We start from the raw sequence: 72089 nt of genomic DNA on the forward strand, positions 1-72089 counted from the left end.
TGGGTCCAAATTTGTGGGGGAGGAGAGCAGTAGGAAGCTTTTAGCCTGGGCAATGGTCTTTCAGTCAGTCAGTGACTGAGCACAGGGTAGTTCCAGTGAGAGGTGGCCAGTCTTCTTCAGGACTCACTGGGGAATTAGATGGGACAAGGGCCATAGGTGAAGAAGTCTGTAGTAAAATGAGAGATCCTGAGAAAGACAGGAACATTCGGGACAAAAGATAATATGTACATAAAAGAGAATTACGGAGACACAAGGCATAATACACTTAGAAAAATATGCACTTGTATACTCTGCAAATTCAAAGTTCTACTGTGCTTTGGGTCTTGGTGTGATGGTCATTGGGATGGTCTGGTTCTCCTTCTGGGTACATGGTAGGATAGTACTTCTCTGTCCCTCCTGAAGCTACATGTAGCCATGTGATTTGCCTTGGCTAATGAAAGGACTAAAGGGATGTGCATCACATATGAACAAAACTTTAATAGCCACATTCCCCCTCCCACTGCTGTGGGGAGGTATATATTGCCATGGAGTGCACATCCGCTTGGGTCCCTGAGGGACCATGGTGAGCAGAGCCTTTCTGATGATTTGCATTAGATATCTAGCATAATTCAGAATTCAATTTTGTTGTGTGATCCACCGGGTTTTAGGGATTGTGTTTCTGCAGCATAATCTAGCCTATCCTGACTCATGCTCTTACAACTGCTAATATATCTGGAGGCATTTGGAAGATTCTTTTAGATTCCTGAAGCATTACATGACTAGCCACATACTCCATGGCCTCAGTAGCAGATATGATATAGGAGGCAAAGGGAGATGTTCTAGCTTGTCAATCACATCTTTATTGGTGGATTAAGCTCCCTTTTCACTCACCCTATCTTCTGCCTCTTACCTTTGTCCCTAGTCTTGGACTGTGGCTTCAGGCTGACTTTCTTCCTTTGTTCAGCCCTTAGAGCTCTCAAGATGCTCTCCTACATGGAGATTCTCCACAAAAGAAGCTGGGAAATGCTTTCTTAATTCCAGATGGGTGGGCTCAGAGAACATGAGAGAGCAGGTCTCCCTAAATCAGATCTGATGGCTGTCTGGTTACAGCACTGGACTTGAAATTAAAATACTGGTTCAAGCGCAACTCTTATTTTCAGTAAGGGCAACATGGATTATTTGGAAGGACATTGGATTTGGAGTCAGAAAATATGGTTCTAATGTAGAGGTGTGTCTTTGATGAGATTGGATGAGCTCAGGATTCAAAACAGTTTTCTGAGGATCCTTAGAGGCTCCAAGGGAATAGTTGAGAGGGAGATGAGGAACCTGAATAGACGGAGCGCTGGTCTCCATCTCCACTTCCCCAGAGCTAGTCTGCCTTCATTGTCTTTACACAGTGTGCTTTTCAGGAAGACATCCATTAACAGAAGTTTATTTCGCTTTAATATTTTGTGATTTAATTATTTTACCCTTACCTGTGAGAAGCTTTTATCTGATTTTGAGCCACCATCTCTCTACTTCTTCTTTGGAACAGACAGAAACATGGGATTTTAGAATCAGAACCCTTAGAGTATTGGATTTGAAGCCCAATTTTACTTTAGTTAAATTACTTAATGTTCCTCAGCCTACGAAATGAAGAAAATAATGCTTTCTTTATAATGTTTTTTGAGATTTAAATTTATGTGATGTATGAAGCACTTCACTGAAGCTTGGTGCTTGGTAAATATTACTTCACTTTTGTATCTTTTCCCTTAACCCAATCTTTTCCCTGTACAACTGGGTTCAGAGGGTCTTAGATCAACGTTCCCCTCTTCCAAATAATAAGTACTTCCAAATAAGTACAACCTAAAAGATTAATTTTTCATAACTGAGATAATTGCAAATGTACATTTTTTTTAACAGAAGGATCTTGCATTACTTAGGAACTTATCACTCTTTAGCACAGAAATTAGGATGGGTATATATATACTCCCCAAATCTCAATGTGCCAGTAAATCTCATCACCCTGTAACTAAAACTCTGCCACAATATCTATGGTTTTTTATGGAAGAGTAGTGTAGTTGTAGAAAACCTTTTGGAAGGAATTTCCATAGGAATTTTATATATTTTTTTTCATGAGATATTAGGGGTGGGTAGTTTATTAAGGGAAAAAATGTGAGACTTTGAAATAAGCCAAAATGAAAAACTAAGTGTCCTGTCTCACTCACCCATCCAAGTTATCTCAGCCATTCACTGCTTTTGAACTATTTTACAACTCTGTAAGTTGTAGGAAACTGATGATATTGCAAATAATTCTTGAAAATCAATCATATCTAATGGAATGCTACCAGTTATTGCCTTGTGGATAGACCTGTTTCACATCAGTTTGTAAACTCATTTCAGAATTCCCAATTCCCTATGTCTGCCTCTGCTCTTTGAAATCTCCTTTAAACCAATTGTTACATTTTACCTGTCTTTGACATGTGTTCATTTTATATCTGTATAAGAGGCATGATTATACCATCTCTTAAAAATTATGCTTTAATAGTTTTAAAGACAGTTGACTCTTGTAGCATTGACTGAGGAAAAGAGGGGAAAGGGAGAGAAAACACATTGTTGTTTTATAAGGTTCTCGACTCTCTAAAGAGACATCATGGATTGCCATTTTCATTTCTCTACTTATAACAAGAGTGAAAAATATAAACCTTGGGGAAAACCTCAAGTTGGATCTTTTGGTTGATAATGAAGACCGCTGAGATCAAGGAAAGAAAGGGATTATACAGTTAAAGTCTCAGGGAAAATTATGAATTTAAAAATGTTTTAGTTTTATGTATCTTTAAAACATAAGTAGAGAGAGTTTACTTTGTAAGTCAAGTGATTGTTCCTTTTGGTGTAGACTGTAGATCATTTTCTTATAGGATCTCACTGGACCATAGTTTTATAAATAGATTAGTAGAGGACATCTGGTTTAGCAGAGCAGGATGGTCCAATATGATTTTCACAAACAAGGCAGGCAGCCAGCCTTACTGTAGATCTTTCCATTATCCATAGTGTCTCTTGCTCAGTGATATGCAGCTGAAGGAATTGTTTGGAAGAAATGAGACCCCAGGGAGAGCAAAAGGAAATTCAGAGTTGTAAATTAAGAGGCATTCATGGTCTTTCCAACCAGTCAGAATAAGATAAACAGGGTCATGATGAGAACACAAAAATCTGTCTGGAAAATCCAGTATATTCCCAGAAATGTCATTTTCTTCCAAGATTGATAGATGAACTAATTCCTCAATATAGTAACTGACACATTAACATAGAACTTCATAGAATTAAATTTACGTCTTAAGTCTTAAAGGAGATAGAAATTTTAAAACAATCACATATTTTTAAATGGAAAATGATTATGGTATATGGAAAGTGAACAAAAAAATGGAGTAAAACACTTTTAGGGGAAGAAATTGTATGCTAAAAAAAATTTTCATTACTTTTCAATTTTTTTTTGTTAGACCAGAGAAATGACAGCTATATTCTAAGATATGATATTAGTAATAGGAGTTATATATCTTATTCTTCTGTTTTATTTTGTATTTACTCCATTAAATTCAAGATGTTAAACTATCTTTAAAAATAGTTGATCACTAATGGCCAGTGAAAACACATGTAGTATTTCTATGGACATATTTAATATGTACAACTTATTGAGTTTGGAGATAAGTGTACATATATGAAACCATCACCACAGTCTATGTCACAGACATACCCATCCTCTCCAAAAGTTTCCTCCCACTGTCTTTATTATTGTTATTATTATTATTTTATGTGTGATAAGAACACCTAACATAAGATCTACCCTTTTAGAAAATTTTTAAGTAGATAATACAGTATCGTTTACTGTAGACACTATTCTGTATAGTAGATCTCCAGAACTTATTCATTTTGTATAACCAAAGCTTTGTACCTTTGGCTACTACCTCCGCATTTGCTCCCTGTCCCCCACCAAGCTCTAGCAAACACTATTCTACTCTCTGCTTCTAGGAGTTTGACTAATTCAGATTCCTCACACAAGTGGTATCATGTAGTATTTGTCCTTTGGTGTTCTGACTTATTTCATTTAGCATAATGTCCTTCAGTTTCATCCACGTTGTTGCAAACTGTAGAATTTCCTTCTCTTTTGGACTGAATAATATTCCATTTTATGTGCATACCACATTTTGTTTATCCATTCATCCCTCTATGTCTCGGCTATTGTGAATAATGCTTTAATGAACATGGGAGTGTAGATCTCTCTTCGAGCACCTGATTTCAATTCCTTTGGACATATTCTCAGAAGTGGGATTGCTGGATCATATGGTAGTTCTATTTTTAATTTGTTTGAGGAAACTCCATACTGTTTTCCATAGTAGTTGCACTAATTTACATTCCCATCAATAGTGTACAAGGGTTCCCCTCTCTCCACATACTTGCCAACACTTATCTTTTGTTTTTTTGATGACAGCCATTCTAAGAGTTGTGAGGTGATATCTCATTGTGGTTTTGATTTGCATTTCTCTGATAACTAGTGATGTTGAGCATTTTTTCATATACCTATTGGCCGTTTGTATGCTTTCTTTGGAGAAATGTCTATTCAAGTCCTTAGCCCATTTTTAATTGAATTATAGGTGGTTTTGCTATTGAGTTGCAGGAGTTATTTACATATCTTGGACATTAACTCCTCAACAAATATATGGCTTGCAAATATTTTCTCCATTCTGTAGGTTGCCTTTTTTGTTTTGTCGATTGTTTCTTTTGCTATGCGAAACCTTTTTAGTTTTGTGTAATCCTCTTTGTTTATTTTTCCTTTTGTTGCCTTTGCTTTTGGTATCATATCTAAGAAATCATTGCCAAGGCCAATGTCAAGGAGTTTTTCCCTATGTTTTCTTCTAGGAGTTTTATGGTTTCAGGTCTTCTGTTTTAGGCTTTAATCTATTTTTGAGTTGATTTTATGTATGGCAAAAATGTCTGATTTTATTCTTTTGTCTGTGGATATCTAGTTTTGTTCATACCATTTATTGAAAAGACTCTCCTTATTGTGTGTTCTTGGCACCTTCATTGAAGATCAGTTAACTCTATTTGCATGGGTTTATGTCTGGGCTCTCTATTTTCTGTTCCATTTGTCTTTATGTCTGTTTTTATGCCAGTACCATACCGTTATGATTACTGTAGCTTTGTAGTTTATTTTGAAATCGGGAAGTGTGATGCCTCCAGCATTGATCTTCTTGCTTAAAATTGCTTTGGCTATTTGAGGTCTTTTTTGGTTCCATGTGAATTTTAGGATATTTTTTCCTATTTCTGCAAAAAAATGCCTTTAGGATTTTGATCAAGATTGCATTGAATCTGTAGATTGCTTTGGGTAGTATGGACATTTTAACAACATTAATTCTTCCAACCCATGAACATAAGATATCGTTCCATTTATTTGTGTCTTTCAAAATTTTTTCATCAGTGTTTTATAGTTTTCGATGTAAAAGCCTTTCACCTCCTTTGCTGGATATATTCCTAAGTATTTTATTCTCTTCCTGCTAATGTAAATAAGATTGCTTTCTTGATTTTGTTTTTGGATAGTTTGTTGTTAATGTACCGAAATGCCAGTGATTTTTGTATGTAGATTTTCTATCCTGTAACATTACTGAATTTGTTTATTAGTTCTAATAGGATTTGTGGAATTTTTCAAGTTTTCTACATATAAGATCATGTAGTCTGCAAACAGAGAAAATTTTACCTTTTTTTTCCAATTTGGATGGCTTTTATTTGTTTTTCTTGCTTAATTGCTCTGACTAGGACTTCCAGAACAATGTTGAATAGAAGTGGCAAGAGTGGGCACACTTGCCTTGTTCTAGAGCTTAGAGGAAAATCTTTCCGTTTTTCACCACTGAGTATAAAATTAGTTGTGGGTGTTTCATATATTTATTGTGTTGAGGTAAGTTCCTTCTGTACCTAATTTGTTGAGAGTTTTTATCGTGAAAGGGTGTGGAATTTTGTCAAATGCTTTTTCTGTATCTCTTGAGATGATCATGTGATTTTTATCCTTCATTCTGTTAATGTGGTGTATCAATCACATTGATTGATTTGTATATGTTGCAAGTGATAAATCCTACTTAGTCATGGTGTATGATCCTTTTAACGTGCTGTTGAATTTGGTTTGCTGACATTTTGTTGAGAATTTTTGTATCTATATTCATCAGAACATATTGGCCTGTAGTTTTCTTTTCTTGTAATGTCCTTATCTACAGGAGTGTGTTCAGGAATATGTTGCTTGATTTCCATAAATTTGTGAATTTTCCAGCTTTTCTCCTGTTTTTGATTTCTAGTTTCATTCCATTGTTGTTGGAAAAGATACTTGGGATGACTTCAGTCTTCTTAAATTTGTTAAGACTTCTTTTGACCTAGCATGTCATCTAGCCTGGATAATGCTCTCTATGCATTTAAGAAGAACATATATCCTATTGCTGTTGCTATATGTCTGTTAGGTCTATTTGGTCTCTAGTATTGTTCAAGTCTGCTTCCTTATTTATTTAAAAATTAGAAGCATGTGTGATTGTACTCATATAGTATGGATATTGTAAAGTATACATAATAGAAATGTTTAAAGGATTAGGTAAAATGAAAATATCTAGAAATTCAATATTTTACCTTGAACCGCAATGCAATCTTGCACACTCCCAAGTGGCGACAACTGTGTTATACCGTCTTATCAAGAATGTCATTATACTCTTGTGTGCACAGTATACTATCATTTATTGGTAAAAATTGTTTTAGCTCTTGACTCCTTTTATACTGCCTGCACTCTGTAGTTGAAACTGGCTAAATATAAATGCTCATAAAAAGTGCTTTTACTGGTGACATTTCAAATTCTTCACCATCATCCTCAAGCGGACCAATTAATGGTGCCTGACACTCATTCATTTCCCTACCCATCTACTCTCCCACTGCTTTTAACCCCAAATATGTCAGACTGTCTCCTCTCTCCTCAAACTCCAACACTTGTCTTCTCTTCACTTTCAAATAACGACTCTGCCTCCTATTTCCATGAGAAAAAAGAAACAATCAGAGGGGAACCTCTGCACATGTTTCTTCACCACACCTGCCCATCTGTGCCCTCAGCCCTCAGATGCACCCTGCCTTCCTGTTACCATAGGTGGAAATTTCTATGCTCCTAGCTAAAGCTGAATTATCACAGGAATAAAGATATTGCTTTCACATTTCTCTCTCTATCATTAGCAAAGAAACTTCCTCTTTCTTCCCCTACTTAAAAAAGTCAAAACAAAAAACTCTTGACCCCTGCTTCTCCCTTCAATGACTGTGCCATTCCTCTGTTCCCCTCTATAATAAAACTTAAAAATGTGTCTTTACTTGCCATTTCTAATTCCTTCATCCTATTCTCTCTTGAAGCCAGTCCAATCAGGTTTTTGCCCCCAAAACTCCACAGAAAATGCTCTTGTCAAGGTCATGGCTACATGGGTGCCTTAACTCCTAGTCTTTATCTTACCTGACCTAACAGCACATTTAACAAAGTCCATCATTTTCTGCTCCTTGCAGCTCTTTCTTCCACCCACAACTCTCTATGCTTTTCTTCCTTCTCACTGTCTGCTTCCCCTAGGTCATTTTTCCTTTCTCTCCTTGTCTTGGTGACCTGTGATCTGTAGAACATCCTGGGATGTGATCTTTGGATGTCATCTCTCCTCTGTCTATAACAATTCCTTGAGTGAACTCATTCATTTCATAACTTCAAATTCCATCAAGGTGCCAGTGTAGTTCAGTTTCTCATGAGGATCCTCTTTCTGGCTTACAGATGGCTACCTCTTTGCTGTGTCCTCTTGTGGCATTTTATTGGTGTGTCCATGCAGAGAGATCTCTCCCTTGCTCCTTCTTCCTCTTCTTATAAGGCCACCAATCTTATCAGATTAGGACCCAATTCTTATGACCTTGTTTAATCTTAAATACCTCCTAAAAGCCCTATCTCCAGAACTGTCATGTACTGACTCCAAAAATGTCCATATACTGAGACTTGGCACTGGAAACAGGTTCAACCTTCCAGAGCTGTAGGACAATGAAGAAACTGGTTGGGGTTACCTGCGTTATAGTTATAGGAGTACCTGTTACCTTACCATTGGTGCTCTGATCGCTGGTTTTCCTTTCCAGCCTAGACTCTGGAGGTCAGATGCTAGATCTACGACAACTGAAACTCTGTGAGAAGAGAAAGAGTCACTCGGAGCCACTCCATAGTCTTCCAGTTCACAGCCAGAACCATCGTCTTTTCAGCTGACACACACACAATTCCGACTCTAACAAATACCCTTTGAGTTAAAAGCAATAAATCTCCTTTTGTTTAAGAAATAGTCCTTTGGGATTTCTGCTTTTTCTCTCAGCAAACTCATATGAGGAAAATTGAATCCACATGGCCTGGAGAGAAGGCGATAGGCTAAGTAATTAGATGGGAACTGATTGCCTAGTAGCCGGACTAAAGATAGGAAAGGAGGCTTGTGCTTGTACTAGAAACTCTTCCTTTTATTGGTACCACTGAAGACCCAGAGTCCGTCTATTCTTCCCTGTCGGTGCCTCTTTTCCAGCCCTTGTCATGCCTATTTCCCAGAGTCACTGGTCCTGTGGTTAGTTATCCCAGCATTTCATTCTCAGTTGGCAAATACCTCATCCCAAATGTTAACACCTCATGGTTTAATATAAGTTTGTCTTCTATAGATAAAGGGGTCAGGACTCTATTGAAGTAAATTTCTAATAGCAGGTAAATAGGAAAAAAAATATTTGAATGTAAGTAAATATATATGAATATATATTTTTTAACCAGAGACTATGTTTTTGTGTTCCATAAGTAATATACTATCTATAGCTTATTTTTTTAAACTTATAAATTTGACCTACATTTGGACTCTCATTAAATATTAGGTTCAATTTTCTCTCTTCCAGCAGTACAGCAAAATAAGTTTAAGTGAAAGACAACTACACTGTTATAAGAGCTCACAGACTCTGCCACTTCCTGACCCACTCAGTTTCCCGGGTGTATAAAATAGACACCATGGTAGTACTTAAACTAATAAGTACCCTCTGAGACCTAGAGGTAATTGATAAGCAGCAATTATCGTGTTGCCTGCTATGTAGTAATTGCTCAATAAATATTGTTATTATTATTATTTTCACATCTCCATGAATCCATTTCAGAGCTGTAAAATGACAATAATATCTATACTTACATCAGAGGTGGCTCTACGATTACATGAGTGCATGTACATGTGCAAGTATCTAAAACATTTTCTGACTCATAGTATAGATTCCATAGGAATTAGATATTATTCTTCTCCTGCCTCGTCTTGTTCTTGGCCAAACGATCAGTTTTTAACATACCCTGTTTGTCTTAAACAATTATAAATGAAAATGTTTTTCAAAAAGTTAAAGGTTTCTTTCTTAGATCTCTTCAAGGCAGTGATTATCAAACCTCAGTGTTATCAACTCACGATAGGAATTAAAACTTTTCGCTCTGGGCACAATTTGAGAGAATGGCCCCCATGCCCAGCCCCTACTTCTACTCCCAGAGGCTTACACTGTGCACTATTCCACTCAGATAAACAGGTTATATGAAAATTAAAATAACTTTTCATGACTTGAGGACGCAGTTCACCAACTGTAAAAGGAAAGACAATTTTAGGAATTATTAAGGGCAGAGAGTCTACTTCCTTATTAAGATGTCTACATTTCAAAAAGTAAAAGTGTTTTCATGAGAAGAGTTTTAGAGTGCATCAAGAACAAGAATCAACTGTATTTAATCTTTGCAATTTAACCAGCTTTGTGTTACTAATTTTTGGATACTGTGACCAATTGGTTTTAGATTCATAAAGCTAAGGCAGGCAAATTGGTTATTGTTTCTACTGGAAGGCAAATATGGCAGGATTGACTAGATATGACAGATGGATCCTATTAAATTTACAAGTCTAAGTGAAACTGGCTAGTTACAATGGAAAACCTTAATAACTTGAATCATAAATGATATTTTCATCAACCATGGGTAAAAAGGAATTTAGAACATAATTTGTCTTAAAGGACCATCATCTAAAGAGCCATGGACTGGTACTTTAGTATGTTAAAAAATCTATTCTAGGCACATTTCACACAGACAAACTACAATATTTCAATCATCTTGATTCTCTATTGCTCTCTGAACGCCCCTGCCTTGACTGGCAGAGTTAGGGAAGGTTGGTGGCTAGTCTGTCAGATGTTCCATAAAGTCAAGGCTAGGGTAGTTGTACCTAAAACCATGGGCACTTCTTCAAGGGTCCTTACAAAGTAGAGTCAAGTAGAAAGCTAAGGTCAGTAAATCACAAGGGGACTCTGAATGGACTACTCAATCAGAGATGGGCCAGATAATGTGTCAGTATTTAATCCTAAAATACAGAGCCAAGGGTCATATATTTAGGGAGCTGAAGAAACAGGGAGCAACATTTCAAACAGGAAGGCTGGGTTGGATGAAATACGAGATGTGCTATTGCCTGTGGCTGGCTTCTGGTGTTATACATGACTCTCACATGTTTAATGAACCAGAAATGGAACTGAGATCAGCTTGTAAATGTAATCTTCTTGATGGTGGACACAGTGTATTCATGTTCTAACTAGGAACTGCTACGACCAAATCTCTTAATTATGTTCAGCTCTATTGCAAATATTAAGAATTGACAATGAACACACACACAAAAATAAAATTATATATATTGTTAATAACCTCTCCTGCCATCTTTACTTCAGAAACCATACCTTTCACAAGCTCCCCAAAGGTAGGGACAGTGATATATTCACCTATGTAGGCAACACAGTCCTAAACAATAGCTAAATTGTATTTATTAAATAGATGAGGAAAAGTTATAGATGGTAGGAGCGACTAATCAGTGCCAGTGGAAAAATCATTATTTTTATTGTGCCAATTATTATTATTATTTATTGCAGATGGGGAGTATATACTAGAATCTTTGAAGGAAACACACAGCATATGCAAAATTCAATATAAAACATATACAAGTATAAAACATATACAAGTATACATATACAGTACACATACCTATACATATACAGTATAAAACATATACAAGTCAAGTTCTTGTAAAAATTATCTTGAAAATATTGTTATGGTTATTTAATATAAGGCTATTTATGCTTCCCATTATAGTCAATCCATAAACCTGTGTGTGGGGGACTAAGAGAATAACTTCTGGCAGAACAGAGATTTTTGTGGTCTTTGTTGGCTTGGCCTGGAGAAGGTTTTTCTGACTTGACATGGGAAAGCTTTCATAAAAATGACAACAGTAATATGAGTCCAAGACTGAGTGAGATTCCCATGTATTAGACATAATGAGGAAGTAACAAGTCATACAGGAAAGTGAGTTAATTGATTTCATTCAAATGGGACGGGGTAAGAAATAAATTTATCTTGAAAAATTCAACTTTTAATGATAGCCAAGAAATTAAATATTCAGCTTTTAACTTTCTATTATTATTTTTTTAATTATATTTTTATGTACAAATAATTTTTTGCCCTAAGACTATTTTTCTCTCCATTTTCTTAATAGAGACCTAGATTCTTCATAGACTCATGGGATCAATACTCTTCTGCTAAGTAAGGAAAGAGAAGGAGAAATATAGACTCTCTCCTCACTTCTCAGTCCCATTTCTAGCCCACTGAACTTCATGCTCTTTCTCCTTGTCAGCACTTAGGTCTTATCAATACCACCGTCTCTAATATGCTGCTGATCTCATTTTCTATCAGGAACAATTTCCACCAAAATAAATTAAAGCAACTGATTCTTCATACAACCCTCTCCCCTCTCATCAGGTCTTTGGATTTGACACCCACATTTGAAAACGTATGGGATTCTTTGACTTAATTCCTCATTCTGCCCCATGAATTTTGTTTCCTACTCATTTTTCAACATTTACCTTATACTTTAGACATGTAGGTCTCCTCTCCATCCTGAAAACATATAAGCTTACTTCTGATTTGACACATTTTCTCAGCATTATCCCACTTTGTTCTTCTCTTTTGTGCCAGCCAAATTCTACCATCATTCAAGGCAAATATCAAGACTTCCTCTTATAGTATCTTTCCTCTATACTTATCAATATTTCCTAATACTTTTCTCCTCCTCTGAATTCCTACCCTCTCATACTATACCCATCAACAAACAGTGAGAGTCTTATTGGCTCAAAGTGTTTAAGCACAACCTCTGACTAATCATTAACTGAACACTAACACAGCACAAGGAAGTCAGGATCAAAAATAAACATATAAATGAATGAATGAATGAATAAATAAATAAATAACTTTTGAAAAATAAATGGAGCATAGACATTGGTGGCTGCACAATGTAGGGGAGAGAGAATTCACAGACTTAGTCCATGCATGTTGCAAAACGAAACAGCAACCTTCAGCAAAAAAGTCAGCATCCAGAGCTGAAACAATATATTATCTAAAATGTCCAGAATTCAAACGAAAGTTACAAGATGTGCAAAGAAACAAAAAAGTGCGACAATATTTAGGGGGCAAAATTGTCAATAAAAACTGTCTCTGAGTGTCACAGATATTGGATTTATCAAACAAAATGATTATAACTCTGTCAATCAAGTATTCTATATCCAGAAAAACTATATTTTTTATAAAATGAAGGTGAAATAAAGATATTCCTAGATTAAGACTGAGAGAATTCATCATTTATAGCCCTGGCTTACAAAAAAAAAAAAAAAATACTAATGGAAGTCAAAGTGACACCAGACACAAATGCATATCTAAAGGATGGAATGAAAAGCACTGAAAATAGTAAATATGTAGATAAATATACAAGATGACAAATATAGTTTTTCTTGTTTTTTCTCTTAATTCCTTTAAAAATCATAGCTTGCATAAAGCACAATTAAAACACTGTCGTGTTGAGTTTATAGTATAAATAGATATAATACATATGATAATAATAACACAAAGGAAAGTGGAGGAACAAGAGATATGGAAAAGTTTCTTTATTTTACCAAAAATAAGTTAGTATTATTTTGAAGAACATTGTGATAAGTTAAGAAGCACACTATAATCTTAGAGTATCCATTAAAAATATAGCTAAAGAAATCAAGACAGGAAATAAATTGGTACATTAAAAATGTTTATTTAACACAAAGGAAGGCAGTAAACAAGAAAGAGAGCAACAAAATAAGACATGTAATAAATAGAAAACAAGTAGCAAAATGGCAGATGTAAATCCGACCATGTCAATAATTATATTAAACATGAATATACTAATCACTGCACTTCAATGGTAGAGAGTGTCAGACTGGATCAAAAAATCCAACTGTACTGTCTAAAAAAGACATAAATTAAAAACATATATATTGAAAGGAAAATGATGGGAAAAGATATACCATGTGAATAGTAACCATAAGAGCCCTGGAGTGGCTCATTAATATCAGGATTAAAAAACTTTACAAAAAGAAATATTTCTTGAGGCAAAGGGGGATATTTCACAATGATAAAAGGCTCAGTACATGAGAACAATGAAAAATGTTATTGTGTACAATTAATGAATAATTTAAAAATTAATTAAATTATGTATAATTAAAAAAAATTACAAATGTATATAAACCTAACCACAGAGTTGTAAAATACATGAAGAAAACCAGACATGATTTAAAGGAGAATTAGAAAATTTAGCAATAATAGTTGGAAATTTAAATACCTCAATCTCAGTAATTAACAGAAGAGCTAGACAGAAAATTAGCAAGTATATAGAAGACTCAACACTATCAACCAGCCCGACCTCACTGATGTGCAGAACACTCCACCAAGTGAGTACAGAATTCACATTGCTTTTAAGTACACCTGGAATATTCTCCAGGATAGAGCAGATATCACAAAAGAAGTCTCAATATACTTTAAAAGACTAAAATCATACATAAATACAATTGTATCATCTCTGATAACAATTAAAGATCCATAACAGAACAAAATCTGGAAAAACACTAAATATTTGGAAAGCAAACAACAAACTTCTAAATAATCCATAGGTCAAAGAGAAAATCACAAAGGAAAGTTTAAAATATGTTTTATAGAATAAAGTAAGAAGCCGGCCAGGTGGCGCAAGCGGTTAGTTGCTTAGTTGCGTGCGCTCCGCTGCAGCTGCACCGAGTTTGCCGGTTCAGATCCTGGGCGCGCACCGACGCACTGCTTGTCAGGCCATGCTGTGGCGGCGTCCCATAGAACGTGGAGAAGATGGGCATGGATGTTGGCCCAGGGCCAGTTTTCCTCAGCAAAAAGAGGAGGATTGGCAGATGTTGGCTCAGGGCTGATCTTCCTCACACACACAAAAAAAAGAATAAAGTGAAACTGAAACACAAATTATGCTTTTTAATTTCATATTAAAATGTATGGAATTCAGGTAAGCAGTGCTTCAAGAGAAATTTATACCTTTAAACATCTAGCGTCTGAAAAGAAGAAAGTTTTTAAATCAATAAAGCAAACTTCTACCTTAATAGAAAAAGAAGGGCCGGCCCATGGCTTAGCGGTTAAGTGTGAGCACTCTTCTGCTGGCGGCCCGGGTTCGGATCCTGGTTGCGCATAGAAGCACGGCTTCTCAGGCCATGCTGAGGCCGTGTCCCACATACAGCAACTAGAAGGATGTGCAACTATGACGTACAACTATCTACTGGGGATTTGGGGGAAAAAAGGAGGAAGATTGGTAAGAGATGTTAGCTCAGAGCCAGTCTTCCTCAGCAAAAAGAGGAGGATTAGCACGGATGTTAGCTCGGGACTGATCTTCCTCACAAGAAAAAAAAAAAGAGCAAGCTAAATGCAAAATCAAGTAGCAGAAAGAAACTAGTAAATATTAGAATAAAAATCAATGAAATAGAAAACAGAAAAACAATAGAGAAAATCAATGAAATCAAAAATCGGTTCTTTGAGAGAACAAATATAGTGGTTACCAGAGAGGAAAGGGATTGGGGGCCGGGCATAAGGAGTAAGGGGCACATATATATTATGGTGACTGATAAATAATAAAGTACAACTGAAATTTCACAATGTTATAAACTATTATGACCTCAATTAAAAAAAAGTTAGTTCTTTGAAAAGATCAACAAAATTGACAAGCTTAGCTAGACTGATTAAGAAAGAAAAAGAAAAGACACAAATTACCAAAATCAGAAATGAAAGAGAAGACATCATCACTGCTTTACAGAAATTAAAATCTTACAAGGGAATATTATGAACGACTTTATTACACCAAATTAGATAACTTAGATGAAATGAACAAGTTCCTACAAAGACATGAATTACCAAAACTGACTCAAGAATAACTTTTAAAAGTCTAAATAGATCAATACAAGTAAAGAAATTAAATTGGCAATTAAATTTTTCCCACACAAACACAAAGCCCCAGGCCCACGTGGCTTCACTGGTGAATTCTATCAAATATTTAAAGAAGAAATAATACCAACCTTTCACGAACTCTTGTGGATAATTGAAGAGGAAGGAGTACTTACCAACTCATTCTACGAAACTCGTATTACTCTGATACCCAAGTCAAATAAAGATATAACAAGAACACTACAGACCAATATCCCTCATAAGCATAGATGCAAAAATTATAAACAAAATATTAGCAAACCAAATTTAGCAACATATACAAAGGATTATATTCCATGACGTAGTGTGATTTATTCTAAGAATGCAACGTTCGCTTAAAATCTGAAAACCAATTAACATAGTACACCTTAATAGAATAAAGGACAAAAAAGCCCATAGATCATCTCAAGAGAGGCAGAAAAATCATTTGAAAGAATTTCATATCAATTCATCTCAAAAATCTTCAACAAATTAGGAATATAAGGAAGTGCTCTCAATCTAATGCAGGGTATATAAAAAACTTACGGCTAATATCATACTTAATGGTGAAAAGTTTGATGCTTTCCTTTTAGTTACAGGAACAAGGCAAAGATGTTCACACACACCATTTCTATTCAATGTTGTGCAATAAGGTAAAAATAACAACAACAAAAAAAAAATTAAAGGCATCCAGGCATAAAGGATGAAGGAAAGCTGTCTTTGCTAAAAGATGACATTATTCTACATGTAGAAAATCCTAAAGAAACCACCAAAAAACTACTAGAATGAATAAATGAGTTCAGCGAAGTTACAGGATAGGTCAATGCACAAAAAGCAATTGTGTTTTTATATAATAACAATGAACAATCCAAAAATTAAACTAAGAAAACAATTCTGTTTACAATAGCACTAACAGTATTAAGTACTTAGGTAAGTTTAACAACAGAAGTACAATACTTGTACACCAGAAACACAAAACGTTGCTCAGAGGAATTTAAAAACATCTAAATAAAGGGAGAGAACGTTCCTTGTTCATGGATTGGAAGATTCAATATTGTTAGACCGCAATTCTCCCCAAATTGATCTAAAACATTTAATGTAATCTCTATCAATACCCCAGAAAGTATCTTTATTAGAAATTGATAAGCTCATCCTGAGTTTGTATGAAAATGCAAAGGACCTAGAACAAGGAAAATGATTTTGAAAAACTAAAATGAAGTTGGAAGACTTATACTCTCTGATTTCAAAACTTACCGTAATGGCACAGCAATCAAGACAGTGCCATATTAGCATAATAATAGGCATAGAGATGAACTAAACACAATTGAGAGTCAAGAAACAAACTCTTATATTTATGGACAATTTATTTTTCACAAAGATGCCAAAACAATTCAATGAGGTAAGGATAGTTTTTCAACAAATGGTGCTGGGAAAATTGAATATCCTTTTAAAAAAAAAGTGGACCCTTATCTGATACTACATAAAAAATAATCCAAAATGGATTATCATCCCAAATATAAGAGCTAATACTACAGTTCTAAACTTCTAGGAAAAAAATATAGGAGAAAACCTTCATGATTTGGGGCAAAGTGTTCTTTGAATGGCATCAAAGGTAAAAGCCATAAAGGAAAAATTGATAAATCAAACTTCATTAAAATTAAAATCTTTTGTACTTCAAAAGTTGCAACTAAGAAATTGAAAAGACAAGCCACAGATTAGGAGAAAAGATTTGCAAATCATATATCAGATAAAGGAATGGTATCCAGATACATAACAAACACTTACAACTTAACAACAAAAAGGTGAATAGCAAATAAAAAATGGGCAAAGAATCTGAGTAGACATTTCTCCCAAGAATATATACAAATGGCCAATAAGCACATGGAAACGTGCTCACCATCGTCAGTCATTAGAGAAATGCAAATCCAAACCACAATGAGATACCACTTCACCTTCACTAGGATAATTCTAATCAAAAAGACAGAAAATAGCAAGTGTTGGTGAGGATATGGAGAAACTGGATCTGTCATCCTAATTGGTAGGAATATTAAATGATACAGCCAATTTGGAAAACAATTTCTTAAAAAGATAAACATAAACTTACATGGCCCAGCAATTCCACTTCTAAAGTTCTATCCAAGAGAAATGAGAACATATAAAAATATGTTTACACATAGGCTTGTACACAAATGTTCACAGCACCATTATTCATAATAGCCAAAAACTGGAAACAATCCAAATGTCCATCAACTGATGAATGGTTCCATGATATCTGTACAATGACGGTACATCTGTACAATGGAATAGTATTTGTCAATAAAAAAGAATGAAATATTAATGCATGATACAGCGTGTATTACCTCAAAATTACTATTTTTATTGAAAGAAGTTAGGCACAAAAGACCACATGTGTATATTCCATTTAGATGCAATATCCAGAAAATGCAAATTTGTAGAGACAGAAGCAGATCAGTGGTTGCCTGTGGCTGCAGGTGAAAGCATGGATTGACTGTAAACAGGCTCCAGGGAATATTTTGGGAACATAGAAAGATTCTAAAATTGAATTGCGATGATGGTTGTAGAACTCTATAAATTTACTAAAAACCATTGAGTTATACACTTAAACTGGGTAGGTTTTATAGTGTGTAAATTATACTCCCATAAGCTGTAAAAAAATATGTAACAGATGATGTTGCATTTTTCCCATTGCAACAAATTGGGAGGGCATGTGATTTCAGTTTTTCTTGTTATTTTTATCTGATCATTTGGTTCAGGTGGTGCCTGATAGATTTCTCAACTGTAAATATACCTTTTCCTTGCATAATTAATAAGTAATCTATGGAGTGATATTTTGATACTATGTGAATATCCTGTTCCCCAATAAATGCTTGCTATGGAGTTTTATCATTTCTTCTTCAACTTTATCAGCTGGCGTCATTCCATAAAGAAGAGCTCAACTCTCCACTCCATTTTCTTTACATATCACTATGGACATCTTTATCCTTTTCTATTCAAAATATTGTAATTCATTCTCATCATTTTATGTTATGCTTGTATTGTCCTAAATTTGGCCAACTAGAGTCCTTTCAAGTCGGTTCCTTTTCCTTTGTACGTGTCTGCATCAGTCCTTGAACACTTCATTGTTTTCCAGCGTAGCCAGACATTCCAGGCTCAAACTATACTTTTCCTGAACTGCTTCTGGACTCAGTCATTTCTCCATATAGCCCTGGTTGCTTTTGGTGGTTAATGGTGTTTAATATCAGAAATCATATATCCTTTAGCGACTCCCCACTCCACCTAATTAGAACTCTAAAGAGTGCTGAGTCTAAAATAAATATTTCTCATAAGTGCTGGTGAGATGAAATCTCATCATAATTATCTGGGGACACTTGAGAGTCCTGTGATGGATGTACTGGTGAACCAAAAGTGACAAGGAGGAGGACTCGGGCTTTAGCTGGCATTGCTTCCTTGGGTAGCACTTGTAGGTCAACTACATAGTCAGATTCACTCTCTCCAACTGTAAAAATAATTACCCGCTTTCTAAGAGTTCTGGGAAAATTAATTTGCTAATGCCTTTAAAGAGGTTTGAAGATCAAATGTCCTATGTATATGCTGATATTATTATCTCAAATGGTTCTCTTGCTCCTGACTGAAATGGAGACGGCTAAATCACAGCATCATTATGAAACCACATATGATTCACAATCCCTTTAATGCCCAGGCAGCACAAACCTGAATGGTGACATTGCAGCAGGAACATGCACGAAGCAGGATAGCATGAATGGTTTCCTGCTTCTCAAATCCAGGAATGCATTTAGTTGAAGCAACATTCACTGACTCTCCACCATGCTTACCTACTGTGTGTAAAGTATCGGGCTTGGCACCATTTTCCAATTCAATTTACCTTTATTCCTCTCTATTATTAATTCTGAACTTGCAAAAATCTCTCTCGGAGGGCAAATAAAAGCGTACAAAAGAGATAATTATATCATGTTGATGAGAAGCTGATATAGGCAATCAGGAGACCTGGGCACAAGCTCTGCTAATGATGAGGCCTGACCCTAGGTGAGACAAGTCACCTCTCTGTGACTCTGGTTACCAGTCTCACTGAGAAGTGGCAATGCCATGGCTCAGTTATTGGTGATGTTTGAAGAATTTCAGAGACCATGTCAAGGGCCAGGATATAATGAGCAAGTGAGGGAGAGGGAGGCAGGAATGTGTGCACTATAGAAGGTGATGCTGCAGCCCTCTATGAGTTGGTCTTTAGTTTTCAACTACCTATCTAGTCATGAGAATAGATCAAAAATGGAGACATGGGACTATCTGATCTTTTGTAGATTGTTTACAAAGGTGGCTGAAATAATTCTACCATCTCTGTATGCATGCCTCTTTTGCGATGTGATCTTGCCACTCCTCCCATTAAAAAATGGGATGTTTCCCCTTCCCATGAATCTGGGTTCAATCTGGGACTTGCTCTGACCAAGAGAATACATTTCAGGAGATATTGTTTGACTCCAGAGCCTCGGGCTTAAGAGTTCTTGCGGCTTCTGTTCTCACTTGTGGGACTCTGAGACATCTGTGCTGTGAAGGAGTCCAGGAGGAAAGGCCACGTGGGGAGAGGCTCAGCCATCCCAGCCAGTCCTACAATCCCCCAGGGCCGAGCTCCCCGCTGTATGAGTCAGCCCTGGCAAGGTCGGCAGAGGAACCACCAGGCCAACCCACAAACTTATGAGAAATGACCACTCATTGTTGTTAAGTGCTGGAGTGATGAAAGTAGAAAACTGAGACTGAGGGTCTCTAACAGAAATATTTATGGAGCGCTTACTCTGGACCAGGCACTTGTCCAAGCCCTTTCAATATAATAAGTCATGGAATCTTCTTAACAACCCTATGAGTTAAGTACCATTCTTACTTCTATTTAACAGATAGGAAAACTGAGTCAGACCAGGCTTAACAACTTGCCAAAGCTTTTGCATATACTAAGTGGTGCAGCCAGGATTCAATCCCATGTAGTTTTGGCTCCAAAGTGGGTGTCTTAATCCCTATACAACACTACACATTGTGTGCATTTTCCCAGTGGCCTGTAGGGCATCCTTCTGGCTTCAGAATTTTTACAGGTGGAATTAGGCATGTGCAGCAATAACCTTTCACTCACTAAAGGCTGTCCAGCAGTCTATGTCAAAAGAAACCATTAAGCCTCCTTTCAGAAGGCTGTCGGACTGTGGGTGTGTTTTTAGAATGTTGAAAGACCATTATCAAGCCTGAGCATCAATTCTTGATACATGCTTCAGTTAGGAAAGGTCACGGAATCGTAGGCTCCAGACATGTAGTTCTGGGATAGAAATGAGGGCAGAGCTTGTATCACCAAACGCGTTTGTCTGGGAGTTCAGAACGAGCCATGTTAAAGCAGCAAGGTGGTAAGGCTGGAAACAGCCACACATTTTCCCAGTGTACAAACCAAAGAGGGAGTCAAGCTGTAACGTGATCAGATCTGACAACAGTACAAATGAAGTGCCAAAAGCAATTACCTTCTATACACAGGCAGGTAAACAATCATCCGCCCTCAGTATCAGATCCAGGCAATCAAGAAAGGGAGATACTGAAGGAAATGTGGTGCTAAAGTGTCAAATCTGGACAATGAGTTTCTTTCCTAAGACAACAAAACAGCTCCTGATAAAGAATGAAATCTACATTGTGTGCTGGGATAATAGTAATGAATAATCTCTCTCTCTTCATTGAAATATCCATGAACATCATATTACATAGAGTGGACAGTATAATTGCAGAATTGATCTGGATGGGAAATGTGAAGAAGCTAAAATTAAAGATTGGCTTATTTAGACAAAGTTCCATCCTTTATCGATGGAAGTTAATAACCATGAGATGTTTTTGTGTCCTCTGTAATATCTCTTATTTTAAGATAACAGTGGAACATTCATTGAATACAATCTAAACTTCTCAAGGAATTGCTCTGATTAATATTTTTAAACTCCCACCATTGAGGGATTTACTTTAAAGACTGAAAACACTTCTGAAGATACAAATTGAAGAATTGAGCAAAAAATAGATGTATCAGCAAGAATATTTCCAGCCTGTTACATACATTGTAATTCTGTCCAGTAGTGATAAGGAAACATTTCAGATTCTCTATGTAAATATGACTCTGTGGAAAGATACCTCCAGCTCAGAAAGGATTCTATGTGACAGTAACTCCAACTACTCCTTAAGAATCTTTGAAAATATGGATGTCAGGTAGACACTGGGAGAAGTAAATAAAAATAACAGCAGTCAGAAGCTATCAAGTGCTTATTTATTATATGGTAAACAATATGAATAATATCTTACAGTTCTTAGAACAACCTAATGAGGTAGGCACATTTTGCATTTTAGAAAATAAAAAAGAGATTCAGAGAATAAGGAAGGTCTAGAAGTTCAGAGCAGGTACCACTTTGACTCCGACACTCCTTCATTCCAAGGATACATGTAGGAAACTGGATTCTTTAGGCCCATCTCAAATCAATACGTCAGGGTTAGCTCCAAATATCTAACAACTATCAGGCCTTGACTTCATTGTGCCTCCCCTCCAAAGTTATTAAAGCTGTCCATTATAGTCCCAGACCTATTTTGTCTTTGAGCCACTTTTTAAAAGGGTAGAGGTTTCAATACGAAACTTAGTCCACTATTCTGGAGAGATGGGGAACTATTCTCATTTCCATATACTGAGAAACTGGCACGTTACTTACATCTCCTATTTGTTCACTTTTCATCATTCCTTTAATTTTTTTTAATCAAGCACCTATTATGTGCAAGGTAAGATATTTTGCATTAGTGGTTCGACAAGATGTAAATGATGTCTGCCTTAAACAAGGAATCAGAGACAAATATGGAACTATAAATTGGTATAAGTCCTACAAACAGAAGTCTATGATACTATAGAGTTGCATTGTCCAATATAGTAGTCACTAGCCAACTATGACTATTTAAATTTAAATTAATTAAAATGAAATAAAATAAAAAATTATTCTGTCACACTAGCCACATTTTTTAATTGCTCAATAACTACTTGTGTCTATCGGCTACCATGATGGAAAGTACAGATATAGAACATGCTCATTACTGGAGAAGGTTCTGATGGGCTGCTTTGCTATAATTCCTTTCCTTCTTTTCTTTATAAAATTTATTACAATTCTTCAGTTTACTTATTTTTTTATCTGTTTGTTTCATATCTGTCTATTCCACTAGAATGCAAACCCGATGAAGACAGGGCTTTGCTCTCTTTATCACTTTCCCCTTGCTGCTTAGCGCATAGTAAGCATTCAATGAATTTATTGAATAAATGAATTAATGAACTAATCTGGAAAGGCTTCTATGCATCCAGTTCCAAATTACCTAGAAAAGGATCTGGGAGAGGAAGAACATGCTAGGAGGAGAGAGAGGCTAAGTGAAGGACCCGATATTCCTTGAGGAAAACAACATGACCCCATATGTTTAGAGCTTAGCAATGAATGAAGAAATGAAGGAAATTATGATGTGAGATGAGCTAGTGAGGTAGTAGACCTGATCACGTAGGATCTTGTGGGGAGCAGGCTTCCTCTTGAGAGAAAGAGTTGGGGTCTTTCTCTATTTCTGCTCTGTTGGTTCAGTCTGTGCAATATGGGACTGAATCATGTATTTCCCATGCCTGAAATTTTAATTCTTTCATGTTATCAGATGTTTACTCTAAACCCAGGCTGGTTTGACCGGAGCCTGACCCCCTATCTCACTCCTGTGAGATGCTTCCTTTGCCCACAGGTCTTTTGCATAGCAGTGCTCCTTTGTTGCCAAAATCTCCATCAGGGTGGGCCTCTCTTTCTTTTTATTACCAACAGCTGCCCCAACTATATTCGAGCCCACTACAAGCTTTGGTTTGCTCATTGGATAGGTTAGCTCCCCATGCAAGTCATCCCCTGGAGGTGGTGCTTTCTCTTGCTCATGTCCAACTCACGCTATCCCCTCTCCTTCCTGTTTCCTGCCAGGTGATTGTGCTGAAGTCTCAGCATGCCTTGCTCCTGAGCAAGTCAGATGACTGACTTATGCAATTCCCGCACGTCTATGTCTGTGCTTTCCAATGGCACAGTGAGGACCCACAGATAGGTCTCATTATGGGAGAACATGAGCTGAGCCTTCCCTTCTAAACTCTGTTCATCTCTGCAGGAATAAATGAGATGTCTCGGCTCTGAGAAGCCCAAAGGAGAGAGCAGAGTATTAAAATCAATAGGATGCTTAGAGAGATTCTCTAAGAAATAGCCCTTCATGCCTAATGATCACTAAATAATGCTGGTTTTAGCTGAAATGGATTGTGCTTACGTTTTCAGTGATTTGGACACCTGACATAAAACTTTAGGAAATCAGTTTGGAAATAGAGAAAACTAGCAGTAAAGATATGACTGCAACCAAATATATTTGTATGTATGTAAGTATGTGTATGTATATAATGTATGTTATATGTATATGTGGATAGATAGGTGATAGATAAATCCGTCATGAATATTCCTATCCTGTTTTCCCTGCACTGTGAAGGATACTCTTTTGCCCACTCAACTTCCTCTACTCTGACTCTTTCCAGGGAGCCTTTGGCTGGTCAGCTGCTGGGCTCCTATTAGATTCAGACAAGGTAAGAGCTGGACTTAGAAAGATTAGAAAGTCATTGTCAGGAAAGTTAGGAGATGATGACATAAGCTTCTCTGGAAGGAAATGGTTGGGAAATGGAAAGGAGGATTGGAGTAGAGAGAAGAAGACGACTTTGGGGTGGTGGTAGGTGTGTGTGTGTGTGTGTGGATGAGGAGGGAGAGAGAGACACTTGTGAAAAGAGGATGTTAAGTTATGCTGCTTATCAGGAATATCTTAAAAATAATTCAGTAAACATTTATACCACTTTCAGTTATTTTTCTATGTTGGGCTGATATTTTTTTTAACCAGTCACTAAGATGGGGTCATAAAAGAGGTTTACATGGACGTATATCAAATATTCAACTGATAATTTGCCATGAAAATTTCAAAGACAATGAAAAGTTATATGCACAAAAATTTTATCCAAGTGTTACTAATAATATCAGAATTTGGAGACATTCATGTTGCCACCAAATAGGAAGAGGGTCAAGTAAATTATGGTTCTCAACTGGTTAGAGACAACATCAACAACAACAGCACACTACTTAACCTTTATTGAACTAGTATGTGTCATTTTTCTAAGCACTTTGCATGTAATAACTCATTTAGTTTTCACAGTAACATTATGAGGTAGATACCTATTACTGCCTTTGTTCAGATGGGGCTATTGACACACGAACAAGTTAAGGAACTTGATCAAGGTCACAAAGCTAGCGAGTTGCAGAGCTGTTGTTTCAAACTCAGGCAGTCTTATTTCACAGTTAGTGCTTTTAATTAATATGCATACTGCTGTTAATAATGTGCATGGTGAACACTGAGAAATAAACGAGAAAAAACACTTTTGACAAGTTATATGAAAATGTAGAACCAAAATTTTATGAGATGTTATGATCACAGATGCTCACAAATGTATGTGGATATGAGCTGGGTCTGGAAAGGAGTCTTGCAGTGGGATTGTGGCTGATCTCCTTGATTATTTTGAACTTTCATAATATTATAATATGATATTTACAAACAAAAGCACAAAACCAGGGTAATTAAACAAATGCTGATTTAAAGGCCTATTCCAACTATTTGCATTTCCTCCATATGTTTAATTTGATATATTTATTTGAACATGTTTTTTCTTGTTACTTTCCCTTTTTTAAAAATTTGTCACATGCGTCTTCTTCGTTAGGATTTTTAAAGATGGTAATTAAATCCACACATAAACATATGGTTATGTCTACTTACACAATTAATGTTAATATATGGCATGTAATCATCATCTAATTTGAATTATATAGCATGTGGTGACATAATTATAACATGTAATGATGGAAAGATCCTTATTTAAGCCGAGTAAAGTGGCTGCAATTGGAATTGGATGATTCTTAAATTACAATTTCCCAGTTGTTTCAACGGCCCCTCGGGGACAGAGACAGGCTGAGCTCTGCCTATTGTTAGGAGGGAAAAGGAAAACAATTTAAATACATGAGAAAACAAGATGATGTGAAATTCAACATTTCTTGTTTTAATCAGGCAGAAAAGAAAGATTAACCAAAGGTTATTTTTAGACTGTTACATAAAAATTACTTTTAAGCTGAGACAAAAAATATATTACTTCAGGCTGCCATTTAAGCTTCACCTAATCGGTCCATGGAGAGCACATCCATTAATCATGGAACAGGGTGCAGAATGAAACAACCGCAATCCTGGTTATCTTCAGTCCCCACCCCCATGTCACCTCTTCACTCTGGTCCCTCATGACTATTTTTCTGGGCCAGGCATCCAGTTACAAATATCTCATCCTTTGCAGAAAGTTCTGCTTCTGGAAAGGGCAAAAGATGCCATCCCCAGCTGGCAGCCATAATTGAAAGGAGGGACGTGAACTCCCCTCTGCTCTGGAGAAAGTGATGAAAGTTCCCGGGGCTCTGGCTAATGACAGGAAACGCATAAGTGGACAGAGTATCAGGTATCAAGAAATGAGTCTGGGAATAATAAAACAAATTAGGGAAGGGAAAATGTAAGCTAAACATGGAAGTGTCCCCTTGAGCCGACCTGTATTAAGTTGTGGAATTGCCTGCCGAGGAGAATGCTCTGAGCCGCCCACATTTAATAATTGAAAACCCCACAGGTTTAGACGCTGGAGACGAGATGCAGCAGGACCTGCTGCATGAACAGTGACCCTCACACATGGAGGCTATGGGATATTTTTGTTTTGCTTTGATTCTTTAAAACCTCAAACACTGCCTCAGCACTGGGGCTCGGAGGCTTGGAATGGGTGCCTTTTGCTTTGAAGTTGTTTTTCTTTCTTACTTTAAATGAACCGCCAGAAACTCCTTCAGGAAACCTGTGGTTCTTGTAGAACCCCATTTTGGAACCTCAGCTGAGGGCTTCACTTTCTGTACAGGGTACCATCCCCAGAGTCTGAGTGAGGAGGAGGAGCCCGTGTTCCCTGGGTGTGGGAGTCACGGCTCCATCCCCAACTTTCTCTGTTACAGTGGATGAGTCACTTTATCCCTCTAGATTTTTCCCTCATATGTCAGATGAAGGTGTGAACTAGGCAAGCTCAAAGTGACCTTAGAGTAAAAATAGACCTTTCCTGTAGAAGCCTCTATGACTCAAGTGCTAAGCCATCAGAAAGGTCAGGACTATCAGGAGATCCTCCACGGCAGCCTGGAGATTCCAACCTCTAACTACATTCAGCTCCTCACAATAACATTCACTCAACCTATAGGCTTAGGCCAAACCAGAACTAGCACCAAGGCTGAAGAATAAAGTAGAATGTGACTCAGGACCTTGCTGAATTGTAGGAATTGTCATGATCTCAGATCTGGATGAATCAGTCTCATTTGGGGGCTCCCGTGGGCCCAAACCCACCCAGGACCAAACCAGCCTGAGAGAGTACAACTATTATTTGTCATTTTTTCCTTCAAAGCATGCCTCAGAGCATGACCCCTGAAGTCCTCCTTCAAGTTCTTATAGGTTAGAAAAGCCATCCTGAGCCTCAGCCAGGCTCTTCTGCGAGTGACCAGGGAAGGGAGAAGGAGCTGTCTTCCAGGGTCTTTGGGGTGCCAGGGCTGAAGGAGCAAGAGCTCCGGGCATTCCTGCTGGGCTGCTGTTCCCTATTCTATCTGCCATGAAGATGATCCTTTCCAGAGGACCGAGGCTTAAGAGGGATGAGAGAAGGGTGGAGAATGTATAGGTCTGCCCCACACTTACCTGGGCATCCAGGTCCTGCCAGCCCTAGTGTAGTGGTGTCCCAGTTAGTATCCTAGATCTGTGCAGAACAGGGCGAAAACTGCATCCCCTCCAATTCCTCCAAGCTTGTTCAGGGAGTTCTGATAGGTCTCTCACAAGTTTTCTGGAAGTCAACCTTCCTGGCAATCATTTCCCTTCTCCTGATTTTGTCACCAGCTTCCTAGGGGGGCCCTAGGTTGTAGACTAAATGCAGACTTGTCTGCTCATGGGTTAAGGGGCCACGATCTATTCTAGCTGCTGCTCCACCCTTCAGATATATGAGGAATTCTGACTCCTTATGGTTGAAGATTTCCTGAAATGCAACAAACTTGGTGTGTCATCCAACAGATGCACAAAGCAAAGGAGTGTGCACACTCAGTCCTTCACCCAGATGGCAGCGATGCTCCTTTTTTGCGTATTTGTCATACATTCTTTTGTCACAAACCTTCCTGTCCACCCAGCCATGTACTAAAATTTAGGGGCCCAGGTTGGAAAGCAATCTAAGGCTCACACATTTTCCTTCAGGCCCAAAGTGTTGCCACTCTATTATTTGAATGCATGGTCTTTGGTACAGCTCCGTGCATGACCCCTCAAGCATGGAGATGCCTGCTGGGCTGCCCTGTAGCTACTCCACACACCATGAAAAACCTGAAAGTTTCAGCACGAACAGGACTTAGAGCAGATTCTCAGCCTCCAGGTATAAGTGTCAAGCAAATGACAAAATTTTCCCCTTGTATTGTACGTATTCAAGGTTAAAATCGATGTTTTAGCCAGGCACCAAGATAGAGTAGACACCAAACGGGCACATCCATTAGAGGTTGCAGAATAATACACAAATTTTCCGAATAAGTGAGCTACAATGAGTTTCACAACTTTTGGGTCACTCAAAGAGTTGCCATGTCCATTCTGAGGCTATAAAAGCACTGAAGAAGTTAAAGAGAGAGAATTTTGAGAGTGGATTTTTGGAGAAAGTTGTGGAATCTTGTTGGTGCCTCTTCTCATCTCACTCCTGGGCCAAATCAAAGATGGATTGGGGGACACTGTCCCCTTACCTAAACCTTAGTAGTAGAAAATTCAATAGGCCGCGTGGAGAGTGATTTGTGCTCTGACTGTGGGTGAATGAGGAGGAGAGGAAGAAAGAGACATAGCTGCAGGAAGAGAAGATTTCACATTAAATCAAGTTTTTTTTTTAAGACTATCTTTTTTAGAGCAGTTTCGGGTTCGCATAAAAATTCAGAAGGCGGCACAGAGATTTCCCATATATCCCCTACTCGCACACATGCATGGATTCCCCCATTATCAACTTCTGCCACCAGAGTGATACATTTGTTACAATTGATGACCGACCTTGACAGATCATAACCACCCAAGGTCCAGAGTTTACGTTAGGGTTCACTCTTGGTGTTGTACTGTCTATGGGTTTGGACAAATATAAAATAACATGTATCCAATCATTATAGTATCATACAGAGTTTTTTCACTTCCCTAAAATTCATTTGTGCACTGCTTATTCATCCGCACCGTCACCCCCACACTCCAGCAACCGCTGGTCTTTTTACTGTCTTCATAGTTCTGCCTTTTCTAAAATGTCATATAGTTGGAATCATACAGTATGTAGGCTTTTCAGATTGGCTTCTTTCACTGAGTAGTATGTGTTTTTTTCCTCCCTGTCCTTTCATGGTTTGATAGCTCATGTCTTTTTAGAGCTGAATGATATTCTCTTGTCTGGATGTACTGCAGTTTATGTGTCCATTCACTTACAGAAGGACATCTTGGTAGCTTCCAAGTGTTGACAATCATGAATTAAGGTGCTATAAACATCCATGTGCTGTTTTTCTGTGGCTGTAAGTTTGGACTCCTTTGGATAAATACCACGGAGAACAATTGCTGGGTCATATGATAAGAATATGTTTAATTTTGTGAACCAAAGTAAACTCTATTCTAAAGTGGTTGTACCATTTTGTTAAGTCAAGTTTTGCTGGTCCAATTTCTGAATAGAAACCACATTTGCTACTTGAAGTGACCTGTATGTCTGTCTCTTACCTAAGAACGGAACAAGCCACAAGACTCGCCAAGGCAGTGGAAGACACTAATTAAGTTGCTAGACAAACTAAACTTGTCCCGTCCCTGCTTGTAAGACGTTTACATTGTAAAGCAGGCAGCATCCGCGAGAAAACACTTGCTCCCCATGTCACATGAACAGTCCAGGGAAGATAGACTGGAGTTTGAGTTCTGCCCTTGTCACAGTCCTTAGAAAAATATCTAACCTTTATAAGCCTCAGTTTATCCATCTGTCAAGCAGAGATTACAATGCCTGCTTTGCAGGGTTATCTTAAGGACTAAATGAATCAAAACAGCAAAGCACAACCACTTAACCCAATGTCTGGCACGTAGCTAGGGAGTCAGTAAATGCTAGTTCTATTTTTTTTATTATAAAGGAGCGAAAAAGCATTTTAGCATAAAAGCTGAACCACAGAAAATTCTTGAACCAAAGATTTTGTTGGAGCGTAGTCCAGCATCGAGTTTCTCAGTAACTAATGCTTGGGAACCATTTAATTAGATTGAACATAAGACTGAGAACATGAATAAGCACAAATATAAATTGAAAGCCCAACTTTGTGGGAAATGATACATGTCTTCATAAGGTTTCCCAGTGAGGGAAGAAGATCATCTCAGAACTTCTGTTTTCAAAAGCTGATAATGATAGCTCAACTTTATTGAGTACTTACTGTATGCTCGATATTGTTCTAACCATTTTATTTCCAGGTGTCATTATTTCCTCCATCTTCACAGATGAAGAGATGGAGGCTCAGAGCGATCCAGTCACTTACCCAAAGCAGGTACTCTGTGGCAACAGCAGGTTTTGCATTAAGATAAGCCTGTGCTCTAATCTACTACGGTACAGACCTGCCTTTTGAGACATACCAAGCAGGTACTGGCTCTTCCTAAAGTGCCAAATGAATGAGGCCTTGGGAAAGTATTTAGCAGTGACAGTCACGTCTCAGGAACGGGGGCTGAATAGAATCAGGGACAGCCAGACAGCTGCTTCCTGATCTAATGGCCTACCTTTCTAAAGGCTGGCTTCTACATCTATTACGTGGATCAAATTTGAAAGCAGGGCTATGTTTCTTCTGGATGCAGGCAGCTACCTTGAGTACAGAAAATACTCAGCTATTTATTGCTGTCACAAATTACTTGTGGCGTGCTGCGAGATGCTGAGGATGTGGCCAAGCAGGATCCTGTCAATACAGTCAAAGGGCTCCCCCACCCCATCCCAGCCCCAATCTGTGCATTAATTACCGCTCTATAAAACCAGTAAAAGATAAGTTTAAACAAAATTTTAAAATGAAGCGCCATGCTGCTCACTAAATATATGCAAGTGTGTGTGTCTTTAATGCATTAATTCATCATTGATAGCCGGAGACTGTGTCTTCAATCACATAGTAATTTGTCCCTGGAGGAAAAACTGATACATACTCACTCTGCCTATGGAAAGAGCAGCCTTTGCAGTGTGATTGTTTTATATGTAATTTAAGCCATTTGTGTAACAAATAAATAAAATATGTTAAAACCAACCAGGAACAACTCATGTTTCCTAATAGTATTAAAAACTAACATCTGTGCCTCACACGCCTCATTTAAAAAGGCTAAATTGTTGGCTGGCAATTTAAAAAGACATTATCTCCTGCGTGGTACTTTGGATGGTTGATCAGGGTTTTCATGTTTTAACCTTATACCAGATTAGTTTTTTATTTGATCAGTCCAACTCTAATATCATGGAATATCACAATAATTCAGTAATATCTTTTCCATGTTTTGTTTATTTTGATAATGATAAAGAATTTAGCAAATAAAAATGCCTTTCCAAAACAGGACTTTCTATCTTATGCCGTTGATAAAATTTTTTACTGCGTGATTTTGACTACATTAACCACATGTAACTAACGATGTTTATGGGTTCGCTCATTGATTCCTTCATTAAACATATATTTATTAAGCCAGAGATAGATGCCAGGAGCTGTCAGCTACAAGAGGACAAAATGATTAGCAAAATGGACACATTCCCTTTTTTAATGGAGCTTATGGTCTTGAGTAAGAGTTGGCAAACTTTTTTTGTAAAGGTCCAAGTATTGTAGGCCCTCTCTGTCGCGGCTCCTTAGCTCTGCTGTTACAGTGCAAAAGCGACCATGGATGGTGCTCACACTAGCATGGCTGTGTGCCAGGAAACCTTTATTTACAAAAACAGTCAGTGAACTGGATTTGGCCCTCGAGCTGTAGTTTTCCAACCCCTGATCAGCTTATTCGCAATGGTAAGTTTGTAAGTCATAAAATTGCGATTTGGCTAAGGGCCGTGGACGAGAGCTTCATTTGACCGTAGCACGAACAATAGACTGGTTTGGGGTGGACAAAATGGGCAGCGTAGTCTTTCCTGGGAGAGGGACAATTGAGCAGACATCGGAATGACGGACTAGAAGTTAACTCGGCAAAAAGCCAGCTGAGGGAAGAGCATTCCATGCAGACAGAACAGCATATGCAAAGGCCCTGTAATACAAAGGTATTTCAGCTTTAAGAAGTGAAGAAAGGCTGTAGTGGATGGAACAAAGTGAACACGAGGGAGTGTGGTAAAAAATAGGGAGGTGGGCAAAGCTTTTCAGATGACTGGAGGTAGAATGACGCCAAGGCCAAGGCTACTTTATTAGGTCCCCCTAAATGGCCAACTCCGAGCTTTCACTTGTAAATCTGGACTGGGAGCCCGAAGCTGTGATTGTAGCCCCCAGACCAAGATGAGGCTGTGTGGTTGTGCCATGTGTCTCCTGAAAGTGTAAACTTGGCTTTAACTGCCCCTCCTGCTGTGAGCACAGGGAGGGTGGGCACATGGCCGGAGGCCGTCTGGGACAAAGATGAGGTTCTGGGGCAGCAATTCAAAGACTCAGCTGGAGTCCCAGCTTGGAGTCCTCCTGCTCTATGAAATCATGAATATTCACGATGTGAGAACACGTAGAGACCATCTAGCTCTACGCTTTTCACATTGAGTTTTGACGAGCCCCAGAGTTCTGCAGAGGTACCTCTGAGGGCCTGGTAGGTGGGGAGGACATGGTGGGCGGCCAGGGCTTTAAGCCAATCTGCTCTACTGTGATATAGGAAAAAGGAATTGAATCCTGGGTAAGATTCCACCTTAATAAATGTGTCCGACGGGAGGAAAAAAAATTGAAATCCATCGCACCATTGACACTTACTTTCTTGGTGAGGAAACTGAGGCCCCGTGAGGTTAGATAACTTGCTCATCGAGAACTGACCCTTCAACTGTTCTCTTTCCACTTTCGTGTGACTCCAGGGCTGCCACTCAGCCTGGCTAACACTTGTCCTAGCATCAGTTTCCTTATCTGAAAATGATTGTTGTAACACACGTAGCCAAGAGGTTGAGGTGGAGGGCTGCATAGTGCTTTCAAGCTGCTAGAGCCGGCATGGAAACAAGACGGACTGGAAAGGAACGTTAATGGAATTTCGGTGCTTTGAGGGCTTGGGTGCCTCACCGAATTCTAGTGAAGGTGCAATAAGCAGGACCAGAGATGCATGGGGGCCCAGGAGCCTGCATGGGAAATCAGAGATGAGGTGTGGCCCAAGGTGAGAGGCAGCAGGCGTGACGACAAATGACGGGAACAGGCTCTCCCTGGGAAACAGAGCAGAGACTGGGGAAGATTTTCTCAGACATGCTTTTGCCACTGTGGCATTTCTTGGAAAAGCCTGGGGCTCTGCCTCATGGATCTCTGCGGACAGCTCCTGCATTGTGCACCCGGAGACTGTCCTTTGAAATAGGCATGGGTTTACCCCGTCTTCCTCTTCACGGGGCTGTGGTCCATCCAAGAAGCCAGCTGGGTACACGAAGTAACTGTGAGCTCTGAACTGCAAATTGTAATGGGAAATGGAAATAGGAATGTCCTGGTCACCAAATTCAACTGTTGTTTTCGGATCCCTACTCTCCAGTGTGGCTTTAGTTTTCGACGTTCAAATTGAAAAATTCCCATCATTTTAAAGTAGGATAAATTCTACTGAAATCAATAGGGTTCCGTTCTTGTCTGTCTCCTCACTCCACTGGTTTCATGCCATCCCACATTACAGGTGGCATTCTCATCATGACTCTTCTAACTCTTCCTTCGGATTTTGTATATTGCTTCCAGATCCAGGCCTTTCGCTGCACAGATCCTCCAAGTCTTTCCTCTACTTGTTAATGTCAGCATCAGGCTGACTCTGGTGATTACAAACCAAGCTCTCCTCCCTGAGGCTGGGCTCAGCTGCACTAAACCTGGTTTGTTCCCATTTGGAAATGTACTAAATCTAACTACAGTTCCCTCTGTCCTAGTTTTTTGACCTCCGTTGGCGAAGGTCCCATCAAACAAGCAGCACACAGCTTCGACTTTTCTAAGCCCTTTTAGCCAGAAACTGCCTTAGAGCAGTGACCACCAAAGCACACAGGGTGGCCCAGTGATTTTAGCCACTTGGCACATTCCAAATTTATACCTTATTCTCTAGATCTTCAACTGAGCATATGGGAGACAGACAGAAAATGTCCTAATAGCCTCTGTCATTAAAATCTCCAACTGTGTGAGCTCACAAAGCCCCTTGTCTCTGTTTCAGGCTGGGATTCTGCATTTCAGCTTTGCTGTTGGCAGTGAGACAGAGTCAGGTCCCTGCAGCTGGTCCTCAGATACGCCGGGCTCCTCTCCCCCGATCGGGGAGTTGGACTGGATTGTCATGATAAAGAGCATCTGCTATTTGGATTCCCACAAAGCAATATTATAAAATAAAATAAAAATATTATAAAATATAAAAAAGCAATATTGACAAATGCTTGTCAAATTTTATGTGGGTTTATTATACATTTATCCATTACTGTCCCCCACTGCCCTCAAAGAAGAGTAAAAAATAAAATAAACCTATTTGTTTGAGTTTTAAAATAACCATCCACGTGGGTGTCCTTTTTAAATGTATGAGACTAATTTCAAATATTAAAGCTTTAGAATAAGGAGAATAAGACCTAGTCTGCAGAAAAGAAAAAACCGTAATGAGAACTGCAGTCTAGAAGAATTTTTAAACTACTGCTAATAGGAAAAGTGAAACGAGGCAAGTGCGGATAAAAAGCATGTTTTTGAGATTGATCTTTAACGAGAGAGACTTCTAATGGCTGCAGAAATGTGCATTCCAGAGACCAGAGAAGTGGATTTATTTATTAATTGTGTAATAATCTATCATTTTCTATCAGCGTCAAACTCTAATGTGATGTTTTATATTTTATCACAGCAGGAAAGTCTTCAGCATGTGGCTTTTGGATGCAACAAGGTGTTACATGGCATAAAGGGAAATTCACAAGGGGTCTGTTAATGCTTCCTGGTTAAGATGCAACACGGAGCAGCGCAAAGAGCCTTGGATTAACAAAAAAATGACATTTAAAAACTAGATACGGTGTACCAAGCACTTTGCATGCATTCTCAAAATCGTATAACATACGATCGCCCACTACTAAGGGCTGCGGTATGTTGCAGTCAACTTTTACTAGCTCAAGATAGCTGATTTTTAATTTTCTGGAATTTTTCAAGTCAGTTGTTAACCACAGCCACTACTTAAAAAAAAAATAAAGAATTTAAGTGCACTATTAAATAAATTAAAATGAAAAAGGCAATACTCAAAACTCATAAATCCCTCTACATATTACTTATATTTATGCTCTTCAGATTATTTATAACTATTATAACTTGTATGCTGTAAAGACTATAGATTGATGTGATAATGTGCATCTACTCCCACCTCCACATTCAGCGGGGTCATCTTGTTGCTTGAAATAGACCACAATGGGAATATTTACACCACAGAAATTGGCAAATGCTTTAAACAACTGTGTAACTTATTATTTTGTTGCTTGTCTAAACTTAAGCAATTTATGGGAAAAATAGTAATGATTCAGATTAAACTTAAAAGAACATTGTGTTCACAGCCTTTGGATTATAAATAACACACAAATTAAGAAACTATTCTTTCAGTATTCAAAAACTATCGTTATCCTATTCTGCAAAAATGTCATTGAGGTCACTGATGAACAAGTGAAGTTACCACATATGTCTTTGTTGTATCACTTGAGTCCTATTTGTAAATGTAAACTAAATATCAACCAACATTCATTTCAGAACTACACTCGTTAGTCAACTGCAAACACGTGTTGGCTATGGGTATAAGAGTTTGGCAAAAATCAATGAAAGCATTCTCTGATAAACAGTTGGCTATAGTGAATTTGTAATAAAAAATATTGAATATTTATTATTATTTCCAAAATGCATGCTAGACATTTTTATATCAGTAAAGTTTATAATAAACTTATGTATGTATATACATGTATATTTTTTAATCATTTACCAGCACACAACTGAACAAGGCTCAGAGAGGCTCATGATCTCATCCAAGATCGCACACTGAACAAGCATCACTGGACTAGGTTTGGGGGTAAGGAACAGCACCTGTCAGAGGAGGTGAGCTCTTTCTAGGGCCAGCAGCTTCTGGTCTCATTCTCACTGACTCTCTAATGCCTTTCTTTTGAGATTTCACCTGCATTTTTTTCTTTCTGATAGCTATTGGGAAGGGTTGGCCTCATAAAACACATCCTCACTTCAACACTGACTCTCCCTCCCTAGATTCTATAACTAAATATGCACAAGCCTCACCAAATCAGGTATATGCGGGTCTTTCATTGTTTATTTTCCCAAGGCCCATCACTGTCAGCCCGCTGCCTCTTTCTTTCTCCTATAAAGTTTAACAAAACATAGACACAGATTTTAAATAAATCATTCTCTTGCTCTTTTTAAAGGAATGTCCCTTTCAGACTAAACGTTTTCTTCCAGTAATTGCCTGTGGTAGGAGCTAGCAATGGGAACAGGGGGATGATCATTTTTATCCATGACTTCTTCCTAATCATATAACAGCAGTAAAATAATGGAAAGAGCTTATATTGTTAGAGAACTTGAAGCTTCCTGATGCACTTTGCTACCACTGTATCTTTTGGTCCTCGTAATAGTGGTGAGATATGTAGGCTGGATCTCATTTAACCTAAGAGGAAATGGAGGCTCAGGAAGATTAAAGGATGTCCCTGTGTTACGGCTCTATTGCATTATAACTCAAGTCTTATTTTCCGTCGTCACAGCACCACGCACCCTGTAGTGGAAATGTGAACAAAATCTCTCAGGTTTATTGAGCAAAGCAAGGCAATAAAGAAAGATTACGGAGTCCAAATAAATTGAGCAGCAAAAAGCCCATCCGTTCCTCACTACAGAAACAGAAGCACTAGAAAAGGAGAGAAATGACATTGGAGGTAAAACTTTGTTCCTTCCAAGTGATTTTTCTCACAGAAATAAAGATCTCAGCTAACTGTGGAAAATTCCATCAATGCTTGATGTAAAGTCACATCACAAATGAACTGATTCTTTCATGATAGAATCAATAGAATGGAAAGTGGTTGAAAAAGTCTCATATAGTAGCTCCCGTCTGTGAGCGGTTACCCTGTGCCGGATATTTGATTTAGGGTTTTAGGTCCCTCACCTATTAACTCCTCAAAATAATCCTATGAAATAGTCGCTATGATTATCCCAGTTTATAGACGAGAAAACTGAGGCTTAGAGAGATTAAATAACTTGCCAAAGATCATGTGGGTAGCAAGTCTGGAAAGTTAGATTTGAACCCAGGTTTGTTTACCTCCAGAACCTGCACTCTTAACCCCCATGCTAATCTAGAAAGAAAATGAATTGCTTGTTGCTGATCCATCTTGAGTCAAGATGATTGAAAATTCTATGCTTACTTGACAGGAAATTAGGTAACTCCATGGGCAACATCAACTCAGGCGTGAGCCCTGAGACATCAGTGTGGAACCTGTGTGCTGGGATCAGTAAGAGAGGAATGCCAGGTTGGCCATGGACTGGTTGTATTTCCTTGGGCCAATGACATATCTGAGCCCCAGTTTCTTCATGATGACATGCGCACTTTTTTTTTTTTTAAGCTGATATTGGTTTATTCAAAATAAGATGCACTCAGACCGCCATTCTCTGAGCAACTGAATTTCCTATAGCTCTTTAATAAAATTGTCAGATAATCTGAGCATAGTTTATTCAAAATCTGCTTGCTTTTATTTGATTTTATCAATGCTTGCAAGTCAAATAAGCATTTTAATGTATTTAGCCACAAATAATGTTTTCCCTTCTCTCTCCCAAAATGACAAAATGCCACCCTCTCCCCTCCTGCTTTTTCCGACACATTGGGGCTGACTTGCTTTTTCCAATTCCTTTTTTTTTTATTGATGTTTTAATGGTTTTTAACATTGTGAAATTTTGGGTTGTGCATTTTTGTTCGTCCATCACCATATATATGACTCCCTTCACCCCTTGTGCCCACCCCCCACCCCTCACCCGCCACTCCCACTGCCCCTGGTAACCACAGTCCAGTTTTCTCTGTCCATGTGTTGGTTTATATTCCACATATGAGTGAGATTATACAGTGTTGGTCTTTCTCTTTCTGGCTTATTTCACTTAACATAATACGTTCCAGGCCCATCCATGTTGTTGCAAATGGGACGATTTTGTCTTTTTTTATGGCTGAGTAGTATTCCATTGTATATATATACCACATTTTCTTAATCCAATCGTCAGTCGAGGGACACTTAGGTTGCTTCCACTTCTTGGCTATGGTGAATAATGCTGCAATGAACACAGGGGTGCATAAGCCTCTTTGGATTGTTGATTTCAGGTTCATTGGATACATTCCCAGTAATGAGATGGCTGGGTCGTAGGGCATCTCTATTTTTAAGTCTTTGAGGAATCTCCATACCATTTTCCATAGAGGCTGCACCAGTTTGGACATGTGCACTTTTGAGAGGATTCACTGAGATAAAATATATTAAATTGCCTAGTACTGGAATGTGTGAGATGCTTGGTAAATGCTACTACATTCTTGCACATTTTAGTCTTATGTCATAGGGATGCTCCCACCATGAAGGTTCAGGTGAAATATCCCAGGTGCCACCTGGATTCTGAGCAGGATACACCTCTGGTAGCTGATGGAGAGCTGCACAGAAAGAGACAGAAGATTTCTACTGTGTTCCATATTCCACTCCTCACAAACGTGGATATTGCACTGTATGGCATGTACGTGTAATGATTCAGAGATTAAATTATGCATTTATCGTCATTTCTCCCTGTAAGATCTCAGTGATCTGATGCTCCATGGAGCCTTCCATGGCTGTGATTTCTGAAGGTTATTGAAACTAAACATTTTGGAGTCATTTCTTCTTTCCAAAAGTAATTTTCCTCTGCTTCATTGTCTCAAAATTAAAATTAATCCATTCTAATGAGAAGGAAAAATCAATGTGAATATGAATTAACAGACTGAAATTCAGGTCACCTGGATTATTGCTTCATTTTCCTACCTGGTCTGTCGACCCTCAGCTTCATCCCATTCAAGTTCATTCTCCATGGTGATCTCTCAAAAACTCAGATATCATCTTGCCCCTCCACAGCTAATATTCCTTCATTGGCAATTGCTGTCTTCAGGGTAACGTCCAAACCACATCATCCTTAGAGCTCCATCCAGTACCTGATCAAATCTCTAGCCTTGCCTTCAAGCACTTTAACCACATCTGCGATATTCTTTATTTGCACTGAATTATTCTCAGTTTTGTTAATTCAAGTCTCTGCGAATATTATTTCCACCTTCTCTTCATTCTTCAAACCAGATTGAGTATCACCACTTTCTGGATAAACTCAGGCCAAGAGGAAGTTGTTGTCTTTGATGGCTCTTCAGACAGTCTATCACAGTTCTTACCGGAAAAGGTTATAACTATGGGTACTTATCTCCTTCCTTCACTAGTCAAGGAGTTACTCAACAGCGGGGTCTGAACCTTTCTTTCTCTATATCCTCAGCATCTCCCAGGGCTTTGTGCATAAGAGGGACTTAGTAAATGTTTATTAAGTGAAAGCATCTTACATATTGAAATAAACTCAGATTTAGAAATATGCACAGTCATAACTATATCTATCTCTGCAATTTTAAAACAATGGTCTACAAATAACTGAAAATCAGAAAATGTAGGTTTCAGTCATAGCTCTGTTACTTAAAGCTATGAGAATTTGGGCAAATCAAGAAATTTTTCTGACTCTTCATCTGTAAAATGGATTAATAGCTCCATTGTACTTATCCCATGGAGTATATGATGATTAGATGTGATTGCATGGTGGGTATGGTCATATCCCAGTCAAATCCCCCTTTTGGAGTGAAGGATCTATTTATCCAAGTGCTGGGAATTCTGACAGCAGAAAGCCTTTAGTCATCTGCCCCTGTAGGGAGCGTCTCAATCAAGATGACTCTCTTTTTCCAGGAAGATCCTCATCCAACGACTGCTCATTGTGAGGTTGCAAAGACCTGGGCCCTGTGAGCAGCCTTGGGACAATTATGAAGGGCCATTCCCTCTCCAGAACCTCCCATTCGTCTGAGGTCTCCCCTGAGATTACCTTACAACTCCACTTCTCCCTCTCCCCATCTTGCTCCCTTTCATTCCCTCCTCCAGATAGCGATCCCAGGAATAGTTCCTAATATACCTCCTGCATGCTAATCTACCATCTCCATCTCTGCTCCCCAGGGAGCCCAGCCTGAGACAGGTAGGCTTATAAAATGCAGGAGATTCCAAAGTACTATACACATTTAAGTCATGGGTTTTTAAATCACTACATCACATTATTAATAACCAAACAGTCCTTAGCCAGTACTTTTATTATTGATCTCCTAATGCTTTTACTTATGACACTATATCAAGAAGCAAATAAACAAACAACAACAAGAAAATCCAGCATGACATGGAGTGCTGGAAGGAACACAAGTGAGGAATCAAAAATCTGAAGTTCAAGTTCTTGCTCTCTCATCCCAGGAAGTGTAACCTTGAACAGGTCCCATCCTCACTCCATGCCTTACTTATAAAGTGAGGGATATCTACTTCTCAAGCAATTGTCAGCTCTAACGCACTGGTGGAACTACACGTTATTCACCTAGGTTTGAAGAAATGAATTTAGCCTCAAATAGGGCAACTGCTTTGACTTTGAAGTTGTTCCTTGCTGAAGATGCTTAGTCTAGGGGTGAAGTGGGCTGAGATCCACCCTGGAGGCACTAGAACAGGGGTGTGTCTGTGCAGAGAAAGGGGCTACTTTGGTAATTAATCCACCCAGAGGGGCATCTTTCGGCAAGGTCTGGTTTCATCCACCACCTCAAATTCAGTGGAAAGAGCAATATCATGAAAAGTATTAACAATGATTAAACCAAAATCTTTTTTGTCAAAAAAATAAGTTGTCTTGAAAACAGTCATAGGCACACACTATTAATGCACTTGGTATAGATATAAAAAGTAAGATTTATCATGGAAAAACTTATGGGTAGAGAAACAATGAAGCACATACTATCCCCCAAGCTCTCCTTATCCATAGAAGCTATACTTAGGCTAGGCATAGCTAGAATAGAATAGCATGTCCCAGTAGAGATGGCCACTCCCACCCCCTAAAGTGCTCTATATATTTGTAGGGTCAGTGTGCAGGAAAAAGTTATCTATGTGACGATGTAACAACGGAAAAATAACCTTTTTAGCAAGAGAGACTATCTGGGGCCCGGGAGCTGTTAATAGTCTTCTTTCTTTCTACTAACTCAGGTCAGCAGAGCTAGCTTTTTGCTAAGATACTAAAAGAGGGTGGAAGTGAAGATCATTCAGATTTGCCTCGCCTTGCAAGTCAAAAAATCTCTCAAAGATGCTAATCAAATCTGCACCCCAAAGAGTCTGTCTGAGTGATATAATCTTCATGAAGCCTTCTTTTGATGATAACACTGAATATTGACCATCTAAGACTTATAGATATGTTACCTCCTTCAATCCTTTCAACCATCTGATAAAGTAGAACTATCAGGTAAATGGCAAATTAGGACTTAATGAGAGGTTAAGGATCTTTCCCAAAGTCTCACAGCTGGGGAGCAGCAGAGCCGGCATTGGTGCCAAGCAGAAACCAGGGTTTTAACTACCCTCGTCCATGACTTACCTTACAATGAGTTACATCAGAAATAAATTACAGTTATTTATTATGTCGTTTATATCACTTATGTTGTATCATTGTATCATTATAACCATATAATGTATATCAATAATAGTAGAGTGTCAGTAGAGTACATTATGACATTCTATCAGACAAAAGTGAATTATCTTTGAGATAATACTGCACTAATTAATTGATTCAAAACATTTTTTTAAAATCTGTGTCATCAAATTGGTGGTGTTTAAACTTTAATGTGCATAGGAATCACATGAAAATGAAATTACAGGGCCCTAGAGCCAAGGAAGTCTCAGATAGACCTAGAAATATGCATTTTAGCAAGATTTCCAAGTGATTCTTATTCTATCTTATTGAGATGGATTTAAATGCACACTTTGAGAGACTCTGATCTAGCTTCTAGGTATAAGACTTGAAATACACAGTCACTTAAATGTAATGCCTTACTGTCATGCTATTGAAAACAAAATTGAGCATTAGATACATAACTATGATTATTACCTTGCCTCTATGACAGTTTTAGATTTAACTTTCATTTAAAGATTTTATTTACAACAACTCTAGTGTCTATAAGTAAGAGAGGCTTAGGTATGTTCAACATAATGACATAGGTAAATAATATAGCGTCTTACTACATGCAAGGCATTTTCATCCATTACATCTAACCCTCACGTCAACCCTATTCTTCCTACAACTTAAGATATTGAGGCTCAGAGAGTTAAGAAATTGCCCCATATCATATAGCCCATAAATGGCCGCACTGCGATTGAGGTGTGAGTCCAGCTAATTGAGTAGCCAATACTGCTTCCACCAAGTCATGCCTTTTCCCAATCACAGTCCTCAGACCTGTCGAGTGGCTTCATGACTTTAACAGATAACTCAAGTCTAAAGTCCTTAAAGATAGAGTCTGGACGTAAAAATATTAGGATCTTCTTGTGATAAGTCCACTTCAAACCAAACACACGTTTAGCTCCTCTTTGTTGAGAAACAGGAAATACTCCATTTTCTTTCTACTGTAGAAGAGAGGGGCTGAGTAATTGCGTGACCATCTCAGACAAACTACACTAACTGCCACCACGCAACAATAAATGAAGGGGAAAAGAGAAAGAAGAAAGAGAAGGAGAAGGAGAGGAAGGAGAAGGAAAGGGAGAAGGAGAAACATTAGGGTGCTTCTTTAGATTAGTGAATCAAAATGTGCTTTCAGAATCTAGCACTTAAGTTTTGCTTTTTAAAAATTTTTCTTTATTTTTTTTAGTGGTGAGTGGGTGGGAATGTGCCCTACTTTTTATCTAAGCATATCTGATAAAATTATCTGGTATCGGCACAATCTGTCTCCTGCTTCTTGATCTCTTTTTCCTTCCATTCCCACAGGGGTGGTTTTCCGAGAATTGCTAATTTATGGAGGATGCTGAAGAGGACAGGACCTATGCCAATGACTAACATTTTTTCAAATACAGTCAAGGGTGGGCTAGAGGACTTCTTTGGTTGAATCCCATTTCCTAAAACCTCCTACTCTCTGCAAACTATTTGTAGAAGCAGGCAGAACACTCCAGGAGAGACAGTCCTTGTTGGAGGGCTGGGAACAACACCAGAAAAGCTGTTTCACCCCATCTCTGACTCAGATACTTCCTGCCCAGGCTGGAATCAGATGTTGCCAAGACAGCTGTGAAAAAAAAAAATGAAGAAAAACCCAACTTTCAAAAGTAAACGTCTACTATTTAATTAGAGTTAATCAAGAAGTTGAGTTTGGGCAAAGATTGAGGTTCTTGTGCAGTAAAGGCAACATGATTGCCCAACACCACCAGCAAGTCAGTTCCCAATGCCAAAGCCCCTAGTGGCTAAATTTACTGGCTCTGGCCGGCTGGGTCTGAAGAATGGGCTAGGCGTTAGTTACATCTGGACTCCGCAAATTCTCCTGTGGGTTCACCTGGATGACAACACCAAAGCAGCCAGCTTGGGCCAGAGTAAAATCTAAAATACATTTCCTTTCCTTTCATATTTTTTTAAACTAGTAAATAGCCAATTTTGACACTATTATTTGTGCTGATTTTAGAGGTGTTGCATGATTATAATAGAAAAGTGGAAAATTCAATAAAGCATTAATGGAAAAAGCCATCCAGAGTCTTACCATCCAGCAATAACTACTATTAAAAAATTAATGTACTTTAATCCAGATGAGGAAACATACTCTTATTGCCTATTATGTATACATGTATATATATGTGTGTGTACATGTATTATTTATATATAATATAAATGACCTCATATTATATAATCTTTTTATAGAACTTTTCCACTTTAAATTAGGTTATTAAAATTTTTATAAAAATTATCTTTTAAAGTTCTGATTATTTTAATTTTCCCTCAAGTTATTTCTCTATATAATAATAATTAACACTTATTGAGTGCTCACAATAAGTGCTCTATGTGTGTGCGCTAATTTAACATAGCAAATGTTAACTTACATATGGAGAAACTGAGACACAGAGAGGTGAGATGACATACCTAAAGTCACACAGCTAGAAAGAAGTGGAGCCATTACTTAACCAAGTGATCAAACTAAACAGCTCAGCCACTATATATACCTGTTATCTACATACAATCTATTGTTCCTTAAAAAAGAAAAAAGATACATTTTATCATTCAATAACTCTCCTCCTGCTCTCATAATTCAAGGAACTGCCATTCACTCAAGAAACAATCATTGAGTTCCTACACTGTGCTAGATCTTGTGCTAGTTACTGGGGAAATATGAAGTTAAAGGAATTGCAGCTCTGATTCACTCATTTCTTTATTAAAGAACTGTTTACTGAGCACCAAATGTGGGCATTGCTCCAGATGCTAGAGATAGAACAAGGAACAAAATGGAAGCGGTCCCTGTTTCGTGAAGCTTACATGCTCAGTGGGCAGACAGAAAACAAAAGTTAGGCAAAGAATGATATAAATAATGGCAAGCAGTGACTAGCATTATGGAGAAACAACGGGGGAGGGGAAGGCCTCGAGGATGAGTGGCCTTTAAACAGAGACATGAGAGACATGTAGGAGTAAAGCACACAGCTATCTGGAAAAGAGCAATATGTAGCATGTCACAATCCAGAGAGGGATACAGACAAATCATAAGTAATCCACATGGGACAAAGAGGAAGAGCAAGGCCATGAAGGTAAGAACATACCATGCCATCAAACGTGGCAGGGAGGAGGGCTGAGGGTGCAGGTGTTGTGGAGGATAAATGGCTGGAAAGTTGGTGGGAATCACATTATGATGACCTTGCATGTCAGAAAATGTCTTAACGCAGTAAGAAGCTGGTCTACAGTATCTTCCATTTGATAACTCTGTGATTAGCTTGTTCTCTAACTGTTTTGATTAATCTCAATTAGAAACTTTATAAATCAGAAGTCTTGATTGTTAGGAACCCATAAAAAAAGGGTTTTGATGGTCAACATCATAAAGAAACACAAAGCAATATTAGTCTTTTCCTGGACTCGAAGAAGCGACAAAAGAGGTCTCATTGTATACAAGATGTGACAAAACTTCTTAAGCGCCCTCTCCAGAAATTTCTCCCTCCCCATATTCACACCACATGATAGTGGCTCTGGTCTCCTCTTCCCTTGTGCTTCACGAAGGCCCCCAAAGTCACCCAGCTTCTCATTCACATCTGCCCTTGCCTGCACCCCTTTCATGTCCATTATCATTTTAAGTGACTGCACTCTTAACCTGGGGCATTTGCCACCTTAGGAAGCATAATCTTCTCTCACTATGTATTTTTCAAGAGAAGATATTCTTGTCAAAAAAGTGTTTTTCTTCCTCTGAGGGAAAAAAATTGATTATCTTTGCCAGTTATGACCATTCACAGAATCTTTTGCTCATAGCTCCATCTGAAACATCTAGCCCCAAAGGTGTCTTGCCCTTAAGACTGTGAATTTAATTTCTCAGTAGCCACCAGTTTCCCTCTGACTTTGAGTCGAAATTCAGAGGACAAGACGACTCCGTTTTTTATTGCACCTGGCCATCAAGGTGAATGTGCACTCTTTGCTCCATTCTAGAAAGTGGCCGAGACTGTGCCTTAACGTCTTCAATTTCTGATAGAGCCTCTGAAATATTATCCCAATAATCCTGTCTTAATTTATGGCCAGATTCATAACACTTGCATTCAAAAGAAATGAAGTCAATTCATTCTTTTGGAAAATATACTATAGGTCTTTACTGCAGGTCTCTCCTAAGAAAGCAGAGATGAGCAATTACATTATGCAACACACAGCAAAATTCTTGTTAAGTCTCTCTCCCTCTCACACACGCAAGAGCTCCTACAGTCTCTCCTTCTTTCCCTGACCATCGCCACTTGCTCCTTCTTTTCCTCCTGCTAAGCACAACAATGATTATGTTCCACCGTTTACAAAATCCTGTGTCCCTCACAGGCCTCCTTGAAGCTAGCAGTTCACGGTGAAGTGAATTCTGTGGCTTGCTCTGAAGTTGTCTTGCAGAAGGCAGCATCCCACTAAATTCCACTGAAGAAACGTCTTCTGCACAATAACCAACATAACATTAGTGTCAAGATTTTGAAAAAAAATAACAACAAAAATGCAAAATCATAGTCAGCTTTAATCAGGTTAACTAAATCGAATAAATTAGAAGTGAAAATGACATTTTAACCCCAATAATTTTTAAGGGAAAACACAACAAGCAGAATTCTGAAGTGTGGGCTTTCACATTTACAGACCGCTGAGGTCATGGTCTCGCCCCTCCCCTGGTGTCTGAGGATGGCTTTTATTCCAAATCCCTTAAATTGCCGTGAGGTCACAGTTCCTAGGACTTCTGCCTCATTATTCTTCTGTCTCCTCAACGAAGCTTTTTTGTTTCCAAACCTAGAATAACTTCATTGACTTTTTAATGCTTAGAAAAGAAAGAAAGGCTCATTGTGAAAAGTTGAAAATATATTAGACTCTAAAGAAGTAATAAAAATATCATCACCACCAGGAGATGGTATACCCCATTCAAGATAATTTGTGTGTATGTGTATAAATGTAAACACACTTTTTTGTTACCTTAAATATCTTTCCATGTTAATAATATGTTTACACTATCTTATTTATTCTTATTTTCTCTTTCAAAATTTTCTATATTAGAATTTCTATGAAATTAAAAATTAATTCATGTTCATTGTAATAAGACAATCTAAAGATGTGAAAATAAAAAATTAGCAATCTCCTCTACTCTTTTTATTCCTTGTCTTCTGGGCTAAATAAACCCCATTCAAGGGCCTCTCGATTGCCCCGAATTCCAGAAGTCTTGGGTAGGCCTCAGAAAACACGGATCTTAAGGCATGCTGGCTGCTTCTAGCAGAGCTGGTTAGCCACCCTCAGCAGAAGGCAAAATGATTCTCCCAAACCCTGCTGAGAAGCCAAACAGCCTGCTGGGCCAGGGAGTTGTGGGGGGGTGGGCAGCAGCACCCAGTGTATCCTTTTGTCCTCAAAACTGTAGCTGGCACATAGAAACAACTAGCATCAATTGCTCATCTATTACTGGCAAAGCATTGTTTGAAGCTGCGTGCAAGTGTTACTTTACTGAATCCTCACAACAGGTCTATGAAATAGGTCCTCTGATTAGCCTCATTTTACAGACGAGGACATTTAGGGACAGAGCGGTGGTATAACTTGCCCAGAGTCACACAGAATGGAGTAGGCAGGATCCACGTAGAGGGATTCTGATTTCTGAGCCAGTGCTTGTATCCACTACCATGTGCTCAGTAAATATTTTTGGATGAATGAATAGGACTTGAAATGGCCAAAGATGGTATGAAACGGTGCTCTGCTCACATTCAGAGAAATGGAAATCAAAACTGGGATAGATAATATTTTACAGATCAAATTAACAAGACCTTCCTAACCAAGAATATTTGATGTTGAGAATGTAAGTCCACTGGAGACTCTCACTTATTGTTGATAGGAACGTAACTTGCCACTATTTTTTTGTTTTTGGTAAGTAATCCTTATCAAATTAAAAATTTATATATTGCAAAAGATACAATATACAATGTCAAAAATCAACAGCAAGACTAAAAAAAAAAAATTTACCACACTATTGCATACCAATCCAAACACTATTAATTTCTCATATTTCTGAAGAGTACCAAAAAGTAGGAGTGTCATGTGTTTGGGTGTTGTTGTTCTTCACTGGCTGAGAGCCTGCCTGAAGGAAGAAAGAAGACTCATTTGATTTGCTCATCTATATTCTGCTAATTTTGCTATATATGTTTTAATGTTTATGTAATGAAGTATATTTACAACTTCCTTTGTGAGTCTAGGTTTCCTGTCTTCCTCAAGGAAATCTTTCTCACCCAACACTTACACACATTACTTAAATTTCCCTCTACTGGAAACTTGATCTTCCCCTGGTAATCCTGGTTCACAGACTTTCAGACTTAAACCAGAATCTAGACCATGTTGCTCCCTGAATCTCAACACCACCACCAGCTTTCCTGGGTCTCCAGCTTGCAGACAGCAGGTCATGGGACTTCTCAGCCTCCATAATCCCATAAACCAATTTCTTATAACAAATCTCATTTTATAGAAATACATATACATATATATCCTATTGGTTCTGTTTCTCTGAGAACCGTGACTAATACCGTGACCTTCTAAATTTCCAGAAATATATCATAGCTTTTCAAAGTCCCATATGGACATCTCATTCCTCATTATTTCCTTTTAAGTTTCTAGTCAGTCTTTGTTAGCTCCACTGTGCCTTAAGCAGCTGCAGTGGGCAATTGCCACTGGTTATTTTCAACTAATGAACTGCAAGTAGGGCTGTTCACATACAGCAGCTAAGTCAGGTCAATTAAAGGCAAGTCCTAAAAACGAAGCTGTTCAACGAGCTGCCCAACTAGTCAACTAATGACCATTATCTGGGTATGGGAAATTTCAAGAGCTCCAAACCCATTCAGTCCACTTCAGTGGCTTCTAGGTTGTTGGTTTTCAAATCTACCATGGAACCAAGAAGAGAGAGAAATGGGATTAGGTCAAGTTATAATTCCACAAAGTTTATTGTGAAGTCGGGTACCTGAGGGTTGCTGTAGATATTCAATAAGTTTTCTTGTTTAACCTGAGAGGTGACTCAGGGGTCTGGAGGATTTGTAAGCTTGTTTTGCAGAAGAGAGAGAATGCCTTCGGGGAGGTTGTGATCACTGGATGACTAGTGCCCAGCTACCTTTGATTCCCAGAAGTCAGATTGCCCAAGGGCTTCTCTGGAATGAAAGATTACTCCTTTGTTTCTCCGAAACTCCTCCTGCCAAGCCCCTTAGCTCTACAAAACCATCCTGCTTTCTTCTCCTGTTAAGGCAGATTTGAGAGAACCCATGCTCCCACCTTCTCATTTTGGCCAATTCGAATAAACCTTTCTTCATCTCCAAGCACTGATGTCTCAGTGTTTGGCTTACTGGGCATCAGGCACACATACTTGAGAATACAAGGTTCAGTATCAATTGTTCTTACAGAAATATAGCCATTATTCTTGAAAATCCATTCTTTGGATTGTAGTAAGCCTTTAATTAATTTCCATAATTCTGAAAAAGGTGATTTTGACAGTATTCTCATTGCTTTTATGGAGAAGTGGACTTTTAAGTATTCTTACTCCACCATTTTGGTAGTCAGAAGGCTTCAGTAATTTTTAAATAAAAACTGTTAAGACATTTTTTCTGAATACAGTTTAGCTGTGTCCCAAATATTTTAATATGGAGTGCTTTTCTATTTGTTACTTTAAATAATTTATATTTGTTTTGATTTCATTATTTAACTGGGGCTTAACTTTTCAGAAATGTTTCAGATTTTCTATGTATATACCCTCGGTCTCTTTATTTTCATTTTACTGTCTTAGGAAAAAACTGTGACCTGGTCAGTCTTGACTTTGGTGTGTTTATTAAGATTTTCTTTGTGGACACTTCCATGAATAATTTTTGTAAATGTCTCTGGAAATACAATTGTATATATTTTTTGCATGTATATACAATGTCATAATATTAGTCAAAGACTAAATGTATTTTTGGCTATATAATCTGTATACTTGGCATTTAATTCATATTACAAACAATTATTTACCTTTTAGGACATTTTTCTTTATGTTTAGTACATAAACACTTTTTAATTTTGTATTTATTTGAAACTTTTTTTTCACAAACTCTCTCTCATTTTCATATTTCCTGCTTTGGCCCTTGAGAATTCTCCTGCATCTAATGTGCATCTGACATTACTATTAACACTCCTGCTTTTCTTTGGTCAGGTATATATTTGCCAACCCTTTATTTCCAATCTTTATTTTGTTTACAGTTTTCTCTTGCAAAAGTTTTAGCCTATTTTGCTGACAGACTTATTGTTCTTTCATTCATCTTTCATTTTTGATAATGTCATCAGAGACATGCATGTTAAGTAACAACATCAATAAACCTTTAGATCCCCATGAGGCACTAAAAAAATCAAGTCCCAGACTTATCTGAAGATTTTTATATAAATTAAACCCTATTGCTAAGTTTAAACTTAATTAATAATCGTAATTAGAATTGGATTGCAAATCCAATAAGTTAGTGGCCTGCAAAAGAATGGGGCAGCTAGAAATGTCTTATTAAGTGGATAGAAAATATCATAAATCAGTTTCTTTCTCAACTGGGATGGTTTATTTAAAGCCTGGAAAGGAATTTATCTATGACTTCACGCTAATTATTTTACTAAGATTATTTCATTTAATTCTCACAAAAGAAAGAGATAATATATGGGAAGTGCATGGGCCAGTATCTAGTATATATTAAATATTTAATAAATGTTAGCCAATTTTATTATTAATAATAATAATTTATGATTAAGAGTACCTGTGAGTAGTGTTATCATTCCCTGTGAAGAGTTTAAGTGACTTGACCAGGTTTACTCTGTTAGTTAGTAACAGAGGCAAAATTCATGTTTTTGTCCATCGTATTCCAAACCCAATTCTTTTCCTTCCTTGTTTTGTTACTTTAAAAGAAAAAAAATGAATGTAAAATGTTGAATAGTAATTGAGTCCCATTTTGCAACATAACTACTACAATTGCCAAAGAATCCTTAAATATAAAGAAAAATACTTCTGATCATTTATTTTGAATGAGTCTAAATACCCTCTATTCACTCTTCTAACTCTGAGTGTGAGTTTACTAACTCCCAAGGGTTATGACACGACTTCTGTGTATTATGTTGTACTCTGTCAACTCACAGGACTGTTTTAAACAATGAACTCTGCCCAGAGACAAGAAAGTTACATCTATCACCATGAGAGTAAACATGCATCCTTGGGAAATGCAGCTACTATTCCTACCACTTCCAGGAGGCTCCTTGCTTTTCTAGAGCCCTCCTAGAAGACGCTTCTCCAAAAAAGTAACTCATTTGCAAACCTCTCGTAAATCCTCCCTGGGATCTCAAGATCACACTAACTTTTATCCTTTCTCATTCTCCAAAACCCTTTCTCATCTTTACAGCAGACTTGAACTGATATCCAAACATTCTGCAATGTCCTCTCCAAGTGTGTTCTCTGTCCTCCTCCCCACCCCCAGCCAGTCTAATTCCTTTACACGTTCCACAAGGCCCGATTTACTCTCCCTTTTTCTATGGGAACTTCTCTTCTCTTTCAGCCCACGCTAATCTCTGAAGTGTGAACGAGTCATATAACATTTTGTATTCTTTCACCCCAAATAGAGTGTAATCTCCTTCATGAACAGGAACTGTCATACATATTTTAGCGCCCCACAAGAACTAGCATAGCTCCAGACACAGAGTAGTTACCAAAATAAAATTTCTTAAGTTAAAAAGATAAGTTTAAAAAGCACCTCGGAACAGTATGATGGCTAAGTTTAAATAGGTTTTATAGATTTGGAGTAGCTGAATTATGCCACAAACAACTTTTGGTATTTTATACTATATTCTATGTAATTATAAAAAGCAACAAAATGAACAAAATCCATGTAAACTTTTTCCCCAGTTTTATTGAGACATGATTGACATACATCACTAAGTAAGTTTGTGTACAGCATAATGGTTTGACTTACATATATTGTGAAACGATTACCACAATAAGTTTAGTTAGCATCCATCATTTCATATAGATACAATAAAAAGAAAAAGAAAAAGAAAAAAAAAATTTTCCATGTGATCTTGTGATGAGAACTCTTTCATATATACCATACAGCAGTGTTAACTATAGTCATCATGTTGTACATTACATCCCTAGTGCTTATTCATCTTATAACTGGAAGTCTGTACCTTCATCCAATTCTCCCTCCCCCTACTTCTGGTAAATATAAGTCTGATCTCTTTTTCTATAAGTGTTTTTTGGGGTTTTTTTTTTGGTGAGGAAGATTAGCCCTGAGCTAACATCTGTTGCCAATCTTCCTCTTTTTACTGAGGAAGATTGGCCCTGGGCTAACATCTATGCCCATCTATTTCTACTTTATATGTGGGATGCCTGCCACAGCATGGCTCCATAAGTGATGCGTAGGTCCACACCCAGGATCTGAACCTGTGAACCCTGGGCTGCCGAAACGGAGCATGCAAACTTAACCACTACACCACAGGTCCGGCCCGGAGTTTGTTTGTTTGTTTTGTTTTCATTCCACATGTAAGTGAGATCACACAGTATTTGTCTTCTTCTAATTTATTTCACTTAGTATAATGTCCTCAAGGTCCATCCATGTTGTTGCAAATGGCAGGATTTGTTCGTTTTTGTGGCTGAATAATATTCCATTGTATTTATTTACCACAAGATCTTTATTCATTCACTTAAGTTGTTTCCATGTCTCAGCTATTGTAAATAATCCTGCAGTGAATATGAGGGTGCATATATCTTTTTGAATTAGTGTTTTCATTTCCTTTGAATATCCTCTCAGAAGTGAAATTGCCAGATCATATGGTAGTTTTATTTTTAACTTTTTGAGGATCCTCCATGCTGTTTTCCATAGTGGCTGTACCAGTTATGTAAATATTTTTTTAACCTTACACAGATTTCATTTAAGAGTTTAAACATCATTAAATGTCAAACCAGAGTTTTGCGTCCTTGCTAATCAAAGGGAAAAGGAGAATTGAGGCCATTTTCCTCAATTATACCAAATTTGTAACCACGTTTCTACTAATTCTACATTGCTTACAAAAAATATGACATATAAAATAAATAAGCACATAACATTTTATTAGCAATTATTCTATTTAAGTGGTTGGCCAACCGTTTAGATCCCTTGCAGGACATTTGGTCCTGCCCAGAACATCCATAAGACATCTGGTCCATGCCCAAAGGTTCTTGATATTTGGTCATATTTGTTCCTGTCCAAAATGTCCATGGAGATATTTGGTTCACACCAAAAGATCCTTGATATCTTGTTCTGTCAAAACCACTTGGATCAAATATGCTCATGAATGTTTTGAACAGAATCAAATGTCAAGGACCTTTTGGTGTGGACCAAATGTCTTATAGACCAAATGTCTTATGGAGGTTTTGGACAGGACCAAATGTCTGCTAATCTTTAGATCAAAATATTAGAAAAAGTAGATATTTTAATAGAAAATATATCATTTATACGCCTTCAAAATCATTGTATAACCTAATCCAAATTATTTTTCTAAATTTTAATAGGTTTCTGGTTTTTAAACAATCTTAATCAATTGCTTATAGTCCCAAATCTCTTCTAGTAAAGCCAGGACTAAAACTCCAGAACTTTAGTTCTTTAGAGAAGTGCTATAGACTGAATGTTTGTGAGCCCAAAAACTCATGTGTTGAAACCTAATTCTCAATGTGATGGTATCAGGAGGTGATGCCTTTGAGAGGTGATTAGGTCGTGAGGGTGGAGCCCTCATGAATGGGATTAGTGCCCTTATAAAAGAGACCCCAGAGCACTCTCTAGCCTCTTTCACCATGTGAGAACACGTGGACAGTCACCCATGAACTAGGAAGTCAGCTCTTGTCAGACATCAGATCCTCTGGGGTCTTGATTTTGGACTTCCCAGCCTCCAGAACGGTGAAGAATAAATTTCTGTTGTTTATAAGCCACACAGTCTATGATATTCTTTTATAGCCACCCAAACAGACTAAGACAGGAAGCCTGATATAAAAATCCCATGTATACAGGCTTATTGTAGACTTTAGAATTTCTTATTAAGAGAAGTCTTTGTCTCTTTGCTTTTAATTGATATGAAAATGTACCATTTCTCATATCACATCTACTTCTTTTCCTTTATGTCCTAACAGTAAGAAAATATGTATTACTGGTTTCCTTTCAACCCCTCTCCTCCCTCTCCAGATTCCTCTCTGTGTTTGTCCACATTGTATAGCCATTTTTGTAGACATCTTCTTTATTTTGACAAGACTTCATTTCTTTTCATACTTCTTAACTTTCTAAATATACCAAAATCTTTAAACAAAACTATGAAATGATTTTATGTTCATAATTCTACCACTCCAATGTTCTTGAAACATTTGGTAAAATACTTGGTCCTGTCATGCCTCCAGTTTCTCTCATTTAATCTAATACACAAAGAGCTTTGAACACCTGCTATGTGACAATTACTGGTAAGAGACCATTTGTTTCAAATGCACATGCTTTCACACAGAAAGGCTTGGATGTGCTATTCTGGATATTTCCAATGTGTTCGGCATTGTGAAAATATCGTTTGTTCTCAGCCCAGAAAGATGCTGTGAAAATGTCTCAGTCAAAATATAAAAGTGAAAGATATTTTGTTTCCCTAAAACCTGTAGAGTATGTAGAAATCCGAACACCTTACCTTCTGTGTGTTTCTTCTGCTGCTGTGAGGTTTTAGGTGACTTGATAATCGTTGCCTGTCCGGTGTTGCTTGCTAAGCTTCTGAAGATGTCGATTTATTACCTACTTGGACTGTCCAGTGAATTAGTGGCTAGGGGTCACTTTGATTGACAGAATTCCAGTTCTACAGCAAGAGTAAATTTGACCCGAAGAAACAAACTGTTGGGGTTGTTAGAATCAGCCATTATAAATCAGTATGTAACTGTCCATTAAAGACTGGTCCTTGAACTCCCTTTTTGGGTGTACGCTGGAGGTCAGATATGGGACCTGGTGGTGACCAAATAGCAAATGGCATGGAGACGGGCTGTTGAAGCAGCACTCTCTGATCCTAATCGTATAAAGTGTGAAAAATACAAGATACCACAAGGAACAAATGCTCATCTATTTTATATTCTAAATTCTAATGAGGTTATAAATGAAGTTATGTTTAGGACTCAGGAGTCATAAATTTGTTTCCAGTAGTGAATATTATTGATGAAAAACTGAAAGTAATGGTAACATAGGGTGAAGAAGAATCAGAAGACTGCTGAGACAATGTTTCAATGAAGAGATCCCAAAATATCCCCTTACCTGTGGCCATTCACTTAGTACATTTTTAATAAATATTTTTATCACGTATGCTTTCAAATGGGCCATCTTGAGAAATGTTGAGATGTGAAGCACAGTTCTACGTCTATACTAGCACTTTAGAAGCGTTTAGATACAGACAGTCTTCCTTGAGAGTGGGCTGAGAGGAAGGAAGCTTCTAGGGAGCTAGATGATCTCTGGGGAAACCCATATCTACCTCAAACAGACAGCCTTTTCTCTACTTACATATTTGTCTCTCCGGGATTAATTTTTTAATGGACTTTATGACTTTTCAACAATGTGAATTCTCATCTGTTGTTAATCATCATGCAGATTAATGTGTATTTTGACTTCAGCAACTATTTTTCATCTCTGTGAAAACAATACAAAGGAATGGAGAGAGTGAAGGACAAAGAAAGTGGAAAATATTTAGAAGGAGGAACTCTATGAATTTTTATGAAATAAAAAAATAATGCTCCAAATGTTACTTTGAGAAATCTTGTATTTGTGTTAGAAAAAGTATAATAAAATTAGCAGATAATTTTCTGTGGTGGTATTTGTTTCAGGACAACCGTGGAATAATGGATGTAAGTAGAAATCCTGAGATGTTATATGCTATTACTGAGTTCTAGACTCGTTGTTTTTCTCTGTTTTGGAGAAAATCTCTTTGTAAGCAAAATGGGACAATACTTGGTTGGGTTGGTTAAGTTTAAAATTGGATTAAAGTGAGAAATCATTAAAAAAAATGACGTGTGCATGTCTTAGAGAATGTATTTTAAATTAATATGTATTAATGTAAACTAATTTGCACAACATTTGATGTAGGAATAGAGCCTATTCGTGTGTGTGTGTATGTGTGTGTGCGTGTGCGTGTGTGTTTACTATAGATGGGATTTGGTAAGTGGATATCTCTGTCATCATTCTTGTATAAATTATATCCATTTGTCATTGTATAAGATGTCCAATTTTGATTTTTAAAAGGACATCTGGAGGGTCCGGCCCGGTGGCGCAGGCGGTTAGGTGCGCGTGCTCCGCTGCGGCGGCCCGGGGTTCGCTGGTTCGGATCCCGGGCGCGCACAGACGCACTGCTTGGCAAGCCATGCTGTGGCGGCGTCCCATATAAAGTGGAGGAAGATGGGCACAGATGTTAGCCCAGGGCCGTCTTCCTCAGCAAAAAAAGAGGAGGATTGGCGGATGTTAGCTCAGGGCTGATCTCCTCACAAAAAAAAAAAAAAAAAAAAAAAAAGGACATCTGGAATTTAAAGACAGGAGCAAAGCTATCTAATTGCAGAATGGGTCTAGATTTTTAATTTTTCCTCAATCATTCTCATTTAATAAGATTCATAAGTGAATTGCTCTTATCAAGTTTTTTCCAAAGCATTTAACTTAGTTTGATGAAAACAGATTTGTTTTCGCAATCATATTTTATCACTTGGAATACTTCTTATCTGAGTCAATAATTAAAATAACAAATATACCCTACAAAACAAACTCCGAAGGGAAAAACAAAAGCTATCTCTTGGTGTGAAAAGAAGTGTGTGGGCCTATTAGAGTGTGCCCTATTAGAATTAAGAGTTCAGTGTACTGTGGGCGTCCATGAGAGAACAGCGAGTGTCATGCTGGGAGCAGGGTAAGCGCAGGTCACTTAAGAGAACTTTCTATCAGATTTAATGCAATGTGTGAAGAGCAAGAAGATTTTAAATGCAATCAGTGGGGGAAACTTTGTAAAAGACAATATTTTAATCCCCAACTCCCAAAAAAGAAAATTATCATTACTTGAAAACAGGATTGTCTCTTATTAATTAACTGCTAATAATGCTGAGTGGATAAAGTCAAATATTGCTGCAAGAAGGTGTGACAAGGTGACTTAGCATGCTAATTTAGGAGATAATTCATTTCAAGTAATCTTGAATAGATAGCAGGTAACTTATTACTAAATGGCAATTATAGCGTCTTTATAGTATTAAATGTAGATATATCTAACAGCAGTGCTCACTTTTCATCAAACTATAAATTCTTATTAATGGAAAAGTGTAACCCAAATATAGGGAGATTGATATAATGATATTAAAAAATACTTAAAATATGCTAACACCAAGTTTGGACAAAAATGAGGGAAAATGGCCAGAGTCATAGAATGTCAATGGAGCATAAATTGGTAACTCTTCCTCAAAGAAAATCTGAGAATGTTCATTAAAAATGTTTAAAATATAGGGCCGGCCCGGTGGCGCAAGCGGTTAAGTGCGCGCGCTCCGCTGCGGCGGCCCGGGGTTCGCTGGTTCGGATCCCGGGCGCGCACCGACGCACTGCTTGGTAAGCCATGCTGTGGCGGCGTCCCATATAAAGTGGAGGAGGATGGGCACGGATGTTAGCCCAGGGCCATCTTCCTCAGCAAAAAAAGAGGAGGATTGGCGGATGTTAGCTCAGGGCTGATCTCCTCACAAAAAAAAAAAAAAAAAAAAAAAAAATGTTTAAAATATATACACTCATTTACTCAGCACTTCTAATTCTAAAAATTTCTACTAAATAAACATCATAAATATGCAAAAAGATACGTGTTACAAAATTTGTGACAGAATTGTATATAAACAAAGATAGGAAGGAAAGAAGGAAAAAAGAAACAGAGGAAGGGAGCGAATAATATACTAATCTGATTGTAGAACAGCTAATGACATGTATCATTTAAAGTTTTTGTTGCAAGCAAGAGAAACCAAATTCTGACTACAATAACACGCAAAATGGAGTTTATTGGAAGGATATCGGCAGATCAAAAATTGTGGGGTAACCAAGGTGGGGTGGGAAGGCTGGGACACAGAAACTGGGAGGTGGGCACACAACTGAATAGTCTGGCTATGGTGCTGCCAGATGAAATGAATGAACCTTAACCATTTTCATTGTCATTGTCATTTGAATCAAGATTCAAATTTGAAGGAGGGAGAATCCAACTCTTCTGGCTTACGTAGTGTTCTAGAAATGCCCCTAAATCTAACATAATCTGATTACTCTTTTATAACCATGAATAAACTCAATCTTTCTAGAAGTCACAAGAAGCTTCTAGGTTTCTGGTCATAATATGTTTCTTGATCTGGGTGCTGGTTTTACACTTTGTTTAGTTTGTAAAACTTCATCAATTTGTATACTCATACATTTTTTCTGTATATAGATTATCCTTGAAAACAAATCTACTTCTAAGAGTAGAGAAAACCTAATATTTCTCCATTTTTTAAATCTGGCAAAAAGTCTGAACTCCCTTCATTGTTATTCCCTCTTCCTTTTGCTCTGTCAGTATTTCATTTAAATATTGTGAAACTCTGGATTACCACTAACTTTAATCACCACAAACAGTACCAATATAAAAGAGTAGACGTATAAGGGAAAGGGGAGATTAATTAATTAAAATATATATCACAAGTAAAAAATCAAGAAAAAAAATTTGTGTGGAGACTACATTTCTTGTTTCTGCAGCTGGTCCCTTCTGTTACTCACTCTATATTCACCTGATATTCAGCTGGCATCTCAATTGGCCAAATTCTTTGCCAGGTAAAGTAATACAAATCTTACTTTACAAGGGAACTTAGTCCTTGCTGATTCTTCCCACATCGAATTGAGGTTTCAATAACTTTACCACTGTCCATGGTAGTTAGAAGACACTCTCCAAATGGTTGGATCAGATAACATGAAGTTCCCTTATTATTGTCAACTTGAATCATGCTCCATAGTTTAGAATCCAACAGAGCTCAGAAGTAAGACAAGAGATGTGTCACACCAATAATTACTTACCCAATGATGATAGGGCTTTACTCCCAAACCCTAGATATTTCTTCTGTGATTCACCTAATGGGGCTTACTATAAGCTTCATACAGTGTCTTAAACCACCACCCAAATCCCATTTATCATTGTTTTTACTCAGCCCTAAAGGACCGATTACTGTAATCCCTTGCACAGAAGCCCTGAAACAGCTAGAGCGACCTGTCTTTATTAGTTTCCACTCAAAGATAGCAGATCTTTTAAGCCCTCCTTAACAAATTGTGTTAGGCAGCACACCAAACTCCCATGTGCTGCCAACCAAATCCAAAGAGAGCAGCTAAAGGGTGTGCCTTCTTAGAGGTCAGGAGTGGGAAGCAAACCTCCTGGGTCTTCACTTTAGAAGGGATATTAATTCCAATATGCCGTAGACCTCAGGACTCTCATGCTTTTCACAGAGGTGGTAGATGTTAGTGTTTTCTCATTTTTTTTCCTATCTTACTTCCAATAAAAAAACGTGTGTTTCAACAGGGTGCTAATGTCCCTGCTATAGTTTTCTATATGCTATCAGCATGATTTCACCCATCTAGTGTAAAAGTGTGATGTGCTATGAGATAGTGAGTGCATCTTGGCACAGATATCTAGAGACAACTCATCCATGAGTTGGGAAGGTAAGCTATACTGCTGTTCCTGTCAGATGAAATAAACTTCTGGTGCTTTCTGATGATAAGAAAGTGGGGTGGGGGGAAGCATTTGCTAGATCAAAAGGTGTATACTAGGTGAAAGGGGCTCGTGGAGTGTATTTTTTTAATAAATATTTGATGTTTGAGGATACCAGGTGAAAGAGGCTCGTGGAGTGTGTTTTTTTAAATAAATATTTGATGTTTGAGTCTCCCCCTTATGGAAGAGTTATTCCTTATTCACACTCTGTTGATCTCAGGCACAGACATGTGACTGATTTTGACCAATGAAGTATGAACAGAAGTGAAGCTTGTTACTTCTGAGCAGATTTAAGAGTCAGTCTGTAGTTTATCATGTTCTCTTTTCACTACCTCTGTGCTTATGGTAGCATCTGTAGGGATGCTTTATCAGCCCGGGTTCCCCCAAATGGAACTTTCTGCAAATGAGGGAGGGAAGGAAGAAGTGAGGAAAGAAGTATTGTCACGGCCATTCAGAGGAATCGCTCCTTTGACCAAGGAAGACTCAATGTATGTATGTGTGGGATGTTTCAGAGGTGTTTGAAAACTTAGGGTGCCACTAAAACTCCGAATACTCCCAATTTTCCCAATTGTTAGGATCCCACCCTACTTTTTATCAATCAATAGCTTTCACATAAGAGACTAGACATGGTTTTTAATTCAATAAATATTGTAACTCTGGAACCCACAGGCTCAATCTCAGAATGCTTTTTAATGATCTCAATGCTGGGGCTACACGAGTTAAAGGAGTCTTGTTGCATAGTCTCCGAAATAATGAGATCCAGTCTATATGTTGAAATAAGAATTTAGGTTGTGAGCTTCTTGGCTTCCAGTTACCCAATGTTATCAGCAGCACCCACTCTACCATGACACCCCACAATGCCTTCTAAATTTAATCTTTTTACGTAGTAGTGGTCAACCAATTTCCCAGTGACTGGCCAAAGAAAATCTTCATAGTGACTGCACAAATAGCCTAATTAGCTGTTTTGTCATAAAGTTTCTCAGGCTGTTAAATATATTTTCCAGAATACGAAGAGAAGTTTCATTCCATACCTATTACTAGTAATCCATTTTCTGGTATTAATTTCTCTATAAGTGAAGTTTATGGCAGAAGGTAACAGAAACTGTGACTAAATTACACAAAATAGAGTTTGTTGGAAAGATATTGGTATCTTAAGTGGGAAAGCTGAAGAACCATGCAGTTGTTGAGGGCTAGCCATTAGAATGATAGGAATGATACCTTAGTAGGAACACCTGGTCTGAACATCATCACTGGTACACTCGACCATGTGCCACTTTGTCAGTCTGCTAAAACTCAATGGAAAGAGAATCCAGTGCTTTGTTTAGTTCTTGGGCCTGTACCGTGACAAGAAAAGGGAAAGGCCCTTGATGGACAGTTTCCTCAGACTCTACACCAAGGGAAAAAGGTACTTCCTCAGGAGGAATTATCAGTGCTCTTAGAAATGAAAGCTGGAAAGCAAAAAAACTTCTAAAAAGTAAACATTAACAAAATGACATAATTTTCTTGATATAGTGTTAAGTACATATAATATACATTCCATGTAATATTAGCAACAGTTATCACTAGGTGGTAGGATTACTACTGCTTTTATATTTTTCCTTGTACTTTTTTGAATTTCATAGATTTTTAATAAAAACGTGCTCAAATGTTAATTTGCAGAAAAAGGAAAACACACTAAACGTAAACACTTTAAAAATGAAGGGAAATTGAAAAGTCGTACTAGATTACTAAAGAGTTGATCATATATTAGTTCTAATTATTTGTTTCCCTTCTCCTTTTTCTAAACACTAATATTCCTTTTCCTGAGCTTTAGTGTAAAACCTGAGAAGTGACACAGGAAAGGAAAATAACAAAAAAAATAGGAGAAGCTGATTTTACCAAGTACTCATCATGTGCCCAGTATTTTGTTAAATGCTTCATATGGTGTAGGTATTATAATTATCCTTTTTATAGGTGAAGTAATTGAGGCCCAGAGATAAATAACTTAGCCCAGGTGACCTGAATAAATAAATGAAATGAAATTCAAATATACTTTTCTTTCAGCTTCTTAGGATTTTTGAGGGAGATTAAGAAATGGCTGCTCCTGCAGTTTAGTCCATGATCCTTCATGTACACATTTGGAACACTTTTTAAGAGATATAGGAATGGGTCCCGAGCAACGAGTATTTTTTAGATTCAGGCTTTCAATACGTAGTGAGAATTCACCTTCCGCCAAGTCCACTAAGGTCTGTGTTCTGGAAGGCAAACTTGCTGCCTCCCTAGGTCAATCCATAGAAAACACTTATTCTTGGTCACCGTAATTATTTAAATATGATAATGTCTTCATTTTTGATGCAGGAAAACAAATGTCACAAAGCTGTGCTTTTATAAATTCCTCAAGATTTGGATTCAATTCATTTTTTATTTGTCTCATCTGACAACTCAAGACTTTCCATGAACCTGCAATAAGCAAAGTAAACAAATTATCTAGAGTAGGGAACACATTTAGAACACAGGGAAAAGTATTTCCAGAGGACTATATAAGGTATTTCAGTGTCCATACCTTTGCAGGGTTCAAAAGTCAACACACATGGGGGCTGGCCCTGTGGCTTAGCGGTTAAGTGCACAGGCTCCGCTACTGGCGGCCCGGGTTCAGATCCTGGGCGCGCACTGAGGCACTGCTTGTCCAGCCATGCTGAGGCGGTGTCCCACATACAGGAAATAGCAGGGTGTGCAACTATGACACACAACTATCTACTGGGGCTTTGGGGAGGAAAAGGGAAAAAAAAAAAAAAAGAGGAGGATTGGCAATAGATGTTACCTTAGGGCCGGTCTTCCTCAGCAAAAAGAGGAGGATTGGCATGGATGTTAGCTCAGGGCTGATCTTCCTCACACACACACAAAAAAAGTCAACGCACAGTCATAATGCCATGGCCATAATTTTACTGGAGTTTTTCTGTATCAATAGCAACTTACAAGGATGAACTTTAAATCTGCTTTCTCTTGGTCAGATTGCTGCTTCCCAAACACTACAGCACTTCTCTATATTTTATAAGATTCATCCAATTTCCATTGGAATAAAAATTTCAATTAATTTATGAGGTGACATTTCCATCCATATCTTGGGCTTTCACTCACCCCTGACATTTAGATGTTCCTTTGGTGAGAATGTATAAACAAGGCAACGGCTTGCAGTCTTAATCCAGGAAGGAAGGAAGGGAAATACTTCGCTGAAGTAAATGTCATTACCTTTACTAAAATGTGTTATACTGAGCTTAATTTTGCAGAATCCTGTGGTTTTTCAAAATGCATTTCTATCTTTTGGGTAAAAAACCAACCAACAAACATAGAGAACCCTCCAAAAGCCAGGCACTCTGTGGGGTACCAGCTCTGTTCACAGCCCCGGATGATGCACATGCAGCCCATCTTCCCACTCTCATGTCTCATGACTCAAAGTAGAAAATTCCCTTAGGCTACTGTGAAGAGGACAGTTCAGAAGGGGGAAAGGCTGGAGCAGGGAAACCAATTAGGAACCTGTTGCGGTATAACTGGGGACAAATTACAATGGCTGGCATCAATGTGGTAATAATAAAAACAAATTGAAGGAGATAGATTCAAGAAATATTTAAGAGGTAGAAATGACAGCACTTGGTGATTAATTTGATTTATTTTGGGAGCTTGGGTAAGCAACAAGAATAGGTCAAGGGTAAATCTCAGATTATATTTGTTTGTTTTTAAGTGTCTGTAAATAGGTTGAAAATTGTGCCACTCTTTGTTCATCTTCAGGCATGAGAAGGTTGAGTTGCCTGAAGGGTAGTCAAGGAGAGATGCCTAGATAGCAGTTGAATTATACTTCAGAAGAGAAATTGTGTCAGAAATACAAATTTGTAAGTAATTAACATGTAATGGGGGTGAATGTATACCCCCCAGAGGAGTTTGTGTAGTGGTAGTGAGGAGAGGTCGGAAAAGACCCCAGTGTCTATAAAAACGCTTGGCACATACATAGTTGTTAGTTAACAAGTGCATGAAATAATTAATAAAAGGATGAATAGACATGGAGAGGTAGATCTCTTCCTAATGAGCAAACATATGTATAAATCAGTAATGATCATTCCATGTGTTATAAATAAAGTGCTATGGACTTTAATTTAATTTATAAAATTAAATGTCTCCTGCAATAATTTATGAAACTTTATGATAAATACAGTGGGTTAGGCATGGAAGATGTTATTCTTATTTTAAGTGCCATACAATTGAGGCTAAGAAGGGTGCTTTTGTCCAAGGCTACAAGGATGCAATTCATAATGATAGAACCAGAAGTAAAACCAGTTTTTTTATATTGAATGAGAAATTATTAAAATACAGGTTTTATTTATTACATTGGAATGGGAAGAGAGGATGGGGGTCAGGGAGGGAGAATTTGCTCCTTGGGCTATGATGCAAAATCACAAGAGTCTGAAGGCAGCTTTGCAAATTAAAACCATCTGAAGGAAATGGAAGATTAGGGAACAGTGGTCCTTTCTGCCTTCTCAGAGCCAGTAGTGCCCCTTTGCCTGCCACCCTACAGAGGTCCCAGAATGGACTCCTTCCTACTAGATTTTCAGAGTCGTGGGTCTGCCTCCTATCAGTGCTAACACAGCAAGATTTGTATTAATAATCTTGTTCCCCAAAGGTTTCCCAAATTCCATTCAGATATCCAGGTTGCTAGTGGAAATTTTGTTTGGAATTTAGAATACATACAAATTGAGGCCCCTTTGCCCTCTTAAATCAGAAAGCCTCTCTAGAGTGGTTTGAATCCTCTGAGTTGCATTAGTGGGATTTTTAACACATTGAGAAGGCAAATATTCTTTTTTGTGTGTGTGTGAGGAAGATCAGCCCTGAGCTACCATCTGATGCCAATCCTCCTCTTGTTTTTTTTCTGTGGAAGACTGGCCCTGAGCTGACACATCCTTGCCCATCTTTCTCCACTTTATATGGGACGCCGCCACAGCATGGCTGGACAAGCAGTGCGTCGGTGCGCGCCAGGGATTCCAAACCCGTGAACCCAGGCCGCCAGCAGCGGAGCGCGCGCACTTAACCACTTGTGCCACTGGGCCGGCCCCAGGAAAGCAAATATTCTTAATGCAAGTAATTATTCCTTTTTCACCCATCAACTATCAACTCATTTCCACACATTTCTTTTGCTTGTTGTGTGTGTGCCCCCCTCTACCTCCTTAAGGAATGTGGGATTAGGTGGAGGGGGAGAAGGGAGCTCTTTCTTAGTTCAATCAATCAATCTGGCCCAGGACCTCTAAGGAGTTAGGTCATATGAGACTTTAAAGTATATTTCTCTTCTGTTCCATGTGGCAATTCCATTTTTATAGAGAGTGAGAGGGACCACGTTTCCAACCTGATGACTCTCACTGCGAAGTCACTGCGTTTTCAGGAGAGAGCGTAGCATTGCCTTTCAGGAACCCTGAGGGAGGGAATGTCAAGTTAAAAATCAAAGTAATGGTAGTTTCACAATAAAGTGCTGCCAAGGGAAAAGACTCTTTAACATGGAATGGTGTTCTAGTGATCCAGGCCAAGGGAGAACGTGAGGACCACTCTCAATTATTCAGAACTAAACATCATGAGATATTTATTCAGGGACTTTAGCTATGGAGATATTTTTTAAGAACATCCATTCCCCCTTTTATCTAGTTCTTGATGCAACAAGCAAGCTCTGATTTATTGTTTCATCTCCTGGGTTGACCTAACCACCAGGAGAGGAGTTTTCTTGAGCAAATGATCCAGGCCAGTTATCTTAACAGATACATCCTCCAGTGTACATTAATGTAGACTCTTATGATTTATTCGTGACCATTGTGATTTGATTCATATCAACAAGTTTTGATCCTAATACATACAGACAACTGATAATATTGAATTTCTTAGCCAGTAAATCAATAAGCCAGACCTGGGCCTTGGGTCTTCATCTAGGAGTAGCAGAATCCCTTGTTGCACAGACAATTGACTTTAGACCCAGACAAACATGGTTTGAGTTTTCTGTTTTCTACTTGGCAGAAAGTTATTTAATCTCCCTGATTCTGAATTTCCTCATTTAACAAATGGGGAAAATATCAGCACTGAAAGTTTCATATAAAGATTTGAGATAATGTGTGTGAACTATCTGGCACATAGAAAGTACCGTTAATATCTTAATTGTAATATTAATATTTAATATATCTATGACTAGCTCTGCTCAGAGTCCCTGCTTGTGAAGCCAACCTGCGTCTCTTTCTTTGACATTTCATCTAGAGTCAAAGTGTAATCATGTACCCTCCCTTTTCTTAAAGTTGTCAATCTGGGCCTTAAAGCAGCAGCGATGGCCACAGACACTTACATCCCAGGATTTAGGAGAGTGCACTGTCTCCCAACCAATCTTGTGGACAGTCCTCTGAGCATGTTGATGTCATCTTGTTTTATAAAGGAAAGAAAATGTGTAGAAACACTTCTGGCAGAAAGCAGTACACCAGGGACTGAAGCCATGTTTTCTCTTTTGAATTGTCACTGGTTTCTTGAAGCTGATCTTATGGAGTCTGGAAGCTAAGAAACTTAAGTTAAAAACTCTGTTTGGATTGAATAAAATATGTCTTTCTTTCGCTAAGGATTTCCTAAACCGGGACTTGAGTAGGTCATCATGTTTAGAAACTATGGCTCTTTGAAGACTGCAAGTTCCATGCATAAGAGATAAGCTGAACCAAGTAGGAGTGTCAGTAGGGGAAAAAGGGGTCAGTGTTATAGGCTAATTGTAGACAGATGGCTACTGTCTATTTTATGATATCCATCCCCTTAGACCACAAACCGATTTACCAGTTCTGGTGTACACCTTCTAGAGACCATAACGATTAATGAACCAGGTGAGAATGAAGATTGATTAGCAATGTGAGTTTCATTTGAATTTTTTTTCCTTGAAAGAAACTCTGCTCTGTCATGTGAAAATTGATCTTATCAAACTGATATCAGCACTGATGTGTTCAGATAATGAAATAGGACTGTTACGGAATTGATTTTCCCTCTAAAATTTACGTGTTGAAGTCCTAACCTCCAATGGGACTATATTTGAAGATAGGGCCTTTAAAGAGATAATTAAGGTTAAGTGAGGTCATAAGGGTGGGGCCCTAATCCAATAGGATTCGTGTCCTTATGAAAAAGAGAAAGAAACATGAGGCATGCATGTGCATATAGAGAAAGGCTACGTGAGGACACAGCAAGAAAGCGGCCATCTGCAAGACAGGAAGAGAGTTCTCACAGAAACCAAACCTGCTGGCACCTTGATCTCAAACTTCCTGCCTCCAGAACTGTGAGAAAATAAATTTCTGTTGTTTAAACCATGCAGTCTGTGATATTCTATTATGGCAGCCCGAGCAGACTGACACGAGGACTATGACTGAAAAGTGAAAGCAAATGCAGAAGGGAGGCAAACTCGTTAAGTATTTTAGAATCTGTAGCTAATTAAGCCACTGAAACTCAAGATGAGTTTTTCAACTGTTTTTCTTCCTGGTTTATTTTTTGATCATGGAAATGGTGAAAAATAAACAAACAAAACAAAATAAAACCAAAATTCACTGGCATCAAAAGCAAAATACTGTGGCATTAATAATCTAAAGTTCTTTCAATTACTCCTATAAATGTAAGTACATCTTTCAGAAGAACTTGTAGCCATTCAAGGTCATCAAAAGCAGATTGTGATTAAAAGTTGAAAGTCTGCTTTCCCAAATATCTAATTGCAAGTTCCCGCACCTGAACAGATCATGACAAAAGTCTTCATCCATCTCATGGATTCGACAACGATATTGCCTCAGGTTTAAGGGCATGGACCCTGGAGTTAGGTTGCTGGGGTTTGGACCTGGATTTGCCATTTCCTACTGCATGCCATTTGGTAAGTTACTTAGACTTTCTGTGCTTTATTTATCTCACCTATAAAGTGACTCTACTACTACTAGTAGTTGTAGTAGTATTACTATTATTACAACTATTCCTATTACTATAACTAATATTACCACAACTGCTATTATGGCTACCAATACTGTTACTAGTAGTACTATTAGTACTACTACTACTACTACTACTATGATAATGACGACAACAACCATCTATTTTGTAGGGTCATTGGGAAAGTGACCAGATGTAAAGCTCATACAAAAGTTCCTGCACATTGCACTCATGCAATAACTTCCTCCTCCTCCAAGTGACTAGTAAATACACTCAAATTGATGGGGTTGGAGGAGGATGGTGACCACTATTTTAAAGTATCCGTGGGATGGTAAGTAGATTTTCTTTTGAATATAGAAGATGATCATAGAGGTTTACTTTGAAATTAGCTATACAGCGTCTAGTTGGGGAATTGCATTCATACCTCTGGCATATTGAAGGATATGGAACATCTACCTGCATCATTCTGTTCCATAATCACAAGAAAACCTGCAGGTTATATGTTTTCATCCCATTTAACAGATATGTATAGAAGCTGAGTAAATTGTCTTTTCCGTGGCTTTATCAATAATCTCTAGTAATCTCTTCCTCAGCAATGCGTATTGTTGTCATGATTCAAGCATCACTTCTCTGCAGATAACTCTCCAAATCCCAGTCTGCATGTGGAGCATGTCTTCTGAACTCCAAGCCTGAGCACTGGTCATTTCCGCTGAGAGATCTGACCATTCTCTCAATGTCAACATATTTAATACTGAATTCATGGTTTTTCTCACCATCCAACTCTTCCAGTGTCTAGGTAACATCCATAGTCTATTGCACTCAGATTTGAGGTCTCAGGCTTGGCTTGGTCTCTTCCTTTTCTGATGAGACACTTCATGCTGTTGTTAATATTCATGCCACTCTTTCTTTTCCCATGGTCACCTGTTTATTTTAGGCTTTTATCACCTCATGCCTGAACAAGTATGATAGCATTGTAGTAAATTATCCCATTTTACTTTTTTCTGTCTCCATGCTGTACTTTGCACTACCTCCTAAACTAGCAGTACGTAGCTATCCATCCCCTCCTTGGTTATAAAATTAATGGATTCCTTCAAAATTAAATCTCAAATCCATGGCATTCAAGATCACTAAACAGTTTTCTGCCAGTGTATCTCTACAACTTTAATCTAAATTCCTCCTTAAAAATAAGGTTCTATTGATCAACCTCTAAACATGTTAAGGGTTGCCTTGCCTTTCCACCATTTTCCTCTTCTGAAATTATCATCTCCTCATTTCTTTGTACTTCTTCTTGCAGTTGTAGGCACCTCATCTATGAGGCTTTCCATATCTCTCAAGTCCTAAACCCATGTCTTCTTCCCCCTAACCCCAGTGTTTTCTCTTATCAGTTCCACTCATTCGGCGCTATACTGTGTGTTCTCGTATAGTTGAACATATTTGCTTAATGAACATACCTTTCTTCCCTCAAACAGATTATAAAACCTTTGAGAATTGTGATTGTTGATATACTTCTTTCCATTCTTAGCACAGAACTCAGTGCCTTGCATGTTTTATAAATATTAATTTGTAATGCATTTTAATTCAATTATTATCATTAGCTTGTCAATACTTATATATATGAGCCTAATTTGTATTTTATAAAAGGGAAAAAGAAGCCATTTCCTAATGCAAACCACTCTGCCTTGTATTCGGAGATGGTGTTCAAAACACATAGCCGTTTGGACAGCATGGGCACCAACCAATGAGAATGGCGCTACCTGAAGGTAAACCAGAGGCACAGCTGTACTGGTACATTCTGTCTCCATATAGTGTCAGCCTTTCCTGACACCACTCTGCGTGGAGCACTTGACATGGAGAGTGACTTTCAATCACTTACTGCCCTGAAAAAATCTAGATTTGATCCATTATTTTCATGTATCTTCAATTCTGAAGGAAATATTAAATTATTTGGGAGAGGTAATGTACAAGGGGTGTTATCTGTGGATTTTTATGGTATTTTTCATATTTGTTGTCTTTTTTAACTAGGAAATTAGGCATATTCAATGCAGATAATCTGTAACACACAAAGTTCTAAGAAATAGTCCTTTCATATAATAACCCATAATTCATCTATCTAGAGGAAATCATTATACATACATTTTGATGTTTGTCCTTCTAGTTTTATCCATAATAAAATAATTCTTGTAGACTCCTTCTGTTTACTCAGCAGTGTTGTGGACATTTTCTCAAAACAATACTTATTCTTCAACAGCCTGCTTTCAAATGGCTGCAGAGATCATAATTTACATTAGCCCCTATTTGCAGTCATTTAGAGTCTATTTAAACTGCATACGTATTGAGGATGGAGTAAGGAGTAGGGTCAGTGGTAGGGTGATGAAGCCCTCTGCCTTTTCTAGCTCTCCATCATGCCCACTATCTATGCATGCACGTGTACTTAGTGCTTTCCTGCATCTCACCACTAGATTGTGAAACCATAAGGTGAAGAAAAATCTGGCCCTGTGTTCTGTCACAGATCTTGCTTCATAACAGGTAGCTGGGAAGACTCCAGTGTTCCCTGAACCCTGTTGCCAGGCCCTTCGTGCTCTCAGCTGCCTTTCACTGATCTCCAGTAGTGATATTTATGTGCTAAAGGTTTTCTATATCATACGTGATATTTTTTGATCCTCACGGCTCCAGGAAGCAATTATTATTACATGCACATTCTCTCCTCTCCTTTCCCTCTCACCCCTAACCTTGTAGAAAAGCATTTGCATATTGGTGTAGGGAGAAGCAGGAGGCAATGAGTTTGAGTGTAAGCCAGGATGCTATCTGCCTTTGAAGCCCTGACCCAATATGGTGACAGGAGAAAACCCTCTCGGGACAAATGCCCGAGCTCTGCATCTCCCTGGTTTCCTCCTTGGCTTCTGGGGGCCAGGAGGGCTTTGGCTGAGGTAAGAAGAGCCTGCCTTTTCTTTCCTAGGCTCAGGATGAGATTTTGACGAGTTCAAACAAGTCACAGGAGCTTTTCTCAGATATGGGGAATTCCTAAATGGTTTTATTTTTTTTCTTCTGCTGTTTAAACTATACAACAGTATCCTTATAACTCCTACTTTTCAGGGCTCTGTTTGTATAGAATATTTTTTCCTATTTTGAATATCAGAAGCTGGAAAGTTTAGAGTTTTTATTCTGCTGGGGCACTCTGAGTAGAATTTAAAAGCTTGGCTTGCGAGTTCTAACATGGTTTTGATAGTTTTCAGCCAGTTACTCTATGAAAAGGTATTCTGAAAAGAAGATTCTGAGATCCTTCAAATGTAGAGCTGCCAGATGAAACGTAAATTGGGACATACTTATACTAGAAAATAATTCGTTGTTGATCTGAAATTCATATTTAACTAAATCTGGCAAACCTACTAAATGTTTATGATTAACTTCACAGGTGAAAACTCCAAAAGAGGATGTGACCTTATGTTTTCCAAGGACTGTGTTAATATAATTTCATTTAATCCTTATAAGAACACTATGATATAAGCACACTCATTCCTATTTATAGAAAAGAGAAATGAACCTCAGAGAGCTTGAGAATCTTGCCCCAAATCTCACTGCCAGAGAGTGACAGAGCTGTGAGCTAAGGACAGGTCACCTGACTCCAAAATCCACTGTCATTCCAACTCATCTAAGGCATTTAAAGTGTGTTAGGAATACGCAGTGGCCCTCTCATCCCCATGGAGTGAGCAAATACCTAGAAAGTTGATCTCAGGTGAAATTCACAAGGTAATTACAGTGCTTGGCATTCGAAGCAGACATAAGCATCACCATAGCAAGAAAGCAATTGTCTTACTTATCAGGATCTCCAGCATGGCTGCTCTGCCAAGTCCAGAATTTCTTGAATAGACCTGAAAACAAGCATTATCTCTTCTCCTAGTGAAGAGAGAGTGATGAAGCCTCAGAACAAAAGGAGGCGGTGGGTTGATGCTTCTGAGGCACCATTCAGGAGGGCTGACAGCAAAGAGAGGCCACACCTGCTTACATGACTCTACGAAAGATTATTGGGGCCACACCATACTTTAGATGCAATGGCATCCTGTATGAATCTTCCCTGGCACTTTTCCCAAAACAGAGACTCAATGCTTTGTTGTGTTGCATTTTGTTTGATCCTCCTCACCTCACCAATAGGCCTATTTTAAAAGAAGAATTTACTATCTTTTCCAAAGGTGGTAGAACTAAGCTCTGATTCTAGTCTGTTTTCTCCCTCCCAAGGGAGGAACATCCTTCTTGTTAACCTGGGAGCCTGAACCATCTGATCAAAAAATATAAATAAATAATTCAAACATCTGCGGGTTGAATTATCTTTCAGCAGTGTTCTACATGTTCCGTGGTCCTATGGCTAAAGCAAACCCACGTTGTACGTCTTCTGAACAGCCGTCACCACCACCATCGCCACTGCCTCCTCCAACCATCCTAAGCGTAGCACATGGGGAACATACCACAGTGATGTCAGGCGCTGTTCTTGATCTTCTTTCTCGTCAACATAACTTACTCAGGTTACGGAGGTTGACACTGAAAACGTTTTAAACAGGAAATGGCTTGCCAATTAGTCACACAGATGAGAATTATCTGGCAAACTTTTGGTTAGATGTTGACTGTTACCATATAGCTGACAAAAACAACAAACATGATGAGCACTAAGTATCTGCCAGGCATTGTTCAGCCTCACTTTGATCTCATTTGATTATTGCTATAGATCGGGGGTAGCAGACCACAGCCCGCGGGCCAAATTTGGCCTGTGGTCTGTTTTAGTACAGCTCATGAGCTAGGAATTTTTTTTTACATTTTTCAAGAGTTGAAAGGAGAAGAAGGAAAAGGAGGAGGAGAAAGAGAAGAAGGCAGAGGAGAAGAATATGTGACAGAGACCATATGCAGCCGGCAAAGCCTAAAATATCCATGATTTGGCCCTTTTACGGAAAAAGTTTGCCAAACCATGCTCTAGACCATACCAGGAT

The 72089-nt window shown here is 38.1% G+C and overlaps 1 long non-coding RNA gene across 2 annotated transcripts; it reads right to left on the reverse strand.

The window, feature by feature from the left end:
* Positions 1-43640: 43640 nt before the first annotated feature.
* Positions 43641-55068, reverse strand: LOC131406410 (uncharacterized). 2 transcript variants are annotated; one of them, XR_009220132.1, is made up of 5 exons: positions 54960-55068; positions 54109-54305; positions 50184-50322; positions 47416-47515; positions 43641-45849 (listed from the first exon to the last, which is right to left on the reverse strand). It is a non-coding gene; the product is annotated as an uncharacterized LOC131406410 (long non-coding RNA). The 2 variants fall into 2 exon arrangements; XR_009220133.1 differs by lacking the exon at positions 47416-47515.
* Positions 55069-72089: the final 17021 nt, after the last annotated feature.

Source organism: Diceros bicornis, chromosome 5, assembly GCF_020826845.1.
Source record: "Diceros bicornis minor isolate mBicDic1 chromosome 5, mDicBic1.mat.cur, whole genome shotgun sequence".
NCBI lineage: Eukaryota > Metazoa > Chordata > Mammalia > Perissodactyla > Rhinocerotidae > Diceros > Diceros bicornis.